The sequence below is a fragment of the Cricetulus griseus genome, chromosome 3, assembly GCF_003668045.3.
Source record: "Cricetulus griseus strain 17A/GY chromosome 3, alternate assembly CriGri-PICRH-1.0, whole genome shotgun sequence".
In the NCBI taxonomy this organism is placed as follows: Eukaryota; Metazoa; Chordata; class Mammalia; order Rodentia; family Cricetidae; genus Cricetulus; species Cricetulus griseus.
In genome coordinates this window covers 22,348,600-22,420,688 of record NC_048596.1, presented here as the reverse complement: position 1 = coordinate 22,420,688, position 72,089 = coordinate 22,348,600, and the positions used below count along the sequence as shown (strand labels likewise).

The 72,089-nt window shown below is 38.9% G+C and overlaps 1 pseudogene; it reads left to right on the top strand.

The window, feature by feature from the left end:
* The first annotated feature begins 23,671 nt into the window (after positions 1 to 23,671).
* On the top strand, positions 23,672 to 71,584 carry LOC100774517 (annotated as a pseudogene).
* The last annotated feature ends 505 nt before the right edge of the window (positions 71,585 to 72,089 follow it).

The following is a 72,089-nucleotide window of genomic DNA, read 5'->3' as shown; positions in this document are numbered from 1 at the left end:
CATTTTCTCAATCCATTCTTCAGTAGAGGGACATCTAGGTTGCTTCCAGGTTCTGGCTATTACAAACAATGCTGCTATGAACATGGTTGAACATATGTCCTTGTTGTAAGTACATGCCCTATTTGGGTATATACCCAAGAGAGGAATGGCTGGATCTTGAGGTAGACTGATTCCCATTTTTCTGAGCAACCGCCATACTGATTTCCAGAGTGGTCTTACAAGTTCGCACTCCCACCAGCAATGGAGGAGTGTTCCTTTTTCTCCACATCCTCTCCAGCATAGATTGTCATTGGTATTTTTTATTTTAGCCATTCTGACAGGCATGAGATGGTATCTCAGAGTTGTTTTGAGTTGCATTTCTCTGATGGCCAAGGATTTTGAGCACTTTGTTAAGTGTCTTTCAGCCATTTCAGATTCCTCTGTTGAGATTTCCCTATTTAGCTCTGCACCCCACTTTTTAATTTCATTGTTTGGTGTTTTGGTGGTTAGCTTCTTGAGCTCCTTATATATTTTGGAAATCAGTCCTCTGTCAGATGTGGGATCGGTGAAGATCTTTTCCCATTCTGTGGGTGGTCGTTTTGTCCTACTGACTGTTTCCTTTGCCTTGCAGAAGCTTCTCAGTTTCAGGAGGTCCCATTTATTAATTGCAGACCTCAGTGTCTGTGCTACTGGCGTAATGTTCAGGAAGTGGTCTCCTGTGCCAATTTGTTCAAGGGTAGTTCCCACTTTCTCTTCTAGAAGATTCAGTGTGGCTGGATTTATGCTGAGATCTTTGATCCATTTGCACTTAAGTTTTGTGCATGGTGACAGGTATGGATCTATCTGTAATTTTCTGCATGTCCGAATCCAATTGTACCAGCACCATTTGTTGAAGATGCTATCTTTTTTCCATTGTATAGATTTAGCACCTTTGTCAAAAATAAGGTATCCATAGGTGCGTGGGTCAATATCAGGGTTTTCAATTCGATTCCATTGGTCTATCAGTCTATTTTTGTGCCAATACAAAGCTGTTTTCAGAACTATGGCTCTATAGTAGAGCTTGAAGTCGGGGATGGTGATGCCTCCAGAAGATCCTTTATTGTAAAGAGTTGTTTTGGCTATCCTGGGCTTTTTATTTTTCCATATAAAGTTGAGTATTGTTCTTTCAATGTCTGTGAAAAACTGTGTTGGGATTTTGATGGGGATTGCATTGAATCTGTAGATTGCTTTTGGCAGGATTGCCATTTTTACTATGTTAATTCTACCTATCCAAGAGCATGGGAGATCTTTCCATTTTCTGGTATCTTCTTTAATTTCTTTCTTTAAAGTCTCAAAGTTCTTATTGTACAGATCTTTTACTTTTTGGTTAGTGTTACCCCAAGATATTTTATGTTGCTTGTGGATATTGTGAAAGGTGATGTTTCCCTGATTTCTTTCTCATTGGATTTATCATCTGTATATAGTAGGGCTACTGATTTTTTTGAGTTAATTTTGTATCCTGCTACCTTGCTGAAGGTGTTTATCAGCCGTAGGAGTTCCCTGGTAGAGTTTTTCGGGTCACTAATGTAGACTATCATGTCGTCTGCAAATAGTGAATGTTTTACTTCATCATGTCCAATTTGTATCCCTTTGATCCCTTTCTTGTCTTATTGCTGTAGCCAGAACTTCAAGTATAATATTGAAGAGATATGGAGAGAGTGGACATCCTTGTCTTGTTCCTGATTTTAGAGGAAACGCTTTGAGTTTCTCTCCATTTACTTTGATGTTGGCTATTGGTTTGGTGTATATTGCGTTGATTGTGGTTAGATATGTTCCTGTTATTCCTGTTCTCTCCAAGATCTTTATCATGAAGAGATGTTGGATTTTGTCAAAGGCTTTTTCAGCATCTAGTGAGATGTTCATGTGGTTTTTCTTTTTCAGTTTGTTTATATAGTGGTTTACATTGATGGATTTTCGTATGTTGAACCATCCTTGCATCCCTGGGATGAAGCCTACTTGATCATGGTGGATGATTTTTCTGATATGTTCTTGGATTCGGTTGGCCAATATTTTATTGAGTATTTTAGCATCGATGTTCATGAGGGATATCGGTCTGTAGTTCTCTTTCTTAGTCATATCTTTGTGTGGCTTGGGTATCAAAGTGATTGTAGCCTCGTAGAAAGAGTTTGGCAATATCCCATCTGCTTCTATTGTGTGGAACAGTTTGAGGAGTACTGGAATTAGCTCTTGTTTGAATTTCTGGTAGAATTCTGCAGTGAAGCCATCTGGCCCTGGGCTTTTTTTGGTTGGGAGGCTTTTGATTACTGCTTCTATCTCATTAGGGGTTATAGTTCGATTTAAACTGTTTATCTGATCTTGATTTAATTTTGGTAAGTGATATTTATCCAGAAAGTTGTCCATTTCCTTTAGATTTTCCAATTTTGTGGAATACAGGTTTTCAAAGTATGACCTAAAGATTCTCTGGATTTCCTCAGTGTCCGTTGTTATATCTCCCTTTTCATTTCTGATTTTGTTAATTATTGTGCTCTCTCTCTGCCTTTTGGTTAGTTTGGCTAGAGGTTTGTCTATCTTATTTATCTTCTCAAAGAACCAACTCTTTGTTTCATTGATTCTTTATACTGTTTTCCTAGTTTCTACTTTGTTGATTTCGTCTCTCAGGTTGATTATTTCCTGGCGTCTACTCCTCCTTGGTGTGTTTGCTTCTTCTTGCTCTAAAGCTTTTAGTTGTTCTGTCAATTCTCTAATGTGGCTTTCCTCCAGTTTCTTCATGTGAGCACTTAGTGCTATGAACTTCCCTCTTAGCACTGCTTTCAGGGTGTCCCATAAGTTCGGGTATGTTGTGTCTACATTCTCATTAAATTCTAGGAAGTCTTTAATTTCTTTTTTTATTTCTTCCTCAACCCAGGAATGGTGCAATTGGGAGTTATTCATTTTCCATGCAAATGTAGGTTTTCTGCAATTCGTATTGCTGTTGAATTCTAGCTTTAATGCATGGTGGTCTGATAAGATACAGGGGGTTATTTCAATACTTTTGTACCTGTGGAGGTTTGCTTTGCTGCCAACTATGTGGTCAATTTTTGAGAAGGTTCCATGTGGCACTGAGAAGAAGGTATATTCTTTGTGTTTGGATGGAATGTTCTATAGATATCTGTTAAACCCAGTTGTGTCATAACTTCTTTCAGATCCTTTGTTTCTTTGTTAAGTTTCTGTCTAGTAGTTCTGTCCAATGGTGTAAGGGGGGTGTTGAAGTCTCCTACTATAAATGTGTGTGGTTTTATGTGTGGTTTGAGCTTTAGTAATGTTTCTTTTACAAAAGTGGGTGCTTTCGTATTAGGGGCATAGATGTTCAGGATTGAGACTTCATCTTGATGGACTTTTCCTGTGATGAGTATGAAATGCCCTTCTTTATCTCTTTTGATTGCTTTCAGTTTAAAGTCTAATTTGTTAGATATTAGGATTGCTACCCCAGCTTGTTTCTTGAGCCCATTTGATTGGAAAATTTTTTCCTATCCTTTTACTCTGAGGTATCGCCTGTCTTTGAAGTTGAGGTGTGTTTCTTGTAAACAGCAGAAGGATGGATTCTGTTTTCGCATACATTCTGTTAGCCTATATCTTTTTATGGGTAAGTTAAGACCATTGACATTTAGGGATATTAATGTCCATTGTTCATTGGTTCTTCTTTGTTTTGGGTTTATTGTTGGTGATATCATTGCGTATGGATTTTGCCCTCCTGTTTTCTTTTGTGTTTGGTGAAATTAGATTAACTACTGCCAGTGTTTTTGTGAGTGTAGTTATGTTCGTTGGGTTGGAATTTTCCTTCCAGAGCCTTCTGTAATGCTGGATTTGTTGATATGTATTGTTTAAATCTGTTTTTGTCATGGAATATCTTGTTTTCTCCATCTATAGTGATTGAAAGTTTTGCTGGGTACAGTAGTCTGGGTTGACATCCATGCTCCCTTAGTGCTTGTAGGGTATCTATCCAAGACCTTCTGGCTTTCAGAGTTTCCATTGAGAAGTCGGGTGTGATTCTGATTGGTTTGCCTTTATATGTTACTTGGCCTTTTTCCTTTGCTGCTCTTAATATTTTCTCTTTACTCTGTAGATTTGGTGTTTTGATTATTATGTGTTGGGGCGACTTCTTTTTGTGGTCCAGTCTGTTTGGTGTCCTGTAAGCTTCTTGTACTTTCATAGGCATATCCTTCTGTAGGTTGGGGAAGTTTTCTTCTATGATTTTGTTGAATATGTTTTCTGTACCTTTGAGCAGTGTTTCTTCACCTTCTTCTACACCTATTATTCTTAGGTTTGGCCTTTTTACGGTGTCCCATATTTCCTGGATATTTTGTGTTAGGGTTTTGTTGGACTTGAGGTTCTCTTTGGTTGATGAATGTATATCCTCTAGCGAGTCTTCAATAGCTGAGATTCTCTCTTCCATCTCTTGAATCCTGTTGGATATACTTACATCTTTGGTTCCTGATCATTTATCCAACCTTTCCATTTCCAACATGGTCTCATTCTGTGTTTTCTTTATTGTGTATATTTCAGCTTTCATGCTTTGAACTATTTCAAGAGCTTCCTTCACTTGCTTGGATGTTTTTTCTTGGCTTTGTTTAGATTCTTTAAGAGATTTATTTATTTCTTGAATTTTTTGGTTTGTCTTTTCCTCCAATTCATTTAATTTTTGTTTGCTTTCTCTTCTATTTCTTTAAGGGATTTTCTTGTTTCCTCTTTAAAGGTCTCTATCAACTTGCTGAGATAATTTTTGAGATCCATCTCATCTTCATGCTCTGTGTTGAGCTTTTCAGCTCTTGCTGGAGTGGAGTCCCTAGATTCTGGTGGTGTCATATTGGTCTTTCTGTTGTTGAGTGAAATCTTATTCGGTCTTCTCCCCATATCTTCTTTTAGTGGGTGCAGGTGGGTTCTCTCTATCTCCTCTTGTGGCCCAGTGGTGTGTGGGTGCTAGGAATTCAATGTCCACAACTCTAGATGATCTCGACGCTCCTGGTAGTTTCCTCACTAGTTCCTAGTTCCTCGGTCGTTCGGCAGAATGGAAGAGTGGGGTGCTAGCAGATTTGGGGCACAGGGAGCTCCTCCCTGCCTTGGCGTGTCTGGCCCAAGCCCGCAGGCACAGGCGGGGGTGGTCAGGGTGTATGCTGTTCTGGCCTGGGGTCAGGAGCGGGCAGAAACTCACTCACCTAGTTCCAGGTCAATTGGCGGCGCGGCGGAATGGAAGAATGGGATGCTAGCAGATTCGTAGCTCAGGGAGCTCCTCCCTGCCTGGGCATGTCTGGCCCAAGCCGGCAGGCACAGGCGGGGGTGGGGGGATGGGGGTGGTCGTGGTGTTCTGGCCTGGGGTCGGGAGCGGGCAGGAACTCACTCACCTAGTTCCAGGTCAGTAGGCGGCGGTGGAATGGAAGAATGGGGTGCTAGCAGATTCGTGGCGCAGGGAGCTCCGGAAAGATTTATTGTAACAAAGATGTTTTCCCATTCTGTAGGCTGCCATTTTTCTTAATGACTGTGTACTTTGCCTTACAGAAACTTCTCATTTACAAGAGGTTCCATTTATTAACTAACTGTTTCAGTGTCTGTGCTACTGGTGTTATGTATAGGGAGTTGTCTTCTCATGTACCGACTCTTGCAAGGGTACTTCCCACATTCTTTTCTAAGAGGTTCAGTGTGAATTTATGTTGAAGTCTTTGATCCATTTAGACTAAACTCTGTTCATGATGATAGACAGGGATCTAACTGCCATCTTCTACATGTCTGCATCCAGATATGCCAGCACCATCTGTTGAAGTTGCTTTCTTTTTTCTGTTATATAATTTTAGCTTCTTTGTCAAAAAACATATGTGCATGGGTGTGTGGACTAATATCAGGGCCTTCAATTCAATTCCATATAGCTGTCTATTTTTTGTTCTCAAACCAAGCTGTTTTTAATACTAATGCTATGTAGTACAGGTTGAAGTCAGTGATGGTGATGCCTGGAGAAGTTCCTTTATTGTGTAGGGTTGTTTTAGCTCTCCTGGATATTTTTGTTCTTCCATATACATTTGAGTATTGTTCTTTCAAGGTCTGAGAAGAATTGTGCTGGGACTTTGATGGTGATTGCATTGAATCTGTAGATTGCTTTTGGTAAGATTGCCATTTTTACTATGTTGATCCTACCTATCCAAGAGCATGGAAGATCTTTCCATTTTCTGTCATCTTCTTTAATTTTTTACTTTAAAGATTTAGAGTTCTTATCACATAGGTCTTTCAGTTGTTTGGTTAGAATTACCTGAGGATATTTTACATTGTTTGTGGCTATTGTGAACGGTGATGTTTCTCTGATTTCTTTCTCAGCCCATTTATCATCTATATATAGGAGAGCTACTGACTTTTTGGAGTTAATCTTGTATCTTGCTACATTACTGAAGGTGTTTATCAGCTTTAGGAGTTCCCTGGTAGAATTGTTTGGGTCACTGATGTAAACTAACTTATCATTGGCAATAGAGTTTGACTTCTTTTTTTTCCAATTTGTATCCCTTTGATCTCCTTTTGTTGTCTTATTACTCTAGCTAGAACTTCAAGTACAATATTGAATACATATGAAAAGAGTGGACAACCTTTTCTTGTTTTCTGATTTTTGAAGAATTGCATTCACTTTTACTCTACTTAGTTTGATGTTGGCTGTTGGCTTGCTGTATATTGCCTTTATTATGTTTAGGTATGCCCCTGTTATCCCTGATCTCTCCAAGACATTTATCATGAAGGGGTGTTGGATTTTGTCAAAGCTTTTTTCAGAATGCAGTAAGATGATCATATGGTTTTTATTTGTCACTTTGTTTATATTGTGGCTTACGTTAACAGATTTTTGTATGTTGAACCATACCTGCATCTCTGAAGTAAAGCCTAGTTGATCATGGTGGGTGATTTTTCTGATGTGTTCTTGGATTCAATTTGCCAGTATTTTATTCAGTATTTTTGCATCAAAGTTCATGAGGGATATTGGTCTGTAGTTCTCTTTTTAGTTATGTCTTTGTGTGGCTTGGGTACCAAGATAATTGTAGCTTTGCAAAAAGAGTTTGGCAATGGCCCTTCTGCCTTTTTGTAGGTGTAACAATTTGAGGAATATTGGTATTTACTCAACTTTGAATTTCTGGCAGAATTCTGCACTGAAATCATCTTGCCTTGGGCTTTTTTGGTTGGGAGACTTTTGATAATATCTTTTGTTTCATTAGGGGCTATAGGTCTATTTAAATTGCTTATCTGTTCTTGATTTGCTATTGGTAAGTATACCTATCTACAATATTGTCCATTTCCTTTAAATTTTCCAATTTTGTGGAGTATAAATTTTCAGAGTATGACATGATGATTCTCATAATTTCATCACTGTGTTTTATTATGTTCCCCTTTTCATTTCTAATTTTATTAATTTAAATATTCTCTCTGTGCCTTTTTGTTAATTTGGATAAAGTATTACCTGTCTTGCTGATTGTCTCAAATAACCAACTCATTGTTTCCTTGATTCTTTGTATTTTTGTTTCTACTTTATTTCAGCCCTTAATTTATTTCCTGGCATCCAAGTCCTCCTGCTTGAGATGGCTTTTTTTTTATTCTAGAACTTTCAGGTATGCTATTGAGTCTCTAATGTGACCATCCTCTAGTTTCTTTATGTGGACACTTAGAGCTATAAACATTCTTCTTAGCACTGCTTTCACAGTGCCCCATATGTTTGGGTATGCTGCTCCTTTATTTTCATTGAATTCTAGGAAGTGTTGAATTCTTTATTTGTTCCTCAACACAGAATTGATGGTATTGTTCATTCTTTAATTTTCATGAGATTTTAGGCTTTTGCAAGTTTTGTTGTTGAATTCTAACTTTAAACCATGGCGATCTCATAAAATATAGGGGTTATTCCAAGTTTTTTAATCTGTTGAGGGTTGCTTTGTTGCCAAGCATATGGTTGATTTTAGAGAAGGTTCCATGTGGTGCTGCAAAGTAGGTATGTTCTTTTGTGTTTGGGTAGAACGTTCTACAGATGTCTGTTAAACCCAATTGATTCCTAACTCCTGTTAGTTCTTTTATTCCTTTGTTAAGTTTCTGTCTGGTAGTCCTGTATAGTGGTGAGAGTGGGTGTTAAAGTCTCTCACTATGTTTCTGTTAGGAATGTGGTTGCCTTTGTATTTGGGGCATAGATGTTCAGATTTGAGACTTCAACTTGATGGATTTTTCCTGTGAGGCATATGAAATGACCTTCTTCATCTCTTTTGATTAATTGTAGCTTGAAGTCTAATTTTTTAGGTATTAGGCTAGCTTCACCAGCTTTTTTCTTGGGTCCATTTGAGTGGAAAATCTTTTCCCAACCCTTAATTCTGAATAACACCTGTCTTTGAAGTTGAGGTGTGTTTCATGTATGCAGCAGAAGGATGGATTCTGTCTTCATATCTATTCTGTTAGCCTGAGTCTCTTTATAGGTGAATTAAGGCCATTGATATTGAGGGATATCAATGACCATTTATTGTTGATTCTTGTTAGTTTGGATGTGTTACTATTAGTGGTATTGTGTATGTTTGTGTGTGTTTCACTTTTTGGCTTCTGGTAATGTGGGATTACTCATTGCCTATGCTTTTTGTGAGTGTAGCTACCTTCCTTGGTTTGGAGTTTTCCTTCAAGTACTTTCTGTAGGCCTGGATTTACAGATATGTATTTTTTAAATCTTGTTTTGCCATGGAATATCTTGTTTTTCCCCATCTACAGTGAATAAAATCTTTGCCGGGCGTTGTAGTCTTGGCTGGCATCTATGGTCTCTTAGTGTTTGTAGAACATCTATCTAGGACATTCTGGCTATAGGCGGGAATGCTCACCATGCCAGCTTGGGGGCTGGCACAGGTGACATTGTCCACACCCACTTGGGCTCGGTCAGAGTGACATAGCAAGGCATTAAATCTGCCAATACCTAGAACTGATACTGCTTGGTGCCATGATAGGCTATATCCCTGCAGGTTCTCCAAAGCCTTTTCTGCTAACAACAGCCAATGCCTTCCGTCCATTCTAACTTGGTCCAGAAAGTGTTCAGATATTTTTCAGGTAGTCTTGAGACATACTTCACCTCCAGTTCCTGCAGCTGAACACTGCACAACCACTTCACAGCCACTGCACCATCAGCCAACTGCACCACCTTCTGGTCAAAGTTATTGCAGTTGGACAGTAATTGATACAGGCAAACTTGCCTGTACAAGCAGAATAGCTGACCATGCAGAAAATTCAGAATATTCTTGCTACTTAAATGAATTCATTGTTACAGGAGGCTTATGACTTGCCAGTCATATGGCTATATATTTTATTACCAGTCAGATTTATAGTCCATATGATATCTCTAACCAGAGGATTGAGACACAGGAAAATGGTTAGCTTAGCAAATAGGATGCAGGTTATAAATCCAGCCAGGAAAATTTGATTACTAAAATAGAAGACATGGAAAGGAAGTAGAGAATACTAAGACTAGTCATAATACATTAACTAACACAGGTAGAAAAAAATAAATGGCCAAATAAAACCAAAAATTTGTTCCATGTCTGATGATTTGAATGAAAAAAAATAGCTTAGAATCAAGGCAGGATTGGCGACCTAGTACAGGCCGATCATACCATGTCTGAGGAATCTACACCACAGACCAAAAGCTGGAGTCTAGGATTGGGTATTTGGAAGGCAATTTACATGCCATTCAAATGCTGTCTAAAGATGACTATATTAAAGATTTAGTAGCACATGGATATGTAGAAATAAACTTACTGATTCTATGAAACTCTTAGAATCTAACATGAATCATGAGATTCAATCTTTACATGAAACTATGGTTGCCAGGCTACAAGATTTCGATGACACAGAATCAGATTACTCCCAATCCTATGCACCTACTCTGTTCAAACATCAAGAAAAGTTTTCTAAGTTTGTTATGTATACACCAATAGTGTTCCCAGCAATTATGACAGAAAAACCACCATCCAAAAACATCCACATGGTCAGATGGCATAACAATGGGAACCCACACAATTAAAAGACCTTAAAGGAATTAAGGAGTCAGTTGTCTCATATGGTCTCCATTGCCCTTATGTGAAAGAATTATTAAATTCATTTAATTCATTTAATAGGCTGACACCTACAGAGTAGTAATGCCTAGTGTCAGCTGTGTTTGAAAATTCATCTCAGATACAGTGGAGAGCCCTGTGGAGGGAGACAGCAAAACCCTCAAGCTTCAAGGCATAAAGAAAGGTTATGAAGATCCCCTAGATAAGATTCTTGGTGAGGGTCTTAATGCTAATCCACAGGTTCAGGCTGGATATGATGAACACATATTGTCCTTATGCAGGACAGCAGTCTTAAATGCCTGGGACAAGATTCATTAACCAGATTCAGTGGAAGGTTTTGCCACAGGAGTGATAAACAATTCTACCTTGGGCCAGCACTATGTACAAAAAACTTTGGAGATAATTTGTAAGAAATTTTCACAATCCATTCTTTATCATTATGTGGATGATATTTTATTTTCAGGTTCTACTAAAGAGACATAAGAATGAATGTTTGAAACAGTGAAGGAAGTTCTCCCTCATTGGGGATACAGATTGCCACAGAAAAGATACAAAGAGGATATCCTATTAACTAGGTTACAAGATAGACTTACAAAGAATCAGGCTTCAAAAAGTACAAATTAGAAGAGATCATTATCAAACTCTTAATAGTCTTCAGAAGCTGCTAGAGGAAATTTCCCAACTACAGACAATTATTTTAGTGGAAGGACTTGACTTAAAGAATTTTAAAATGGCCTTTAAAGGGGACAAGCACTTAAACAGTCCATGAATATTATCAGATGAAGCAGAAAAATAATTGCAATGGGTGGAAAGCAGAGTACTGGGTGCCAATGTAGACTGGGTGGACCTTAATTTAGACTGTATTCTGGATATCTTACCATCCAGAGAATACCCTTCAGGGATTATGATGCAGATGGAAGATATCATATATTGGAATGGGTATTTATGCCACATAAACAAAATAAAAAGCCAAAGATGTGCATAGAAAAGATTTCTGATTTGATTCTAAATGGCAAATTAAGACTTTCTCAACTGACTGGAAAATATCCAGCAGAAATTATAATACCTTAAACCAATGAGAAATTTCCTCCCTATGGAAGGAGAATGAATACTGGCAGATAGCTCTTACTGACTTTTGGGAACAATTATCACCAATTTACCCAAAACTGACAGAATTAAATTCATAAAAAAGGCAATCTGGATCCTTCCACATATTTTAAGGCAAACTCCTATTTCTGGAGGTCTTACCTTCTACACTGATGCCAACACATCAGGTAAGAAAGGAACAGCTAGAGGTAATAAAAGTAGTCCAAATCTGTATACCTCTGTACAGAAGGCAGAATTATACACAATTCTTTGGTACTTATGGATTTTATAGAGCTTCTCAATGTAGTTACAGATTTTCAATATGCACAGAGAGTTGTTTTACACAAGGCTGGAGAATTCATTCCTGATCATACAGAATTAACATCACTATTTATACAATTACAGGAAACAATCAGGAACAGAATTAATCCTATATGTATAACACATATCAGATTCCATATGGATCTGCCAGGACCACTCGCACAAGGCAATGATGAGATTGATTGTTTATTAATAGGAAGTGTGCTAGAAGCCTCAGAATTTCATAAGAAAGACCATGTAAATAACAAAGGTTTGAAAAAGGACTTCTCCAACACTTGGCAACAAGTCAAGGAGACAGTGAGAAACTGTCCCACCTGTTCTTGTTATAATCAAGCTCCATATTATTCAGCAGGCTGTAACCTAAGGACATTCAGGGAAATGAGGCTTGGCAGATGGATGTCTTTCACTTTGCAGAATTTGGAAATTTGAATTATGTGCATCATACTGTAGACACATTTTCAGGGTTTCAATGGGCTACTGCTCTTAGCTCTGAAAAGACCAATTCTGTTATAACACACCTCCTAGAGGTGATGGCAGTTATGGGTATACCTGCACAAATAGAAACTGCCATGCTCAGGCATATGTGTCCACTAAATTGGAACAATTTTTCAAATATTATAACATAAAGCATTTAACTGGTATACCACACAATCCTATAGGATAAGCCGTTGTAGAACACTGAAAGAAATGCTCTATAGCATTTTGTAGGCTGGGGCTACAAAAACACTCAAAAATAGGCTATATAATGTGTTATTAACACTAAACTTTGTTAATGCTAATGAGAAATGACAAACGGCTACAGAAAGACACTGGACTATGGAAAAAAACTGCAGAACTGAATCAGCCAGTATACTTCAAAGATGCACTGACATGTCCAACATTGGGGAAGGCGTTTTGCCTTTGTTTCCACAGGAGAAGAAAAACTTTGGATACCATCAAAATTGATCAAGATTCGAGTCAAAAAAAAAAAACCCATGGAGGAGGAGAAATGACAGGTAATCTACAAGGGTAAATCTCATAAACTGGATAGAAACCTCACAAAGGAAAGGGAAGTGTTCTGTTTTTATCTTCACAGGAAAACTCATCTCCAGAAGTCAAAGGATACCAATGGGTAGAAGAGAAGGTAGCTATAATTATCAAACAATAGGATACTGTCATATGATGAACCCCATAGATGAATCTACATCTATTTTTCTTTATTTCCTAGTGCCCATTCAATTAAACCAATGCTGGCTTTAGAGCTGGATTTGACTTTCCTCCTCTAAATCCAACCATGTTGTTAAAATAACATGCAGAGTTCCTGTATTATACCAAGAAGCCAATTGATGTAATACAGAATCAGCAAAAATTAGGGACTGTCATTTGTCATTTCTTGGCTCTTTCTCTCAAGGTATAAATTCTCTTATACATGTTATATCCTATTTTGCCCTTTTCCCATATGCATACATAAACAAGTAAAAATTCATGTACTAACATTTATGTTTGAGTTCCACACAGCCAAAGAATAACTGCAGCAATCCCTGAATGCTCCAGTAAGAAAATGGGCCACACTTCCTTGAGTACACTGGATACAATTATGATTGGTTTCAACTGACACTGGCCAGAACATCAGATACTGACTCAAATCAACACAAGATCTTCAATCAAGATAAAGGCTTCAACCTAGACCTTCAATCAAGCATCTACCACCAAACATGGACTAGATATAATCCCCTCAAGACTTTTACTATACAAATATTTTTTTTCCTACAGGACCCCATGAGACTATTGCCATCCCATTTCAGCACAAAGTTACTTGGCAAATACTATGCCCTGTTTCCCCACTGTTGTCACTAAGGATAATGTACACCTGGTTAGGGCTAGTTTTCTATTGTTAGGGTTGGGATTGGAAGGAGGTGTTCAGGTTTGGAAATCTCTTTCAGATGACTTTAGGATTTAGTTGGAATAGACATAGTTAGGATGTGATACAAGCAGATTATACCTTCTTGTATTTCACGTTTATGATTGTTATTTATAAATATTTTACACTGTTAAGTTTTAATCCTCTTTAGACTAAGAGGAATTTTAGGGGAAATTCTAACGATGCCCACTTGGGGCAGGTTATAACTAACGCCCATCATCTATTGGCTGGAGACAGGTGTCTGACCATGCCAAATGGGAAAGGTTTAAGAGTGAGGGGGATGCATATGGGGCCCTTCTTTTTTTGCAACCTGCCACCTGGTTAGGTGCACTTGTGAGTGCTATCTTAATAAATATCTGCTTCTATCTATTCTAACTCCATGTTTAATTCCATCGAGACAGGAGAAAGAGTAGAAACCTATATAAGATAGAACAGGGACTGGCAGAACAGTTTCATAACTTTTTACAAAGGCTATCTGGGGCAGTAAAGTTACAGGTAGCAGATCCAGAACCTAGAAAAATGATCATATGCTCTCTAGCATATGAAAATACAAACCCAATATGCAAAACAATACTTTAGCTTTCAAAGATCAGGTCAGCACTGCTGGAAGAATGGGTTTTGCATACAGACAACATTGACTGTAATGTATAAGACACAGGAGCTTAGGTAGGAGAGGCAATCTCAAAAGGTTTAAAAAGACAACCAGAGGCTAAATGTTCTCAAGGTAATGATGCAGGAGCTTGGCAAGGAGAAATAACTTACAGAGGCCAAAATAGGTACCAAGAGGAACAGGAACTTGGGTAGGAAGCGCAATCCCCAGAGGGCCAAGAAGGCAGCAGGAAGCTAAATGTTTCAAATGTGGCAAAATAAGACATACTAAGAGGAATTGTAGGCCAGGAAATTCCAACAATGTCTTATATATAAGGCCTCCTCCCAATTGTGTAGGAGATCTGGTAAAGGCAGACACTGTACTGATGAATATAGATCGACCACAGACATGCAAGGAAACATGTCACATTCGGAAAAATACTTGAGGGGCCTTGAGGGGCCACCACATCAAGAAAGGTCCAGTCATTCCAAATTACGGTGGAGGACAATCTATCACTTGACAAATAGTACAGTGTCTATCGTAAAATATCATACTACTTTAGATGGTAGTTTGACTAGTGATGAGGAATCAAACACGACTGGAGGAGATGAGAAACACATATTTTGGCAAACTTCTATTAATGATAAGAGGCCTTAGTTGAAAGTAAGAATTAATAATACAGTTATTACTGGTCTGGTAGACACGGGGGCTGATGTAACTATTATTACCCAAAAGTCCTGGCCTCAGAGATGGCCTCTAAGAGAGGGGAATGTACATTTTTAAGGGATTGGAACTCTATCTAAAGTTCTCCAGAGTGTTAACTGGATTGTCTGCATTGGACCAAAAGGACAGAGATGACATTTAAAACCATATGCAGCAGACAAAGCTATAAATCTTTGGTGTCATGATCTTTTACAGCAATGGAATATCCAGATTAATATACCAACATTATCAGATGCAAATAATATGTAATCTTTAGATGGTAGACAAAATATAGTAAGGAACAATGGAAAACAGATACAGATCATTCAGGCTGTAAAGAAGCAAATCATGTATGATAAACCTTCAGAGGACCCAAAAGCCCTACCCTTAAGGTGTTCTACAGATGAACCTGTCTGGGTAGGAAAATGGTCTATAACCTCTGATAAGCTAGAGGCTTTACAAAAGCTATGCAGGAACAGCTAGAGGCCAGGTATATAGAAGGATCTACCAGCCCTTGGAATTCTGTATTTGTTATCAAAAAAATTCAGGTAACTGGAGAATGCTGACAGACTTGAGAGCCATCAATAAAGTAATTCAGTCAATAGGTTCTCTGAATCCTGGAATGCCTTTGCATTCCTTGATACCTAAGGGATTGCCTATCAGAGTCATTGATCTGAAAGATTTTTTTTCACAATACAATTACAAGAAAATGATAGAGAAAAATTTGTGTTTACTGTACCAACTCTTAATAATTCATAGCCAGTTAAGAGATTTCAGTGGAAGATTTTGCCACATGGAATGCTAAATAATCCTACCTTTTGCCAGCATTTTGTACAAAAAAGTTTGGAGATAATTTTTAAGAAATTTCCACAATCCTTTGTTTATGATTATATTGATGATATTTTATTATCAGATTCTAATAAAGAAACATTAGAACAAATGTTTGAAATAGTGAAGGAAGTTCTACCTCCTTGGGGATTACAGATTGCTCCAGAAAAAATACAAAGGGGAGATTCTATTAACTATTTAGGTTACAAGATAGACTTACAAAGAATCAAGCCTCAAAAAGTACAAATTAGAAGACATCCTTATCAACTCTTAATAGTCTTCAGAAGCTGCTAGGGGAAATTTCTCAACTACAGACAATTATTGGAGTGGAAGGACATGACTCAAAGAATTTAAAAATGGCCCTTAAAGGGTACAAGGACTTACACAGAAATGTTTTGTTTTTATCTTCACAGGAAAACTCATCTACAGAAGTCAAAGGACACTGCATCATGGGTAGATTCTTAAAGAAGGTAGCTATAACCATCAAACAAAAGGTATATATATATATATATATATATATATATATATATATATATATATATATATTTACATCTATTTCTCTTTATTCCCTAGTCCCTCTTCAATTAAACCAAACCAAAGCTGGTCATTCTAGTTGGATTTAGATTTGGCTTTTCAACCTCTAAATCCAAGCATATTGTTGAAATGAACTTCAGAGTTTCTGTATTATACCAAAAAAGCCAATAGATGTAATACAGTATAAGAGAAAAATTTGGGGACTCATTTGTCTTTCCTTGGCTCTTTCTCTCAAAATATACATACTCTCATAATTGTTTTTTCCATTGTTGCCTTTCCTGTCATACATACATATACAAGTAAAAATTTCTCTTCTAATATTTATGTTTGAGTCCCACACAGCCAATGAAGAACTGCCTGACAGCATTCCCTAGATGCTCTGGAAAGAAAATGGGTAATGCCTTCTAGAGTACACTGGATCCAACTTGATTCATTTGAACTGACTGTGGCCAGAACTTCGGGTACTGCCTCCAAACAACACAAGAACTTCAATCAAGATAAGGACTTCAACATAGACCTTCAATCCAGCATCTCCCAGCAAACATGAACTGGATATAATTCACTTAAGACTGTCACTACTCTAACATTTTCTTCCCACAGACCCCACCAGCCTGTCAGCATCAGAGTTCAGCATGAAGTAGGTTGGAGACTACTACTCCCCCTTTCCCCACTGTTGACACCTAGTTGGGCTAGTTTCCTATTGTTTAAGGTTGGGTTTGGAAGGAGGTGTTCAAGCTTGGACATCTCTTTCAGATGAGTTTAAGGTTCATTTGGAATAGACATTGTTAAGGTTTGATATTATTAGATTATTATATCTTCTTGTAATTCATCTTTATGATTGTTAATTATAGATAACTTACACTGTCATGTTTAAACCCTCCTTAGACTAAAAGGGGAAATGTAGGGGGAAATGCTGACCATACCACCTGGGAGCTGATACAGGCTCTTCTGACCACGCCCACTTGGGAGTTATCAGAGTGATGTAGCAAGCCTTTAAATATATCAGATTCTCATGCATGTGGCCCTCTTTTTCCCTCCCTGCCTGGCTGAATAAACAAGCATTCCATCAGTGTATTCCTGGTCACTGGCTCCGTTGTGTGAGTACTTTTCTAATAAACCATATGTTTCCAATTTATTTCTGACTCCATTGCATTCCACATTATCTGGCTTTCAGAGTTTCCATTGAGAAATCAGTTGTAATTTTGATAGGTCTGACTTTATATGGTACTTTGCCTTTTTCCTTAGCAGTTCTTAACATTCTTTCTTAATTCTTTTCAGTATATTTTTAATTAATTCATTTTTTTACATTCTAAGTCACCCCTCCCTCTTCTCCTCCAGCTTCCCCAATGTCCTCTTCTACCTCTTAACTGCTCCTTGGAGAGGGTAAGGTTAGGTGATCTACTAAGTCTGTCTCAAATTCTCATTTAGGCAGTACCAAGGCACCTCTTCACCCCCACACTTCTGTGTCTAGGTTGGGCAAGGTATCTCTATATAGAATGGACTCCACTAAGTCAGTTTGTACATTAGTGTTAGATCTTGGACCCACTTTCAGTGTCCTCATATATTTTCTCAGTCACATATGTCTCCTATATTAAGGGAGTCTTTTATATTAGATAAAATTAGAAACAAGCCTGCTTCATGTGTCAATCCCTGCTTCCTCTACCTCACCTCCTCCCTACCTCCCACCAGGCCCCCAACCCATTCCTCTGCTCCTCAGGAAAGGTAAGGCCATCCATGGGGAATCCCCAAAGTCTGTCATATCATCCTGTGCAGGGCCTAGGCCCTCCTATGTGTCCAGGCTGAGAGAGCATCCCTCAATGTGTGATGGGCTCCCAAAGTCCTTTATATGCCAGGGATAAATAGCTATCAAAGGCTCCATAGATTGTCAAGGCCTCCTCATTGCACACACAATCAGAGGTGTAGATCAGTCCCATGCTGGCCTCCCAGCTGTCAGTCTGGGTTACATCCATTCCCCCTTGTTCAGGTCAGCTGTTTCTGTGAGTTTCACCAGCCTGGTCTTGATATCTTTGCTCATCACTCCTTCCTCTCTGAAATTGGTTTCCTGAGTCCAGTTCAGTGTTTAGCTGTGGGTGTCCGCTTCTGCTTCCATTAGCCACTGAATGAAATCTCCCTAGTGCCAGATCTGTCCTCAGTATATGCCCAAGAGAGGAATTGATGGATCTTGAGGTAGACTGATTCCCATTCTTCTGAGAAATTGCCATACTGATTTCCAAAGTGGTCTTACAAGTTTTCACTCCTACCAGCAATGGAAGAGTATTCCTTATCATCCACATCTTCTCTAGCCTAGATGGTCATTGGTGTTTTTTTTATATTAGGCATTCTGGCAGGTGTAAGATGATATATCATAGTTGTTTTGGTATGTATTTCCCTGATGGCTAATGTTGAGCACTTTCTTAAGTGTCTTTCAGGCATTTTAGATTCCTCTGTTGAGAATTCTCTATTTAGTTCTGCACCCCACTTTTTAATTTCATTGTTTGGTGTTTTGGTGACTAGCTTTGTGAGTTCATTGTATATTTTGGATATCAACCCTCTATCAGATGTGGGATTGGTGAAGATCTTTTCCCAGTCATTTTGTCTTACTAACTGTGTTCTTTGCCTTACAGAAGCTTTAGAGTTTCAGGAGGACCCATTTATTAATTGCAGATTTCAATGTCTGTGCTACAGATGGTCAGGAGGCAGTCTCCTTTACCAACTCCATCAGGGTCTCTCACACTTTCTCTCTTAAGAAGTTCAGTGTGGCTGGATGTATGTCGAGGTCTTTGATCCATTTGGACTTAAGTTTTGTGCATGGTAGTAGATGTGGAGCTATCTGCAATCGTATACATGTCTGAATCCAGTTGTGCCAGCACCATTTGTTGAAGATGCTTTCTATTTCCCATGGTATGAATTTAGCTTCTTTATAAAAAATCAGGTGTCCATAGGTGTGGAGGTTAATATCAGGGTTTTCCTTTATATACCATTGGTCTATCTGTCTACTTTTGTGCCAATACCAAGCTGTTTTCAGGACTATGGCTCTATAATAGACCTTGAAGTCAGGGATTGTGGTGCCTCCAGAAGTTTCTTTATTGTACAGGGTTTTTTTGTTATCCTGAGTTTTTTGTTTTTCTATATAAAGTTGGGTAGTGTTCTTTCAAGGTCTGTGAAGAACTACGTTGTGACTTGGATGGGGATTGAGTAGAATCTGTAGATTGCTTTTGGCAAGATTGCCATTTTTACTATGTTGATCCTACCTATCAAAGAGTATGGGAGAGCTTTTCATTTTCTGGTATCTTCTTTAATTTCTTTCTTTAAAGACTCTAAGTTCTTATTGTACAGGTCTTTCACAGTTTTGGTTAGCATTACTCCAAGATATTATATGTTGTTTGTGGATATTGTGAAAGGTGATGTTTCTCTGATTTCTTGCTCATTGTGTTTGTCATCTGTATATAGTAGGGCTACTTATTTTGTGGATTAATTTTGTATCCTGCCACTTTGCTGAAGGTGTTTATCAGCTTTAGGTGTTCCCTGGGTCACTTATGTAGACTATCATATCATCTGCAAATAGTGAAAGTTTGAATTCTTGCTTTCCAATTTGTATCCCGTTGATCTCCTTTTCTTGTCTTATTGCTCTAGTTTGAACTTCAAGTACAATATTGAAAAGGTATGGAGAGAGTGGATAGCCTTATCTTGTTCCCAATTTTAGAGGAATCACTTTGAGTTTCTGCCCATTGAGATTGATCTTGGCTGTTGGTTTGCTGTATATTGCTTTTATTAAGTTTAGACATGTTCCAGTTATTCCTGTTCTCTCCAAGATCTTTATCATAAAGGGATGTTGTATCTTGTCAAAGGCTTTTTCAGAATCTAATGTGATGATCATGTGGTTTTTCTTTTTTGTTTGCTTTTATGGTGGATTAGGAAGTACTCATGTGACAAAGCCAGCCATGTACAGCCACCACTAATAGAGGATGACCCAAGCCAGATTTTCTAATTCCATAAGTAGTGTGTGGTTCAGCATGATGTGGGAGAGTCTATATAGAGAAAAGTCTGTCTTCTGGGGTTAGGGTAGTCCCATACAACTTTTCTGCAGCCACCAGCATGTGGTCTGGCACTATATGATTCTGCCTGGTTCTTGGCAGAATAACCATGAAGAGATAACTGCCAGGCATTTGTAATATAACCTGTTGCCACATGCTAATTCTTTTCCCACAAAGGATGTTTGTACTAAATTGTGCTTCCTGGCTTTGGGGCCTGAATGGTGTCAAAGTCTTGTGGAGAGTCTATTCCCAATCAAGACTCCATTCAGACATATTGTGGTTTTGTAGCCACAAAAAACCTCCCAGTGATGTAAGGTATGTCTGTCCCATTGCTGCAAAGGTTCCCACATGACTCAATGGCAGTTTTAGAGGCTCCATCTGTAAGCTTTGACTTAAGCATAGGGACATATGTCCCTACCTGTCATAGTTCACTGAATTTTAGCAAACACTGAGACCAATTCTAGTTTCTGTGCTGGCTCCACCCCACAGATGTAGTCTTAATCTCTCTTCACACAGATAGTGGTGGTCACAGTTCACGGCTGGGAGGTTAATGTCATTGCAGGAGGTCAATACTCAGATACACAAAGGGAATGAGGCAATGAAGCATTATCATGACTGGCACAATACTGGTTTAGAGTCCATGGAATTGACTTCCCTTTCTTCTAAATGTATCCACTGCTTCTGGCTAGCTACAGGGAAGCAGATGTGGCAGAGACAATTCTTGATTCTGACATTCTTGTCTGTAATGTTTCTATTATACTGTATTTGGACATTATAGATTCTTACTTGGCTACCATATCTCTTGAATTTGGTCTAAGAATACCTACTCAAATAGTGTGTCTGTGGGAACATGATCACTGGAGAACCTTATTCATTACACTTTGAAATGTGTCTGAATAAGTTATGATTACAACCAACCTTAGTAGCAGAGATTCATAAAATGATAAAAATATTAATTACAACACGAAAACACACCCTATTCAAAACATACCTGTGAAAGACTTCTTGTTCCTCACAGGTCAGGTTCAACCCTTCTAGTTGGTGATCTCCATTTTTCTTAAAGTTGGGGGACTCATTATATAACTTCCTGTGGAAACAGATACGATGTCAACTGTGCAGATATTCCCAGTCTCCTCCTTCTGAGCACTTGCTGATTCATCAGATGGAATGAAAAGGTCTTTTAAAAAATTTTCTAATCCTGCTGCACAATTTAAAAACCACTCTGATTGTTGTTTATAGCTATTTATATCTCAACATCTTTGCTCTAGGACAAATTTTCTGCAGTCTAATTTATAAAATAATAATACTGAGTCCATAAGTGTTTAATAAATGTTTGCATGTGTTTTGTTAAAAAAGGAACTTCTGTTGTTGTGAAGAACCTACAAGTTTAAAAATCCAGAATCCTATGACCTCAGACCATCTTAGTTTCCTTTGTAGTGATTTTCCTGAGTCTATATATGACCTATCTTCATTGTGATTATTAGGTAAATTTTTTGAATATATAAGTAGATCCATATCTTCTGCCAACCAAAATGCTAAATGTGTCAGAAAGTACTCGAGATTTTTCCACATTTTATAATAACCTTAACTGAGGCTTACATTCATAAATTTGATGTCTTTGTTTTCTTTTATTTTTGAAATTGTTCACATGGTGGAACAAGGTTTTGGGGGAAAACAATGTTCCAGTGTTCTCAGCTATTGTGCCTCCTATTTGGCTTCAGAATAAAATATTTCTTTTTATGCTTTGAGTGAGAGCTATTTTTTAGACACAGAAGAGGGGCTATTTCAGAAGAGAAAGATAACTGGGAGTCAGAATGAAGAGGAACCAATATGGGAAATGAAGGTGTGTATAATATTAAAGTCATGATGAATTGAATAAAAATGGCACTATGCAATCCATTCTATTATGTAATGAAAATTCACTAGTAATTTTTTTTAAAATATCAAAATGTGATGTTGATGAGAAAGGAGACAAACTAAAAAAAAATGTAATGAAGTGTCAATAAAATATTTCCCAAATGTCAATTCATCTTTGATTCAGTCACACTGCTTGGTTATGCTCCAATAGTTACCCTCAGCTCTTTCCTTAAAAAGCAAAGGAAAATGCCAACAAGTTGAGCTCGTAGGCCCATTTTTTGTTAATGGTTCTTTGACTCTCATATTTTATAAAGAAAAGTTGATCCAAAGCATCATGCTGACTTACAAATTTACCAAACCAAGCTTAACTCCAGTTATGACATGAAATGTACTGAGACTGTTATTTTTTTTCAAACCTATTCTTTGGTGCTTTAGAGCAATATCACATGGGCAACAAATTATTGCTTACTTTGAAGTAGATAATTAAGATAACCATGACTTTGGGTTATTGAAATTTTATCTTAGATCTCTGTATAGCTATGTTTGTAATCTCTGAGCAAGATTACAAAACTTGAGCAAACTTTTCTGTTTTCTATGTTAAAACATAATTATTAACTAGATTCACTGCAGTGTGACTGCTACTGATTATGAATAGTATAATGCCATAGTTCATAGTTAAGCAATTATGATGGATATATTTGAACTCTATGCCTTTCTATATAGGGAAGGGAGCAAAATGAATGAAATGTGGGTTAAGTTATACACACCTTTGGCTCATGCATTTTAGAACATGATATCCACTTGGTGGTGCTGTTTGAGAGGAGGTTAGGTTATATCAATTATTGTTACAGACTCTATAGACTATTGTGCTTATCCAGTTTTACATCTGCATTGGTTGGACTAAGAGAATTTCTAATACCTTTCTTTAAGAATATATGGCAAAGCCAGGGGAGTAAGTATGCCACTTAGATAGTCACTTTGATTTCTAAATTCTTTTGGCTATGAGATGTGAGACACAGATAGTCATTACTGTCCCATCACCTTAAGAAAACAGTAGGTATTTCATGGTTGAACTATACAACACTGAAAACAAAGAACTTTCTTTAGCTAAAAGCTAAATATTTATTTTCTGATTCAAGATGTGTTACTCATAGCTATGTTTTGTTACCTTGATTTTATAAATAGCCAAAGAGTGAAATAAAGAGATATAAGGCTTATATTGTTGAACAAAGTATGTCCAAATGTTTAATATAACAAACAAATAACTAAAGTACGCAGGACCATGGAACAATGTAGTAGAAGAATTGTCAGTTTGAGGTCACCCGAAGATATTTAGTAACACTTTGTTGATAAACAAATGTATTTCATAGAATATATAAACTCTCATAAGTCTCAATCTCCTCCCTGGTCACTAACTGATAATATAAATGTTGAGTAGTTTTCTTAAATCTCAAAATTAATCTTTTGCTTCTCAAGAGTATTTTCACATTATAAATATATTTGTTTACTTTTATTAGAAGTATTTGGACAATGATGAGTATTGTGAAATTTAAATTAATGAAATTCTTAATATGTACCCTAGAACAAAGGACAAGTGCAAATACCATCTTATTTTATCTCCATCAAAAGGACAAAGTCTACTTGAGTGAGAGAGATTAAAGGTTATCTGATTAACCAGTCAATGATGTTTCAAGAGGAACATGTTGATCCAGCAGATAGTGTTATAAAAGCTCCATGTTGACTGATCACAGCTGTGTCAGTGAGAAGGGTCTCCATGGATCCAGTTGTGTTGGTGTTTATGCTCACATGTCTGGTTCTCCTCTCATTCTAGAGACAGAGCTCTGAGAGAAGGAATCTCCCTCCAGGCCCCACTCCTCTCCCACTTATTGGCAATTTCCTCCAAATAGATGTGAAGAATATCAGCCAATCCTTGACCAATGTAAGTATTCTTTGTGCTCCTCTAATATGTTGATGAAGAAGATTCATTGAAAGCTGCTTTTATTGAAAACAGCTTTCAGAGTCTGTATCAGAGGCAGTATTGATATAAATAACCATAAAGACAAAATCTTTTCAAAGTATTGTGTACTTTATGACTTTTATAATTGGCCTTTTTCAGGAATTCAGTAATAAGTAAGGTTTCAGGTGAAAGGACATTTACAGCATTACATTTCATAAAAAGGAAAAAATCCCATAAAATTTCATGATTTGTTTCTATTTCCAATCTTAAAAAACAGCTTTTCCCATTATTTTTGGTTGAAGGTCAGTAGCAAGTAATAGATTATTCAATAAGTCAGGTAGAATTTTAGATATCCATTTTTACTGAGGTTATTTGTATTTGATGCTGTACCCTAAAAGAACTGATGCCTAATTTAACTAAATACCAATGGACATGGAATAATGCAAGAAAGTCAAGAGAGATGTCAAGCTTTCAGTATATTTGGTGATAAGTATATCCAGTTTTAATATTTTTTTATTTGAATTACAAACAAGATTGAATTACATGACAATCCCAGTTCCCTTCCTCCCCTACCACACCCCCCAACTAAAACCCTACCAGTTTTAATATTTTTAAAACCTAAGTCTGGGGCAAAGAATGCTGCAAGAGAAGGAACTGTCTTTTCAGGAAATATTACATGCCTATGTGCAGCATCTGTGGTGCCCACACTGTTTGTAGTAGCATACTGCCAAATATGGATTGCTCAGCAGAATGGTTTGTACTGACTTACAAATTTACATTACAAACCTAAGTGGGCCTGGCTTTTCTGCTTAGTTCTGAACCATTTCATCTGTTTTGTTGGTCTACTTGTTAATGTTTCATTAGTACCAGTCTGATCATATCACTATAAGTCTGTAATATATTTTGAGGTCAGGTATTATTATACCTTGAACTGTGTTTCAGTTCTTAGGAATCCCTTGACTATGCTTGGTTCTTTGTAGTCCCATATGAAGTCCTCTGTTGTTTTTCTAAATCTGTAAATATCGCATCAGAAGTCAGATGCATACCATTCAATGTATAAATACAGAAGCATGGGTTTAATAGTATGTGTGTTTTTTTCCTTGGTTTCTGCTTCTTCTCTGGTCTTCTGGCTGCAGGGTTTGAGTAGAGTGTTCCTACACCTGTGGGCCGGACTTCCACAAGTAAAGTGGAGTTGCCTCTGTTCAAATAGGGCATTTCTGTCCAATTTAGGGGATGGGGACATGGTGGGCAGGATGGCAGGAGTGATTGTGGGTAGGGTAGGCAGGCACTGAGAGAGTAGGCAGGTAGGTGGCCTATGTGGGGTTTTGGTGGCCAGTTTCTTGCTGAATGTTTTAATGTGAAAACACATTGTAATCCTTGTGTAACAAATACCTGAGCCCTTATCAGTTACAAGGTACACTGTAGGTGATCCATAACTGATCATCAGCATAATGACATATAAATAGGCTTCAGTACAATTTGAAGCTGATTTTTGCCTGAATAAAAACATTAAACTACAGTGATTGAAAATGTTAGTGTGAAGGAGGTAGACGCCATAGAGATTAAAGTGACTTTTTTTACTAGTATTTACAACTTTCTTTCCTATTTCCAGTTCTCAAAAGTCTATGGAGATGTTTGCTGAAAGAGGAAGCTTCCCAATGGCTGAAAGACTTAATAAAGGCCATGGTAAGTAAGTGTTCATGTTCATGTGAGTGATGCCTAGTGTTGACTGTGAAGGTGATTACTGAAAAGAGAGGCTGGACTTTTTCCTGAGGGTTAGCATTAGGTTGGTCTTCTCTATGGATTCACCTATCAGATCTCTCATCTCTTCCCAGAATCTATTTCTAGTGTTTTACCATTTCTTCAGGCATTATTTTTAGCAATGGAAGCAGATGGAAAGAGACAAGGCCCTTCACACTCATGACTCTGAGGAATCTGGGCATGGGCAAAAGGAGCATCGAGGACCGTGTTCAAGAGGAAGCACAGTGCCTTGTGGAGGAACTGAGGAAAACCAATGGTAAGTGTAGTTTTATATATTTACATCTCAATTAGGTATGTGTGTATGTCATGCTTTTGTTGTTTTGAAATCATAAACAATGATTATAGACTTTTTGTTAATTTTCTCTTGAGCTGCAGAACTAAGCATTTCTATTAGTGCAGGAGTAATTTATTTTTGTGGTTCATTTCACCATGGAATAAGTGGTTGTGTTAATTGTGACAGAGTCCAATGAGAGGATATTTGTTTACATTTTCTTGAATCACAGTGGTTTGAGCAAATTAACTGAGCAATGCAGGGATTCTTCTAGGCCCATGTTTTCATTCGTGGGTAACAATGATGTTATAAATGTTTTTTTTTCCTCAGATGAGTGTAATAAATTTTCATCAATCATTGTATCTTTTATAGCATGATGTCAACTTGTATTATTATTTGTTTAATAATTATTTACTACATTGTAAATGTTACATAATGTGTTTTGATCATGATCCCCACCAACTCTTCTGAGATATAACCTCACTTTCCTATCTATCCTACTTTGTGTAGTCTCATTATTTAATATCAACCAAACCTGATTTGTGCTTGACATAAAAGATTTTTAAAGAAAATTTTCTTTAGTGGTTTCAGAATTTTTACTTGTTTAAAAATATATTTTAATTGAATTAGAATTACACAATTCCTCCCTTTTCATATTCTATTCCTTTCCAGATGCCCTCCCTTGTGTCCTTTAAATTCTTTTCCCTTATTCAATCATTAGCCACTTGTCTTTGAATACTATTATATATATGCATATACATAGACACATATGTATACAACTTACACCCTGCCCAACTTATCATGCCGCATCACTGTCACCCAAAATCATAGGGTCTATTTCTGTCCCTTGCAGGTTCCCAAGCCATTGGTTCAAAGTGCATGAGCTCTCACTAGTTCAGGTCAGCTGTCTCTGTGGTTATCCACATAATGCCCTTGACCTAGTGTCCCCACCCATTGTTCATATGATTCCTCCTCCCTCTCTTCAGCTGAACTCCAGGAACTCAGCCCAGTGCTTGTCTATGTTTTATGGCATCTTCTTCACTCAGTTATTGGATATAGGTTCTATGATGACAGTTAGGATAGTCACTAATCTGATTAAAGGGGAAGGTGCATTCAGACTCCCTCTACACTATTGCTAGGAGTCTTTGCTGGGGTCATCCATGTGGATTCCTGAGAATTTCTCAAGCCTCATGTTTCTCCCTGATTTCGTTTAGTCTCCCTCTATCAGATTATCTCTTTCATTGCTCTACTCCTTCCCCTTCCCAACTCTGTCTTCTTGATCCCTCATGATCCCATTCCACATCCCTTCCTTTCTGCCAACCTTCACTGTATACCCAGGAGATCTTAACTATTTTCCCTTCCTGGGGACCTCCATGTGTGTCCCTCATAGGGTCTCCTTTTTATGTAGCTCCTTTGGGGTTGTGGACTGTAGCCAAGTTTTCCTTTGCTTTACATTTAATATTCACTTATGAGTGACTACCTACTCTTATTTACTTTCTGAGTCTGGATTGACTCATTCAGGATTTTTCTAATTCCATCCATTTGCCTGCAAATTTCAAGATGTCATTGTTTTTTTGTTTGTATGTTTTCCACAGAGTAATACTCCATTGTGTACATGTACCACATTTTATTTATCCATTGTCTGGTTGCGAGGCATCTAGGTTGTTTCCAGGTTCTAGCTGTTATAAATAATGCTACTATGAACAAAGCTAAACAAATGTCCTTGTGGTATGACTGTGTATCCTTTTGATATATGCACAAGAGTTATATTGGTAAGTCTTGGGGTAGGTTGATTCCCAATTTTCTGGGAAACTGCCATACTGATTTCCAAAGTGGCTGTACAAATTGGCACTCCCTCCAGCAGTGTAGTACTGTTTTCCTTACTTTTCAGTCATCACTGTTTATGATCTGAGCCATTCTGATACTTGAAAGATGGTATCTCAATCTTGTTTTGATTTGCATTTCTCTGATGGCTAAGAATGTCGATCAATTCCTTAAATATTTTTTGGCCATTCCAGTTTCTTGTGTTGATAATTCTCTGTTTAGATCTGTACATGATTTTTAAATTGGATTATTCGGTGTTTTGGTGTCTAGTTTCTTGTGCTCTTTGTGTAATTTTGAGGTCAGTCCTGTGTCAGATGTGGGGTTAGTGAAGATATTTTCCCATTCTTTAGGCTGCTGTTTAGTCTTGTTAACCATTTCCTTTGCTTTAGAGAAGCTTCTGTTTCTGGAGGTCCCATCTATTGTTGGCTGCTCTCACAGTCTGTGTTACTGTTGTTATATTTAGGAAGTGGTCTCATGTGCCTATGTGATCAAGTTTACTTCCCACTTTATCTTCTACTGGTTCAGTGTAACTGGACTTATGTTGAGGTCTTTGACTCGCTTGGACATGCGTTTTGTATATGGCAATAGATATGGATCTATTTGCATTCTTCTACATGTCAACAACCAGTTATCATAGCAACATTTGTTGAAGTAGTTTTCTTTCTTTCTATTGTACAATTTTGGTTTCTTTGTAAAAAATATGGTGTTCGTAGGTGTGTAGAATAATGTTAGGGTCTTCAATTTGATTCCATTGTTCTCCCTTTCTGTTGTTCTCCCGGTCTGTTTTTGTGCCATTATCAAGCTGTTTTTAGTACTATAGCTATATACTAGATCTTGACTTGAGGGATGGTGATACCTCCGGAACTTCCCTTATTGTACAGAGTTGTTTTGGCTAGCCTGTGATTTTTGTTTTTCCATAGAAAGTTGAATATTGTTCTTTCAAGAGCTGTGAAGCATTGTGTTGAAATGTTGAAGGGGATTTCACTGAATCTGTAGATTGCCTTGGGAAGATTTTTACCATGTTGACCCTTCCTATCCAAAAATGTTGGAGATCGTTCCATTTTCTGGTATCTTCTTTAATTTGTTTCTTTAAAGATTCAAAGTTCTTGTTATACAGTTCTTTCACTTGTTTTGTTAGAGTTACTCCAAGATATTTGATCTTGTTTTGGATATTGTAAAGGACAATGTTTCTCTGATTTCTTTCTCAGCCCCTTTATTATCTATATATAGTAGGGCTACTGATTTTTTTTGAGTTAATCCTGTATCCTGTCACATTACTGAAGGTGTTTATCAGCTGTGGGAGTTCCCTGGTAGAATTTTTGGGACATTCATGTAAACTATCATATCATCTGCAAATATTGAAAGTTTGAATTCTTGCTTTCCAATTTGTATCCCCTCCATCTCCTTTTTTGTCTTATTGCTCTAGCTAGAACTTCAAATACAATATGGAAGAGATATTAGTAGTGGGCAGTGTTGAATTGTTCCTGATTTTAGAGGAATAACATTGAGTTTCTCTCCATTTATTTTGATGTTGGCTGTTAGTTTGCTGTATATTGCTTTTATTATGTTTAGGTATGTTCCTGTTATCACTGATCTCCCCAAGACCTTTATCATGAAGGAGTTTTAACTTTTGTCACTGGATTTTTAGCATCTGGTTTGATGATCATGTGTTTTCCTTTTTCAGTTCATTTATATGGAGGATTACATTGATAGATTTCCATATGTTAAATCATCCCTGCATCTCTGGGATGAAGTCTACTTGATCATGGTGGATGATTTTTCTGATACGTTCTTGGATTCAATTTGCCAGTATTTTATTGAGTATTTTTGAATCAATGTTCATGAGGGATATTGGTCTTTAGTTCTTTCTTATTTGTGCTTTTTTTTGGTTTGGGTACCACTGTAATTGTAGCTTCATAAAAATGAGTTTGGCAATGAACCTTCTGCTTCTATTGTGTGAAACACTTTGAGGAGTATTGGTATTAACTCTTCTTTGCATTTCTGGTAGAATTCTGCAATGAAACGATCATGCCCTGTGCTGTTTTGGTTAGGAGTGTTCGATAACTGCTTTTATTTCATTAAGGGTTATAGGTTTATTTACATTGCTTATCTTATCTTGACTTAAATTTGGTAAATAATATCTATCTAGAAAATTGTCCATTTCCTTAGGAACTTCTAATTTTGTGGAGTACAGCTTTTCAAAGTATGACCTGATGATTTCTGGGTTTCCATAGTGTCTGTTGTTATGTCCCCCTATTCATTTCTGATTTGGTTAATTTGCATATTCTCCCCTGCCTTTTGGTTAGTTTGGATAATTGTTTATCTATCTCATTGATTGTCTCAAAGAACCATCTCTTTGTTTCATTGATTCTTTGTATTGTTTTCTTTGTTTCTACTTCATTGCTTTCAGCCCTTAATTTAATTATTTCCTGGCATCTAGTCCTCCTGGGTGAGTTTGCTACTTTTTGTTCTAGAGCTTTCAGGTGTTCTGTTAATTCTCTTGTGTAGCTATCCTCCATTTTCTTGATATGGGTTCTTAGTTCTATAAACTTTCCTCTTAGAACTGCTTTCAGTGTGTCCCATAGGTTTGGGTATTTTCTGCTTTAATTTTCACTGAATTCTAGGAAGTATTTGATTTCTTTCTTTATTTCTTCCTTTACCCAAGAGTGATGCAATTGAGCATTGTTCAAGTTCCTTGAGTTTGTGGTGTTTCTGCAGTGTTTGTTGTTGAATTCTAAAGTTTTGCCTTGGTGGTCCAAAAATATACAGGAGTTATTACATTATTTTGTGTCAGTTGAGGTTACTATATTGCCAAGTATGTGGTTGATTTTAGAGAAGGTGCCATGTGATACTGAGTAGTAAATGTATTCTTTTGTGTTTGGATGCAATGTTCTATAGATGTCTGTTAAACCTACTTGGGTCATAACTTCTGTTAGTTCCTTTGTTTATTTGTTATGTTTCTGTCTGACAGTCCTGTCCAGTGGTGGTAGTGGGTTGTTGAAGTCTAACACTATAAGTGTGTGGAGTTTAATGTATTTGAGTTCTAGTAATGTTTCTTTTACAAATGTGCATGCGTTTATCTTCAGATGTTCAGAATTGAGACTTCAACCTGATGTATTTTTCCTGTGTAGAATATTAAGTGAACTTCTTCATCTCTTTGGATTAAATTTAGTTTGAAATCTAATTTTTAGATATTAGGATCACTACCCCTTCTTGTTCCTTAGGTCCATTTGATCAGAAAATCTTTTCCCAACTCTTAATTCTGAGATAACTTCTGTCTATGACTATGAGGTGTGTTTGTGTATACAGCACAAGGATTGATTCTGTCTTTGTATCCATTCTCTTAGCCTGTGTCTTTTTATATGTGAGTTAAGACCATTGATATTGAGGGATATTAATGACTATTCATTCTTATTTGTTTTGGATTTGATTTTGGTGGTGGTATTTTGGTAAAGTGAAATTATCTTTGCCTATGTTTTTGTGAGTGTAGTTAACTTCCTTGGGAGGGAGTTTTCCTTCCAGAGCGTTCTGTATGGCTGGATTTGTGGATATGTATGATACAAATCTGGTTTTGTCATGTAATAACTTATTTTCTCAATCTATAGTGATTTAGAGTTTTGATGGGTATAGTAGCCTGGGTTGGAATATGTGGTCTCTTAGTGTTTGTAGAACATCTATAAAGGACCTTGTTTGTGGCTTTCAGAGATTCTGGGAAGAATTCAAGTGTAATTCTGATAGGTCTCCCTTTATATGTTACTTGTCCTTTTCCTTCACTGCTATTAATATTCTTTTTTATTCAGTATGTTTGGTGTTTTGATTGTTATGTGGTGAGTGGACATTTTTTTGTTCCGGTCTATTTGGTATTCAGTAAGCTTCTTGTACTTTCATACGCATGTCTTTCTTCAGGTTGAGAAAGTTTTCTTTTATGATTTTGTTGAATATGTTTTCTGAAGATTTAAGCCTGGCTTCTTCGCCTTTTTAAAATTTTTTTTATTGGAAACAAGCTTCTTTTAAATGTCAATCCCAGTTTCCTCTCCCTAACCTCCTCCTTACCCCCCCAACATCCCAACCACCTTCTTCTCATCAAGGGGGGAGAGGCCTACCATGGGTGATATTCAAAGTCTGTCATATCATTTGGAGCAGGGCCTATTTAGACCCTTCCCTGTGTGTCTAGGCTGAGAGAGTATCACTCTCTGTTGAGAAGGCTCCCAAAGTCCATTCTTATAATAGAGATAAATATTGATTCACTACCAGAGTCCCCATAGATTGCCCAGACCTCCAAACTGACATCCTCACTCAGGAGGTCTGGAACAGTCCTATGCTAGTTTCCCAGCTGTTAGTCTGGGGTCCATGAGGAACCTCTTGTACAGGCAACTTTCCCTGTGGGTTTCTCCAGTCTGGTTCTAACCCCTTTGCTCATCACTCCTCCCTCCCTGCAACTCGATTCCAGAGTTCAGCTCAGTGTTTAGCTGTGGGTGTCTGCCTCTGCTTCCTTCCACTACTGGATTGAAGGCTTTAGGATGGCATATAAGGTAGTCATCAATCTCATTATCAAAGAAGGACATTTAGCATAAGCTATCAACCACTGCTTAGATTGTTAGTTGGGTTCAAACTCATAGATCTCTGGACATTTCCCTAGTGCCAGATTTCCCTTTAAACCTATAATAGCTCCCTCTATTGTGGTATCTCTTTACTTGCTCTCCTAAATTCTTCCCCTGACTAAATCTTCTTGCTCGCTCATGTCCTCCTCTCCCCTCCTCTTCTCTGCTTCTCTTTCTTCTAGCTCCCTCTCCCCTCCTGCCATGCTCCCAATTAGCCCAGAATGTCTTGTCCCTTTCCCCTTCTCTAGGTGTCCATGCATTTCTCTCTTCAGACCCTCCTGGTTTCCTAGCTTCTCATGCTGTGTGGATTGTAGGCTGTTACTATATTGCTCTTTATATAAAATACATAAATGAGTGAGTACATGCCATTTTGTCTTTTTGGGACTGGGATAACTCACTCAGGATGGTTTCTTCTAGTTCCATCCATTTACCTGCTAATTTGAAGATTTCATTGTTTTTTTTCCACTGAGTAGTATTCCATTGTGTAAATGTACCACATTTTCTCTATATGTTCTTTAGTTGAGGGGCATCTACATTGCTTCCAAGTTCTCGGTATTACAAACTATGCTGGTATGAACATAGTTCAGCATATGTACTGTTGTATGAGGACTTCTAGCGGGGGTCTTCAGAGTCTGTCATATCCTTTGGGATAGGCCCTATGCCCTCCCCATGTGTCTTGGCTGAGGGAGTATCCCTCTATATGAAATGGGCTCCCAAATTCAATTCCTATGCTAGGGATAAGTACTGGTCTATTACAAGAGGCCCCATAGATTTCTGAGGCCTCCTCACTGGCACCCACATGCATGGGGTCTGGATTAGTTCCATGCTGGTTTCCCAGTGATCAGTCTGGGGGCCACAAGCTCCCCATTGTTCATGCCAGCTATTTCTGTGGGTTTCACCAGTGTGTTCTGGACTACTTTGTTCATCCTTCCTCCTTCTCTGCAACTGGATTCCAGTTAAGTTCAGTGTTTAGCTATAAGTATCTGCTTCTACTTCCATCAGCTGATGGTTGAAGGCTGGAGGCATATAAGTTAGTTATCAATCTCATTATCATGGGGCCATTTAAGATAGCCTCTACACTGTTGATTAGATGGTTAGTTGGTGTCATACTTGTAGATCTCTGGATATTTCCCTAGTGCCTAATTTCTTTTTAAACCTATACTGACTCCCTCTCTGATGGTATCTCTTATTTTGCTGTCCTATATTCTTCCCCCAATACAAACTTCCTGCTCCCTTATGTCCTACTATTCTCCCCTTATCATTCTCCTCACTCCTTCTCGCCTCTCCACATGCTCCCAATATGCTCAGGAGATCTTGTCCTTTTCCCCCTCTCTGGGGGACCATGTATGTCTCTCTTATACTCCTCCTTCTTGCCTAGATTCTTTGGCAGTGTGGATTGTAGCCTGATAATCCTTTGTTCTATGTGTAAAATCCGTATATGAGTGATTGTATACCATGTTTGTCTTTTTTGTGACTAGGTTACCTCGCTCAGAATGGTTTCTTCTAGTTCCATCCATTTGCCTGTGAATTTCAAAATTCCATTTTTTTTTCTGCTGAGTAGTACTCCATTGTGTAAAGTACCACATTTTCTGTATCCATTCTTCATTTTAGGGGCATCTATGTTGCTTCCATGTTCTGGCTATTACAAATAAGGGTGATATGAAGATAGTTGAACAGATGTTTTTGTTGTATGAATTTGCTTCTTTGGGTTATACACCTAAGAGTGGAATTGCTGCATCTTGTGGTCGGCTGATTCCCATTTTCCTGATTAATCACCATGCTGATTCCCAAAGTTTGCACTCCCACCAGCAGTGGAGACAATGAGAGGCCTGAGAAAGAAATCAGAGAAACATCACCCTTTACAATAGCCACAAATAATATATTGGGGTAACACTAACCAAACAATTGAAAGACCTGTATAGCAAGAACTTTTAATTATTAAAGAAAGAAATTAAAGGAGATACCAGAAAATGGAAAGATCTCCCATGTTCTTGGATATATAGGATCAACATAGTAAAAATGGGAATCTTGCCAAAATAATCTACAGATTTAATGCAATCTCCATCAAAATACCAACACAATTCTTCACAGACCTTGAAAGAGCAATACTCAACATTATAGGGGGAAAAAAAGACCCAAGAGAGCCAAAACAACCCTGTACAATAAAGGAACTTCTGGAGGCATCACCATCCTTGACTTCAAGCATTATGATAGAGCTAGAGTCCCGAAAACAGCTTGGTACTGGAACACAAGTACACAGGTAGACCAATGGAATTGAAATGAAAATCCTGATACTAACCCACCTACCTACGAATGCCTGATTTTTGACAAAGAAACTAAAGATATACAGTGGAAAAAAGAAAGCATCTTCAACAAATGGTGCTGGCATAACCGGATGCTCGCATGTAGAAGACTGAAGATTGATCCATGTCTAGCACCAGGCACAAAACATAAGCCCAAATAGATCAAAGACCTCAACATCAAAGTCCAGCCACACTGAACCTCTTAGAAGAGAAAGAAGTGGGAAGTACCCTTGAATGAATTGTTACAGAAAAAAGCTTCCTAATCATTACACATGTAGCACGGACACTGAGATCATCAATTAACAAATGGAACCTCCTGAAACTGAGAAGCTTATGTATGGCCAAGGACCCAGTCAGCAACACAAAGTGGCAGCCCACAGATTTGGAAGAGATATTCACCAACCCCATATGTGACAGAGGGCTGATCTCCAAAACTTACAAAGAACTCAAGAAGCTAGTTTCCAAAACAAAAAATCCAATTAAAAAGTGGGGTACAGAACTAAATAGAGAATTCTAAACAGAGGAATCTAAAATGGCTGAAAGACATACAAGAAAGTGCTCAACATCCTTAGCCATCAGGGAAATGCAAATCAAAATAATTCTGACATATCATCTTATTCCAGTCAGGATTGCTAAAATAAAAAAAACAGTAATGATAATGTATGTGGTCAATTTTAGAGAAAGTTTCATGAGGTGCTGAGAAGAATGTTTATTCTTTTGTGTTTGGATGGGATGTTCTATAGATGTCTGTTAAACCCACTTGGACCATATCTTCTATTAGTTCCTTTGTTTCTTTGTTAAGTTTCTGTCTGATAATCCTGTCTAGTGGTGAGAATGGAGTGTTGAATTCTCAGACTGTAAGTGTGTGATGTTTTATATGTGATTAGAGTTTTACTAACGTTTCTTTTATGAATGTGGATGCCTTTGTATGTGGGGCATAGATGTTCAGAACTGAGACTTCATCTTGATGGATTTCTCCTGTGATGAATATGAAATGAACTCCTCCATCTCTTTTGATTGATTTTAGTTTAAAGTCTAGTTTGTTACATATTAGGATTGCTACCCCCACTTGTTTCCTTGGTCCATTTGATTAGAAAATCTTTTCCTAACCCCTTAACTCTGAGGTAATGTCTGTCTTTAAGTTGAGGTGTGTTTCTTGTATGCAGCAGAAGGATGGATTCTGTCTTCATATCCATTCTGTTAGGCTGTGTCTTTTTATAGGAGAGTTAAGACCATTAATATTTAGGGATATTAATGTCCATTAATTGTTCACTCTTGTTTGTTTTGGATTTGGTGGTATTGGTGGGTTTGTGTGTGGATTTCCTTTCCTTTTTTCTTTTGGCTGTTGGTAAATTGGGATTTTCTATTGCCTATGCTTTTAGTGTTGGAGTTTTCCTTCCAGTACTTTCTGTAGGACTGGATTTGTGGATATGTATTGTTTAAATCTGGTTTTGTTGTGGAATATCTTATTTTCTCCATCTATAGTGATTGAAAGTTTTGCTGGATATAATAGTCTGGGCTGGCGTCTGTGGACTCTTAGTGTTGGAAGAATGTTGGAAGAATGTCTATCCAAGACCTCTGACTTTCAGGGTTTCCATGGAAAAGTCAGGTGTAATTCTGATAGATTTGACTTTATTTGGTGTTCTGTAAGCTTCTTATACTTTCATTGGCATGTCTTTCTTTAGTTTGAAAATGTTCTTCTATGATTTAAATATGCTTTCTGCACTTTTGTGGTGGATTTCTTCACCTTCTTCTACACCTATTATTCTTGGTTAGGCCTTTTCACAGTTTCCATATTTCCTGGATATTTTGTGTTATGGATTTGTTGGACTTAAGATTTTCTTTGGTTGATTAATCAATTTCTCCTAGTTTATCTTCAATGCCTGAGATTCTCTGTTACATCTTGTATTCTGTTGTTTATGCTTGCATCTGTAGTTCCTGATCATTTACTCAGCTTTTCTATTTCTAGTATTCCCTCAGTTTGTGTTTTTTTTCTTTTTTTAACTCTCCATATTGTATTATAGTTACACACTAAATATACAGAACAAAGAGAAACACCAAGTTGCATTGCTCAAAGAAGCCTGTTATACTTCTTCAATTTGGCTTGATTGTTGGTGGAGAAACCTATTATTGGGGGACAGAAAACCTATTTCCTTGGTGCTGCACCCATCCATTTTCTTTGGGGAATATATGGGTGCTGCCAGGAGCTGGTATGTCTTATTATATCAGTAGATGCTGCAAGGGAGAACAGGTGTATGCTGGGCACACAGTAGCTGGCCACTCTGGCTCTGACTCCCACATTACAACAAATGTATAGACAAGACATTTATAAAGTTTAGAGTAGGAAAGCAGACAGAAACAAATGAGCCCATTTTTTGCAGGTGGAGTGGGTGGATAGGATCCTACTATGGTAGGGTTGAACAGCAGACAGAAATAAGCAGGGAAATCACACCTGTGTGGGTGGAATGGACAAGTAGGATCCCAGCATGGCCAGACTAAATACCCGGGGAGCCTAGTCTTTGGCATCAATGAAAAAAAAAAGGTGAGGTAGGTACCTTTGGTGGGCCAAGGTATGCCACTAAGAGAACACACCACATGCAATAGAGTTAATACAAGGGGTGTATTGTGGAATAGGAAGAGTGAAAAGTGAAAGGCTGTCTCAGAGTGGGGACATGAGAGAAGCAGCAGACAGACAAAACGAAAGATGAGAGATGAGGAAGAAGACAGGTGTGTATAGGTGGAGGGTGGCTCCATCACTGTGGAGGGCTCAGGATTAGTCTCTGGGTGAAAAAGCATCTGGACCCACCACAACCCTGGCCAAGAGAACCTGGGAGGCTGAGCACTGGTTACAGAGGAAGGGGTGGAAGTGCAAATCTCAAAAAACCTGGACATAGGCTAGAGAGATGACTCAAAGTTTAAGAGCACTGACTGCTCTTCCAGAGGTCCTGAGTTCAATTCCCAGCAGCCACATAGTGGCTCACAATAATCTGTGACATCTGGTGCCCTCTTCTGGCCTGTAGACAAACATGCAAACCAAAGACAACAGAGTAAATAAATAAATCTAAATAAACCAAAACCAAACAGTAACAACAACTGTAGGGGAAGATGTAGCCACGCCTAGTTAGGGGCTGGCTACAGGTATGTCTGACCACACCTGCGAGGGCGTGGTCGGGGTCACATAGAGTGAGAGTTTCAGTGGCTAGTCACTTTCGATTTTTCTTTTTGGCTTGCTGTACAGACTGCTGCTAAGCTGGCTAGCTAGGTTGCTCTGTCAGTAAGGCTTTTCCCTATTAAATACCCTTATATTTCTACTTGGCTCTGTATTGGTAATTTCCCACTTTAAACAACAACCAAAAACCAAAACAAAATTAAAAAATCACAGATATAAGGGAGCTCAAACCATTTGTTTTGGGTGTATGGTGTGAGACAGCATCAATTTGGATAAAATTCATAGCAGAAACCTCAGGATTGGGTTTAGACCAGGCATTGCTCATTTCCAAGACTGTGCTGGAGTGAAGCCTAGGGCAAAGCATCCCACCAGATATCCTGGGGTTGAGCTGTGGGTGTGGGGTAGCCTTTGGGAATGGTATCTCCTTAGGCAAAGCACCCCCTGAAACAGAGACCATCTCTGCACATATTGGGCTTGCCCTAGCACAGCTCTGGCTTGGTAGGGGAACCTGAAGGTCTTGGAACTGGGAAGAGGTGCCCTGTACCTCTTTAGGTGGTGACTAGGAAATGGGTGGCTTACCGCAAGTCAAAAGTGGATCATGTCTGGTGGAGAGAAAGATAAAGGGAGAGGTGTTATGCTTTTGTTTAAATTAGATTTAAAGAAAAAGAGGAGGTGCAAGATGAGTCATATTAACCAGTTTATTATTAGGCCTGGCAGAGTAGGGAGACTAAGAGAGAAGAGAAACAGGGTTAATGGCTGACCACCATGGCTGGTCACCATAGAGAGAGAGAGAAGAGAAGCAGAAGCAGAGAGAGAGAGAGAAGAGAGAGAGAGAGAGAGAGAGAGAGAGAGAGAGAGAGAGAAGCAGGGAAGTTGGAACTTTTAAAGGGAAGACTGCACATGTGCACTGAGGTTCCACACATGCCCAGAGTTCTCATGCAGACTGTAAATGTGTGGTGGGTGATGTGGGCATGGCACATCCCTGTGCATGCCCTGATTGTTGTCACAGGGCGGGGTCTGTCTCTTAAAGAGGTAGAGATAATCAGCATTAAAGCCTGAACCTTTCATTCCCACATCTTATTATTTAAAAAGGTGGGGTGTTAGACATGGCAGGTTAAGGAATAAGGGCGTCGAATTCTCAAGATTGCTTCCTGCTGACATGGGGGCATTGACCATCTTTGGGGGACCTGAGAAGGTTGGGGTGCTGCCACATCCTGGGGTAGCTGGTTGTTTCATTGCAGTCCAGGCTGTACGGAACTCCCTGGTGACTTTTAGACCTGGCAAGATGTTGGCAGCAGAGGACAAGGTTAAGTTCAGAAAAAAAAATTTGTCTTAGGTCCTGTCACTTGAGGGGATGATTATAAAATGAGGGAGGAGTTACCAAGGAGTCCCAACATGAGGGAAGCGAGTCCTGGAACCAGGGAAAGATTGAATAACTGGAGTGAATCTGAGCTCTTTGTTTGGATCCAATTCAGCTCCCTAGAACGTACAAGAATCCTTAGAGTTTGGGAAACATAAGTGTAGGGAGTCACCCTAGCCCCGCCCAATAGTCCTGGGGCAGGTACCAGGTGGATCCGGGGACTCGCCCAGAAGGGCGTGGTGAAGGAAAGCCGGGGTGACATAAGGGAGCTTCTTAAGGGGCTGCACGTGGGGACCCGGGGGCTCTTTTGTTCTGGCCGCGCTGGCTGGGTTCTATAACCTAGCTCTGGCCTGTGTTTCACCTTGCTGTCTTCTGAAATAAAGAGACCTTAATCCAATACCTGGCGCCCAACGGAATCTCACGAACCTGAAGAGCCAACGAGCACCCAGATAATCCAGTGAGTTTCACCCGCGTGTGCGGGGCGTATCCCCCCCCTGCCCTCTCCTCCCCGGCCCTGGTGCAGCGCTGACTCCTGCCGAGGGGTCCTCGGATTCCTCCTCTTCCCGCGGGCGCCGTTGCAGGCCTCGGCTCAGCGACGAACAGCAGCGCCCGCGCATAACCGCTGCCGCCGGGACTTCTGACTTCCGAGGCGGTATTTCCACACCACTGCGTAAGTCCAGCACGCCCATCCACCTGCCGGATTCCTCCGCTTCCCGCAGAGCGCCGGTGCACGCAGCGGCTCAGCAGCGAACAATAGGGCTCTTGCCTAATCGTGCCACTGGGACTTCTGACCCGCCCGCAGGAGACCCGGCCTGGCTTTGTCTGGCCCTCAGGCTACCTGGGAGAATTCTCCCGGGCACTCACTTTAGATAGCTACCTGTGGGCACTTAGGGCCTGAACGCGCAGTCCCTGCATGCACAGGGAGGGTTTTCAGCTTTCATTCACAGGGAAAGCACCCCTCTGTTCCCGTTTGCCTGTCTGCACCTGCTGCCTCCGTCTGCGGCCAGACCCTGGCAGGGTAAGTCTTTTAACTCTAGCCGTGGGCACAGCCACCTGCCTGACGCAAATACCCGACAGGTAAGTTCTAAAAAGTTCCTTAGTGGCAAAAGCAGAATTCTGTGAGTCAGATCCTACTCTAGATAGACGCGTTGCGCCACCTGCTGGCCGGCAGGTGGTTACTACAACCAGAAATGAAATTACCAATAAATATGGCTACATTTCCTTTGCAGTTAGACATGTATAACATCTCTTATGCTTACATGCATTCACTGCTGGAAGAGCAGGCTGACTTACAAAATATGGGCTTACATGTTTTGTTAGCTGTGACTTTCTTGATTCACGTGTCGTTGTTCCTCAAGAACAGAAGGAAGGTTGATCTCTCTACCCACTTGCAGGACATACAAGCCTTACATAGCCAAGCTCTAAATGAATCAAAACTTACCTATTCATCGATTCTTGAGCTGTTAGAACAAAAACTGGACGATGGGCTCCGTTCAATGTTCTATAAGATACAGACAGATCTATCTACTACTCAAGCTGAAATGCAGCATATTTATAACAACATAAAAATAGACAGATGCTCCATCGAGTCTTTACAAGCCGATCGGGCAAAGGACCGTGATGAGATTCAGGAACTTATTCAGCACATTTATAACAACATAAAAATAGACAGATGCTCCATCTTAGAGTCTTTACAAGCCGATCGGGCAAAGGATCGTGATGAGACTCAGGAACTTATTCAGACCTTACAAATTAAACAGGTTAAAGACCATGAGGGACTGACATCTAGTTTGGGAATGCTGCAAGCTAAACAGACTAAAGACCATGAGGAACTGACATCTAGTTTGGGAATAATTCAAACTAAACAGGTTACAGACCATGAGGAACTGAAATCTAGTTTAATGATGCTACAAACTAAACAGGTTACAGACCATGAGGAACTGAAATCTAGTTTAGGTATGCTACAAACAAAACAGGCTACAGACCATGATGCCTTAATGGCTAGGCAGGCAGCAAACTGTGAATCGTTGGAGATGGTATGCAACCACTTAGAAACTCAGCTAGGCTCTCTCTCTTATTCCTTTGTTACTAAGGTACAAGAAACCCAGAATAGGCTTCAACAATCAGATAATGCCATAAAGTCAATAGCTGGGAAATGTGAGAGGGACTATAATGAACTTAGAACTGAGCTTCAAAGATTACAGGAGGAGTTACAGACCAAGGTTGTCAAACTGGAAATGTCTACCGAGTTCATGGCAGAGATTAATCGCAACCTTGATTCTAAATTTCAATCTCTGGATGGCTATTTCCAGGCCACCCAAATGCTAGCTAGGGATGAACGTATTACTCGTCTAGAAAATCTTACAGGAGACTTGTCGAAGCAAATCGAGGATTCTGCATCACGCCTTGAATCCTTCATGGTGGATGAGATTAAAGCCTCTCGTGAGGAAATTCTGACCCGGCTGACATATCTTGAACAAGAAGACACTGACTCACTCCGATCCGAGATGCACAATTCGAGAAGGTATTTCAATCACCCCAAAGCGGTTACACACACACCTTTAGTATACCCTGCCATGGTGGTGGACAAGCAACCATCTAAAAAACACTCCCAGGGGCAGACAGCATATACGTGGCAACCAACCCAATTAAAGGATCTTAGGCATATTAAGGAATCGGTGGTCTCGTATGGTCTTCATAGCCCATATGTAAAACAGCTGTTGCATTCTTGGGCCACTTTTAACAGGGTGACGCCCGCAGATTGGGTGGGTTTGGCATCAGCTGTCCTAGATAATTCCTGCTTAATTGAATGGAGAGCATTGTTCAGGGAAGAAGGAGGGCTCCTAGAACGGCAAGCCGCCAGGGACGGAGTTGATGCACCCCTCCAAAAAATCCTAGGAGAAGGTATTTATTCTGACCCACAGATTCAGGCTGAATATGACGACCATATGCTGTCCCTATGCAGGACAGCAGCACTAAATGCATGAGACAAGGTTCGTGAATCAGGAGAACAACTAGAAGCTTATGCAAAAATAAAACAGGGACAAACAGAACCATTTAAAGACTTCTTAGACAGATTGACCAGAGCAGTAGACAAACAGGTAACAGATCCAACAATAATACATCCAATTGTGTATAGTTTAGCTTATCACAGTGCAAACCCAATGTGCAAAAGAATACTTTTGCCTCTAAAGATCAGATCAGCTCCACTAGAAGAATGGGTTTTGCATACTGCCCATGTTGACTGTAACATACAAGATGCTGGAATCTGGGCAGAAGAAGCTGTCCCAAGAGGTTTCAACAAACAAAAGGAGATTAGAAGAGATAGTAACAGAAGGACTTGGGAAGGAAGAGCACCTTACAGGGGCTCACACAGGTACTGTGAGGCCAGTGCTCATCGCCAACTTGACTCAGAGCCCCGCATGGGAAGAGCACGCTCCAGAAGTCCATGGAGGCATCAGGAGAATAGATGTTTCAGCTGTGGTAAAATAGGACATACAAGGAAAAATTGTAGACAGAGAAATTCACGAGACAGGTCATTGCCCTCTGGATTATGTAGGAGATGTGGTAAGGGCAAACACTGGACTAATGAATGCAGATCAACTAGGGATTTCCAGGGGAAATTATTGGCTCCGGAAACTCGGAAAGGGGCCTCGAGCAGGCCCCTGCCCCGAGAACAGTTCGATCATTCCCAGTAACAGTGGAAGACAATCTCTCACAGGACGAATAGATAATTCCTTGCCTATGGTGGAAAATGATACTGCTCTAGAGGGTAGTTTAAATAGTGATGAAGAATCACATGTGACTGGTGAAAATGACAAACACGTATTTTGGCAAGCTTCTATTAATGATAAAAGGCCTCAGTTAAAAATTGAAATTCACAATAAATTATGTCTGGTTTGGTGGACACTGGAGCTGATGTGACTATTATCACTCAGAAATGTTGGCCTAAGAATTGGCCACTTAAAGAGGCCAATGTACAATTTTTAGGAATTGGAACTCTATCTAGAGTTCGACGGAGTGTTAACTCGATGGTTTGTATTGGACCGGAAGGACAAAAAGGAATATTGAAACCTTACGTAGCAGATATTGCTATAAATTTATGGGGTCGTGATTTATTACAGCAGTGGAATACTCAAATTAACATCCCTCCAGTGTCAGATACGAATTCTAGACAATCGTGGGATAGTAGAAAAGATCGGGTAAGATGCCATGGAAAATGGTTACCAACTATCCGGGCTGTACAGACACTAAATACAAATGACAGGCCTTCAGAGGAACCAAAGGCCCTGCCATTAAAATGGCTTACAGACGAACCAGTCTGGATAGGGCAATGGCCTTTGACCTCTGAAAAGCTTGAGGCTCTAGAAAAGTTAGTACAGGAACAGCTAGAGGCTGGTCACATAGAGCAATCTACCAGCCCTTGGAATTCTCCTGTATTTGTCATCAAGAAGAAGTCAGGTAACTGGAGAATGCTGACAGACCTGAGAGCCATAAATAAGGTAATTCAGCCTATGGGCACTCTGCAGCCTGGAATGCCATTGCTTTCCTTAATACCTAAAGGATGGCCGATCATAGTAATTGACCTTAAAGACTGTTTTTTCACTATACCATTACAAGAAAGTGATAGAGAAAAGTTTGCATTTACGGTGCCAACTCTTAATAACTCACAACCAGTTTGGAGATACCAATGGAAGGTTTTACCTCAGGGGATGCTAAATAGCCCTACCTTGTGTCAACAATTTGTACAACAACCTTTGGAAATAATTCGTAAACAATTTCCACAATCTCTTGTTTATCATTATATGGATGATATTCTTTTAGCAGATTCTAGTGAGGAAACTTTAGAACGTATGTTTACTATGGTGAAGGAGGTTCTGCCTAGATGGGGTTTACAAATTGCCCCAGAAAAGATACAAAGATGAGATTCTATTAACTATTTAGGATATAAGATAGAATTACAAAGAATCAGACCTCAAAAGTTACAAATTAGAAGGGACCATTATCAAACTCTTAACAGTCTTCAGAAGCTACTGGGAGAAATATCTCAATTACAGACGATTATTGGTGTGGAAGGACATGACTTAAAGCATTTAAAAATGGCACTAAAAGGTGATAAGGACTTAAACAGTCCACGAATATTATCTGCTGAGGCAGAAAAAGAGCTACAATGGGTAGAAAACAGAATATTGGATGCGCATGTAGATCGGATAAACCTTGATCTAGACTGCATTCTGGTCATCTTGCCATCCAGAGAATACCCTTCTGGGATTCTGATGCAGAGGGAAGACACTATATTGGAATGGATATTCTTGCCATATAAGCAGAACAAAAAGTTAAAGACGTATATAGAAAAGATTTCTGATTTGATTTTAAAGGGCAAATTAAGACTTCGTCAGTTGACTGACAAAGACCCAGAAGAGATTATAGTACCTTTAACTAATGATGAAATTTCCTCCTTATGGAAGGATAATGAATATTGGCAAATAGCTCTCACCGACTTTTTGGGAACAATTAGTAACAACTTTCCTAAAACCGACAGAATTAAATTCATAAAAAAGACAGTTTGGATTCTTCCACGCATTGTAAGACAAACTCCCATTTCTGGAGCTCTTACCTTCTACACTGATGCTAACAAAACAGGCAAGGCTGGTTATAAAGCAGGTGAGGTAAGTAAAGTAGTTCAAAGTCCATATACATCTGTACAGAAAGCAGAATTATATGCAATTCTTATGGTGCTTATGGATTTTACAGAACCTCTTAATATAGTTACTGATTCCCAATATGCAGAAAGAGTCGTCTTGCACATAGAGACTGCAGAATTTGTCCCTGATAATACTGAACTAACCTCGTTGTTCTTGCAGTTACAGGAAACAATCAGAAACAGAAGTAACCCACTGTACATTACGCATATCAGATCCCATACGGGTCTGCCAGGCCCACTGGCACAAGGCAATGATGAGATCGATCGTTTATTGATTGGCACTGTGCTAGAAGCCTCAGAATTTCATAAAAAGCATCATGTAAATAGCAAGGGTTTAAAGAAGGGCTTCTCCATCACTTGGCAACAAGCCAAGGAGATAGTGAGAAACTGTCTTTCTTGTTCCTTTTATAACCAAACTCCACTGCCAGCAGGATGTAATCCTAAAGGCCTTCGGGGGAATGAGATCTGGCAAATGGATGTTTTTCACTTTACAGAATTTGGAAATTTGAAATATGTGCATCATACCATTGACACATTCTCAGGTTTCCAATGGGCTACTGCTCTCAACTCTGAAAAAGCTGATTCCGTTATTACACACCTACTGGAGGTGATGGCAGTTATGGGCATACCAGCGCAGATAAAAACTGACAATGCTCCAGCATATGTCTCCACAAAAATGGAACAGTTTTTCAAATATTATAACATTAAGCATGTCACAGGTATACCACACAACCCTACAGGACAAGCAGTCGTCGAAAGGTCTAACAGGACACTTAAGGAGATGCTCCATAGGCAAGCTGGTAAGTCGAAACCCCCCAAACATAGATTGCATAATGCCTTATTAACGCTAAACTTTCTTAATGCCAATGACAGTGGGCAGACAGCTGCAGAAAGACACTGGACTATGGAAAAAACAGCTGAACTGAACCAAGCAGTGTATTACAAAGATGTGCTGACCTCGGTATGGAAACCTGGACATGTATTACGTCGGGGTAGGGGTTTTGCATTTGTCTCCACAGGAGAAGAAAATCTTTGGATACCATCAAAATTGATCAAGATTCGAGTTGAGGGAGACAACCCCCTCAACAAGGATGACTGACAGGTATTTTCTGAGGAACCCCCCTCTATAAGTCAAAGGACACTACATGTATGGATACTCAAGGAAAGAACGTAGCTATAACCATCGAACAAAAGGAACGTGCTATACGGTAAAATTTACAGCTGTCTCTCGAATAACTCTGTGTCTATTCATTTCCTAGTCCCTATTCAACTAAATCGAGACTGGATTTAGAGTTGGATTTGGCTTTCCTACTCTAAAATCCAAGCATGTTATTTAACAACATTTAAAAGTTTCTGTGTTATATCAAGAAGCCAATTGTTATAATACAGAATAAATGAAGAATAAGAGGACTATATTTGTTTTTTCTTGGCTTTTCTTTTACACCCTCTCATAATCGTTGTTAGTCAAGGTTCGTCAAGGTACCTTTCCTGGTACACATACATAAACAAGCGAACATTTCTCTGATGACACTTATGTTTGAGTCCCATACAGCCAACAAGACCCAGCCTGACAGCAATCCCTGCAGGCTCTGGAAAAGGAATTGGACTACACCTCCCCGACTACACTGGATTCAACTCCCTCCGTTTCGACTGACACTCCAACCAGAACCTCGAGTAACGACTTCAATCAAGTTGAGGATTTCAACGTAGATCTTCAATCAAACAAATCTCATCTATCATGGACTAGACATAACTCATTAGAGACTTTCCCTGTACTGGCATTTTTTTTTCCAAAGGGCCCCCACATGACCATCATCGTCCCATTTCAGCAGGAAGTAACCTAGAAGATGCTGTGCCCCCATTCCCCATTATTGTGTATTAGGGTAGTGTAAGCCTAGTTAAGAATGACCTTCTTATTGTTTAGAGTTGGGATTGGAAGAAGGTGTTCAAGTTAGACACTTTTTCCACATGACTTTAAGACTTAGCTAGAATAGACATAGGATGTACCATAGCAGATTATTGTATCTTCTTGTATTTCACCCTTATGATTGTTAGTTTTGGGTATTTTACACTATTAAGTTTTAATCCTCTCTTAGACTAAAAGGGGAATTGTAGGGAGTCACCCTAGCCCCGACCAATAGTCCTGGGGCAGGTACCAGGTGGATCCGGGGACTCGCCCAGAAGGGCGTGGTGAAGGAAAGCCGGGGTGATGTAAGGGAGCTTCTTAAGGGGCTGCACGTGGGGACCCGGGGGCTCTTTTGTTCTGGCCGCGCTGGCTGGGTTCTATAACCTAGCTCTGGCCTGTGTTTCACCTTGCTGTCTTCTGAAATATAGAGACCTTAATCCAATACATAAGTATTAGATATATTAGCAGAATATTCTTGTTAGAAGCAACTTGGCTGAAAGCATTAACATTTTAAAATTGACAGATATTTTTAGGACAATGAAAAGCATCTTATTCTTGACCTTGTAGTTGTGATCCTATAGTAGTATTATAGGACTTTACTATGAACAGTAGCATGAAAAACAGAGAAATCAGGAACATATTTCATTCTTTCTAATGTCTCAACTCACTTTATCATCATTTAAACTTTTTATCCTCAGACCTTCATAACTTTAATTCATACACCTTACATTACCTTCTTAGACCTTCCATTTTCAGACCTTTATACCTTCCATTCTCAAAGCTTCATAACTTGCATTTATCCACCGTGTTAGACTTTTCCATCCTTATACCTTTGTAACTACATTCCAAGACCTTCATATGCCTTACATTTTCCTATCTTCATATAGAAAAACCCTAAAATACCTGTTTCCGAAATCTGTTTTGCTTTAAGCTGGCAAGACTACCAGTCATCAAAGGCATCAGAGTTCTTGAGAAGGATAAGATTTTACCTGAGTTAATGATTAAAGAATAACAGAGACTTGCCAGCAGACTGCATGGACAGCCATCCCCAAGGTTCTCCATCCATAGTAGTGGGCTGCAGGACACCTGCCTTCTTGCTGAAATCATGGGACCTGTGGATTACGGACTACAGGCAGGCTCGGCTACCATTGGCCCAAGCAATGCAGGGAAAATCTATTCCACTGTCCTATTGTCACGGTCTGGAGTACTTTGCAGCAGTTGAGGTGAAGGGCAGGGTTGCTCAGTGACTAGCATTGTCACTGACTCAAAATGAAGTTTCTTTAGTGCCCATCAGTCTTCTTGGAGGAAATGGGATGGAGCCAGCATCTGGCCTATCTCTCTGTTATAAAAAGCTTTTTAACAAAACATTTTAAATGCCATGTTCTCTAGATCTCTGAGCATTTGAGGACTGTCTGTCTGTTTAGTATCTCAGCAGTCAAAAGTTTGCCTTTAGTTAGAGAAAAATCCCTTTTTATAATAAAAGCTGTACCTTTGTAAATGGCATACAGGATGGACTGAGTGGTATAAATATTTTGTTAGTTTGAAATATACCTTTGTGATTTTAAACTTTCATCATCATTTAAAGATACATGAGTTAAATTTAAGTTGCATAGACTTAGGTTATATTTTAAATATAGTTAAATTAGAATTTATGACTTTAAATGTTTACCATCATTTAAAGATACATAGCAATTTACAAATATGAGACAGCACAGTTTAATTTATCTATAGTTAGATAGGTATAAGGTTAAATTACAGAGACAAGCAAGACTGGGTAATGTTAGACCCCCAAAACTCAAGTATCCGGGGTCCCAGGCCACGTTCTCGGTCACCAGGCAGATTTGAGAGCTTGCTGCAAACTGCACGAGGCTTTATTGTAATTTAACGAGCTAACCCCATGTTAGCTCGGGTCTTTCACCCACCTGCCATGGCGGATGGCCAGAAAAGACAGTTTGAAGCCGTGGGCACAGATCTTTATAGGGCAGCATAAGGGGAGTGTCTAGGGTTATGCACAGGCTCAGGATTAGTGTGCCTCCAGGCTTAGAGGGCTTGCCCTGTGTTGATTGGTCAACTGGTTGTTATGGCCCATAGGCCCTCCCAGGGTGGTTGCTATGCTCTGTATGTCATTGCTGTGCGCTTGTCCGTAAAGCACACCCAGAGCCATAAAGCATAGTGCCACCAGCTAACTTCCGATTGGTTCCTTGTCACAAGACAGGAATCTGACTTTCTAGTGTCTAGGGCAAGGTCATAGAAGCATGTGACGGCCGTTATGGCTGCCAAAAGGGAAGCTGGTTCCTTCAGCAACAGTAAAAGGGGGAACCAGTATGCAATCTCTGATCCATACATTGTAATAAACAGACAGGAGATTTAAAAGGACAGAGTAGACTGTTGGGTCCTGGAAAGACACAGTATTCTGTAAACAAGCCATAAGCAACAAGGCCAGTGAAAGAAGAAATTACAGACAAAAAAAATAAGAAGCAAAAAAGAATCTGGCAGAAAGCAAAAGTCCAGCGGCCAGGTTTGCTGGCACAGGCCTCTGGAGTGGGCATGCCTATAGGTAGGTCACATGGCCAAGATGGTGGCCCCCAGGTTAGCCCACCTGGCCAAGATGGTGGCCCCCAGGTCAGACCGCATGGCCAAGATGGCGTCGACCATAAGCCGCTTTTTTGTCTGTTTACCTGCCTGTTGGCTGCAACTAGAATGGTTCCTCTATGCATTTCCCATGGGAGAGGCAAGTGGAAAAACTGGCAAAAGATCCTCTCTGGATGCCCGTTGGACCATGGGAGTTGCCAGGGGCCTGGCCCCGAAGGGAACACAGCTGTCCCTGAAACCGAAAAAGGACCCAGTGGTCCAAACTGAAAAAGCAAAAAAGCACCACTCCTAGAGCAGGATCTGAAGCCTGACCCTCGGGAAATTGAAGCTGTTGTAGCAAACAGGCAGATGAGTGGGTTCCAGAGAGCCTTAGTTTGAAAAGTGGCAAGTTGACGTGTACAGAGTCCTGCGCATCTCAGGCTGCTGCAGGCAGGAGGAAGTGCCAGGGAAAGCTGAGATGGAAAGCAGGTTATGAGTTCAGAGTTTAGGATCCCCAAAATTTCCCACGCCCCTGGCAGGAGAGGTTACAGAGAAAGCCTATCCTGCCAGCAAGCTTCGAGAGAGCTTATGGAGAGAGCCTAAATGAAGTTGGGCATCAAAGCTTATGTTTTTGTTTAAATTAGACATAAAGAAAAAGAGGAGGTGCAAGATGAGACATATTAACCAGTTTATTATTAGGACAGGCAGAGTAGGGAGACTAAGAGAGAAGAGGAACAGGGTTAATAGCTGACAGCCATGGCCAGTCACCTGAGAGAGAGAGAGAGAAAGAGAGAGAGAGAGAGAGAAGAGAGAGAGAGAGAGAGAAAGAGAGAGAGGGAGAGAGAGAGAGAGAGACAGAGAGAGAGAGAAGCAGAAGCAAACAGAGAGCAAAGAAGAAGCAGAGAGAGAGCTTGTGTTTTCTTTATTGCCTCTATTTCAGTTTTCATATCTTGAACTGTTTGTACTGTTTCTTCCATCCATTGTTTGTTTTTTCTTGGCTTTCCTTGCTTTCTTTAAGAGATTTGTTGATTTCTTGTATTTTTTGGTTTGTTTTTTCTTCCATTTCTTTAAGGGATTTTCTCATACCCACTTTGAGGGCCTCTATCATTTTCATGAAGTTTTAGTTAAGGTCATTCTTTTCTGCTTCATCTGCCTTTGGGATGCTGAGGTCTTACTGGTATAGAGACCCTAGTCTCCATTGATGTCATATTGGTTTTTCTGTTGTTGAATGTGTTGTTATATTGTCTTCTTCCCATCCCTTCTTCCAGTGGGTGCAAAAGGAGTTTCTTCCTCTCCTGGTGGGTATGGGACCAAGGTTCCATTGCAGTGGGTGCAATCAGTTCCAATACTTTAGATATCTCCCCTTTTCCTCATTCTGTGTGCAGAGCAAGGGTCTATGGCACTGGCTGGCAGTCTCTGGCTGGGCTGGATACCTCTGAGATGGGTTCTGCAGTGTCCAGGCCTCAGGTGGCTCTGAGCAGGGTACCAGAGAGTGGGCCAAAAACAGGCCGAAACTTAACCTTGTCTAGTGGGCAGAGCAAGGGTCTATGGCACTGGCTGGCAGACTTTAGCTGGGTTGGACACCCCCCCATGGGATCCACAGTCCCCAGGTCTCAGGTGACTCCCATCAGTGTCTATACTTATTAGTGTTAAGTTTGGTCTTTTCACAGTGTCCCATATTTCCTGGATGTTTTGTGTTAAGGATTTGTTGGATTTAAGATTTTCTTTGGTTGATGAATCTGTTTCCTCTAGTTTATCTTCAGCCCCTGAGATTTTCTTCCATCTCTTGCATTCTGTTTGCTTTGCTTGCATCTGTAGTTCCTAATCATTTATTCAACTTTTTGATTTCTAGGGACTTTAAGTTGTCTCTTCCAAATAAAGTGAAAGGAAAGAGTAAAAAGCAAATTTATCCTGTGAATGACATGTATACATGTAAATCCAAATATGGTACTCTTCATTGTTTGGGGCTTAAATAAAACATTTCACAATAGCACAGAAGTTAATCATGTTTTTAAACACTGGCATAGTCACAACAATATTAATGAGTTTGCTGTTACTCATATACTCATATCTTTTTTGTTTGTTTTTTCTATTATTATTATTATTATTATTATTATTATTATTATTATTATTAATTCAAGTTAGGCAACAGGCTTGTTTCACATGTAAGTCCCCTCTCCCTCTCCCTCCCCTCACCCCATTCCTTCTCCCCCACCTCCAACCTACCCCCCACCCCATCCACCCACCACTCCCCAGGCAGGGTAGGGCCCCCAATAGGGGCTCCACCAAGTCCACCAAATCTTCCTGTGCTGGGCCTAGGACCCTCCCCATGTGTCCAGAGACAGAGCGCATCCCTTCAAGTGGGATGGGCTCTCAATGTTCCCCCACACACACCAGGGCAAAATGCCAGTCCACCTCAGGAGGCTCCCAGGAGTGCAGGGGCCTCCCCATTGGCAACCGTGATCGGGGGGCTAGATCAGTCCCGTACTGGCCTCCCAAAGAGCGTCTGGGTTCGATATGCTTTCCAAGTTGGCTTTTTCAGGCCAACTGTTTCTGTGGGTTTCTCCAACCTGGTACAGACCCCCTCGTTCTTCATTCCTCCCTCTCTTCAACTAGGTTCCAGATTTCAGCTCAGTATATTTCTGTGGAAGTCTGTCTCTGCTTCCATCAGCCACTGGATGAGGACTCTAGGATAGCATAGAGAGTAGTCATCAATCTCATTCTAGGGGAAGGGCTTCTAGGCCATCCTCTCCTCCACTGCCTGGACTGTCAGATCGTGTCATCCTTGTAGGTCTCTGGAGATCTCCCTAGTTCCAGATCTCTTCTCGGACCTATAGTGGCTCCCTCTGATATGGTATCTCTCATCCTGCTCTCTCTCCTCTATTCTTCCCCCAACTCAATATCTCTGCTCCTCCATTTCTTCTCCTCTACTCTTCTTCTTGTGTTCTTATTGTGGCAGCACCCACTCCCCTACCCTCATGCTCTCAATTAGCTCGGGAGTTCATGCCACTTCCCATTCCTGGGGTCTATTTATCCCTTAGAGTCATTCATGATTTCTAGTTTCTTTGGGGAAGAGGATTATAGGCTGGTAAACCTTTGCTCTATGTCTAAAAATCATATATGAGTGAGTACATACCATGTTTGTCTTTTTGTGATTGGGTTACCTCACTCAGGATGGTTTCTTCTAGTTCCATCCATTTGCCTGCAAATTTCAAGATTCCATTGCATTTTTCTGCTGAGTAGTATTCCATTGTATAAATGTACCACATTTTCTCTTTCCGTTCTTCAGTTGAGGGGCATCTAGGTTGCTTCCAGGTTCTGGCTATTACAAACAATGCTGCTATGAACATGGTTGAACATATGTCCTTATTGTATGAATATGCAGTATTTGGGTATATACCCAAGAGAGGAATGGCTGGATCTTGAGGTAGATTGATTCCCATTTTTCTTAGCAACCACCATACTGATTTCCAAAGTGGTCTTACAAGTTCACACTCCCACCAGCAATGGATGAGTGTTCCTTCTTCTTCGCATCCTCTCCAGCATAGGTCGTCATTAGTATTTTTGATTTTAGCCATTCTGACAGGTGTGAGGTGGTATCTCAGAGTTGTTTTGAGTTGCATTTCTCTGATGGCCAAGGATTTTGAGCACTTTCTTAAGTGTCTTTCAGCCATTTCAGATTCCTCTGTTGAAAAATCTCTGTTTAGTTCTGCACCCCACTTTTTAATTTCATTGTTTGGTGTTTTGGTGGCTAGCTTCTTGAGCTCCTTGTATATTTTGGAAATCAGTCCTCTGTCAGATGAGGGGCTGGTGAAGATCTTTTCCCATTCTGTGGTTGGTCATTTTGTCTTACTGACTGTGTCCTTTGCCTACAGAAGCTTCTCAGTTTCAGGAGGTCCCATTTATTGATTGCAGACCTCAGTGTCTGTGCTTCTGGCGTGATGTTCAGGAATCGTTCTCCTGTGCCAATTTGTTCAAGGGTTATTCCCACTTTCTCTTCTAGAAGATTCAGTGTGGCTGGATTTATGGAGAGATCTTTGATCCATTTGCACTTATGTTTCGTGCATGGTGACAAGTATGGATCAATCTACAATTTTCTACATGTCCGAATCCAATTGTGCCAGAACCATTTGTTGAAGATGCTATCTTTTTTCCATTGTATAGATTTAGCACCTTGGTCAAAAATAAGTTGTTCGTAGGTGCGTGGGTTAATATCAGGGTCTTCAATTCGATTCCATTGGTCTATCTGTCTATTCTTGTGCCAATACCAAGCTGTTTTCAGAACTATGGCTCTATAGTAGAGCTTGAAGTCAGGGATGGTGATGCCTCCAGAAGATCTTTTATTGTAAAGAGTTGTTTTGGCTATCCTAGGTTTTTTATTTTTCCATATAAAGTTGAGTATTGTTCTTTCAATGTCTGTGAAAAACTGTGTTGGGATTTTGATGGGGATTGTGTTGAATCTGTAGATTGCTTTTGGTAGGATTGCCATTTTTACTATTTTAATTCTGCCTATCCAAGAGCATGGGAGATGTTACTCATATCTTTAATAATTTATTTACAACACTGTTAATTGATGTGATCCTTATGGGAGGTCTACAGATTTAAATTTTGGATCAGCTCTAATGTAAAGTGTACTTATCATTTGCTCAAAGGAAATTCACTATAGAAAGGATGCCAGAAGAAACTGTCCTAAAAGCTGGAGAGATGGCTTATCACTTGAGAGAGAACACTCCTTCAGAGTAACAGCAATGTCTTCCCAGTATCCATGCCAGGCAGCTTCATGAGATCAGATGTGCTGTCCTAGCCTCTCCAGATATACCACACACAAACACACACACGCACATGCACACGCACACATGCACATATGTGCACAAAAAAACACACACTCATACATGTGAGCACATGCACACAAATAAAAATAAGTCTAAAAAGAAATTTCCTTATGATATTTGAGCTATAATACCACACACATATGTTCCACACAAATTTCAAGCATGATAACGAAATAGTAATTTAATAAAGGTGATTTGGGGAAATGTTTACAAATCCACTTTCCCCCAAATATTCTGTGTAGACTTTTATTGAACCTCTCATCATTTACTTCTTTTAAAAATAAACATTATTGTCTGTAATATTGTATGCAGCGTGTGATTTGTGAAGACTTTTCATAGTAGTGTAAAATGTGCTTTGAAAATGACTCCCTGCTGTCTTCTATCTGGAACACCTACTCCCCAGTTACCCTATTGCATTCTCTCCCAGGCTTCTTTATTATAATTAAGAATATTGTTTATCTTTCTTTTATGTGTATAAATATTTGCCTACACATCCAAGTGTGTGCCACTTGGGTAGCTGGTGCCACTAAAGTCAGAAAATTGTGTCATAGTCCCTTGAAGGTGGGGTTACAGAAAGTTATGGGCCACCAGAAGACTGCTCAGAACTGAATTGTCATTCTGTCAAACAGCAGGAAGTACTTTGAATGAAGACCTATCTTTCTAACACTGACCTTGTTATACTTTGTGTCTACATTTCAAATATTGTGTTTACTTCCTATGAAACAAATGTATTGTTTTAAATGATTAAATGAGAAAAGGAATGTCTCTATCACTTCCCTAATGTTGTTTCTCCCTCTTGCAATTAACTGTAAAATAAAAGTTTTACTTTTATTTAGTAAGGCAAACAAATCCACATGCAAGTGGATGTTCTTGAGTTGACACATTATTCTCATGAATCTAGGAGGCATTCTTCCCATGTTTTTCATTCTAATATGAGAAGTCACCTGCAGGGTTTCCATTTCCTCCTTCCTTGGATCAATACTTGCTTTGGTTACTCACTGTGGCTGCAGATCTTAGAGTTGTACACTCTTCTAATTATGGTAACTAGGCATTTCAGTAATAAATAAATCTGTTCCAAATACTAGAAATTTGGGTTTTTTCATATACCAGATAATGAAAAGTGTAAAACTTGGTGTAACAGATATGATCTGTTCTTATTTACCTGGTGAGAGTGAGGCCATTTCAAGTTTAAGGTTAAAGGGATACGTTGATTCTACATTAATGGATGCTTAGCTGTTAGGAAAATTGTAGATAAGATATGGTTTAAAACTGCTAAATCTTTCCCTGCAAACAAAAGCAAAATGTCTTGTTTGTATAATTTAATGTTATTTTTCCAATTGTTTCTAATTCTTCATGCTCACCCTGTGATCCCACGTTCATCCTGGGCTGTGCTCCCTGCAATGTGATCTGTTCCATTATTTTCCAGAATCGTTTTGATTATAAAGACAAGTATTTTCTTGACTTCCTTAAAAAACTAAATGAAAATTTCAGGATTCTGAGCTCACCCTGGCTACAGGTGAAGTAAAGATCTTTTCCTTCTGGGAACAGCCCTAAGTCTTTCATTCTCACAGGTCAAATTCAATATGGACAAAGAAGTGAGGTGACCAGACACCATGGTTCTGAACAACATATTATGGAAAGAATTTTTGGAAGGCAGGTGTAAGCTCTTTGCTACACAAATAGCAAAGCTGAAGGGCAAATTCCAGGTTGGCTCAAGCCTGCTAGTTCCCTATGCATTTCCAATTGATGTTCAGAGAACTGTTTGCATGAAAGATTGCATTCAAATCTACCAGTTTTTCACAGGACATTCCTCTATGAATAAATCTTATGCTCTTTTCTATTATTAAACACACACACACACACACACACACACACACACACACACACACACACACATATATATATATATATATCCTCATCATATTACTAGGCAGGAATATTTTTGTTTAGAAAGTATATTCGCTTAAAGGATAAAGAATATTAATGACAATGAAATCTGCCAGGAAACACAGTAGTTTCAGTGGTTTGATGTGTCAGCTAGAATCCTAGTGGACAAACAGACAGGTAGACAAGAGAAGATGAGTTATTTAATGCTGTGTGGCCCACATCCATCTTCTCAGAGTTGTCGTAGGCAGAAGTGGCACCTCCTGAACTCTCCATAAAGAATGGCTATGTTCTGGGTATTCAGGGTAACAAGGCACCAGTAAGACACTACTGTGTTAAGCAAATATATGATATGGTATGGGAAAAATAGAGTCAGAATGGTTCATGTCCTGCGGAGAGAGACAAAGCTGCAGAGCTTAATGGATGCGAAGAGGGCTGAGGTGGTTTATTTGATTGCCACTCAGACCTTGGTGAAATCTGGGACTCTGATGCTGCCAGGATTCATGACCTTATTGTACCATGGTCTGTGTTGATATCCATATCTCCTGATACCACTGAAGGCCAAGAGGAAAGAGCTGCACAGTTTTGGTTCTGGCACTTACTGGCTGCAACACTAGGGAGAGTAGGTTCTGTTTTTTCTCTAGTTAGCACAGAGGAGATGATCCTGCTGGCAGTGGTGTGGAAAGAATGCATGCTTCGGGGATCTGACTCTACTCCTCATCAGCCATATGGTGGCTTGGGTGGGGGAAAACTGACATCCCCCTCCACTGCTTGTGGCAGGTGGGACAGCTATCCCTGAGCTGGTAATAGCAGGAGAACTGCCCTTGATGCCACCACTGCAGAATGCAGGAGAGCAAACCCTGCACCTTGCTTGGGCAGCCCAGAAGAGCTGAAACTGTCCCCAGGGTGCAGGTGACTCAACCCAGAAATTTTGAGGTGGGAGAGAGAGCTGGTCCCACCACCTGCCTGTCCAGTGAAGGTGTGGTTGGGGGATGTACCCTTTGCCCTCTTCTCCTCACTGCCTGAGACAGATGAGGGAGCTGACCCTTCCCCTTACCAACTGCAGCACTCAAGAAAGCAAGCCCTGCTCCTAGTCCAGGCAGCAAAGTAGAGCTGACCCTGTTGGCAGAAGCGCAAGAGAGCTGGATCAGAGGGTGTGAGAACAGGAATGATGACCACACCTCTTCATCTGCCATGTGGTGGTAAGAGTGAGGGAAAGAAGTCCTCTTCACCTGGCTGCTGCCAGGTGGTTGAGGTAGATGTCCTTTCTCCTTACCTGCTTCAGCACATGGGAAAGTGGACCCTGCACCTTCCCTGGGCCACTTGCAGCACAGCTGTCCCTATTGAACCCATTGATTTGGGTCGGGGGCTGAGTGTGAACCAGCCTAGAGAATGTGAACATGGGAGATCTGGTTCCTCCCTTCATCTATCTTCTGGTGATATGTGAGGGGGATAGATTCCTTCCCCTCTCTTGCAGCCTCTGTTAGGTAGGAGGGATGGCCCTGATGTCTTCAGAGTGGGAGAGTTGTCCCTGAACTTTACCAGCTGCAGTATTTGGAAGAGTGGCCCTGCATCTTGCCTGGGTAGCACAGTAGATCTTCCACTAATATTGCACATGTGCAAGAGGCAACTCTGGGGGCATGAAAGAAGCTCATTACTATAAGGGGTGAACTAGCCAGGGCAATTCCAGAGAGCTCAACCCAGTCATGAGTTAAGTGGAGAGTTGGCCAGCACAGCAACTACGGAGACCCAGAACTAGGGTTATAAGTAGATGCATCTCAACATCCACCCCATCTGTGATCTGCTGGGGTGCATGGAGGGGCTGGTCCTGCAGTCCCAGGGCTACAAGATCTTCACAGTGCAGGGCAACAATAGGATATCCAAGTAAACTCCTAGTAAAGGCCTGGAATTGATAGTGTAATAGAAATCAGAGGCCTTGTGCCAGACCATTGAGTCCTTGGAGTGAACAATTGCAAGTAAAGATATATGCATAAAGGGGTTTGCTGTGTGACTCTCTGTGTCACACTGCAGCTTCCATGATGAGATCTTTTCTCTTAAATTTATTTTATTTTATTTGGGGGTTGTAAGAACTGAGGGTGGATGCTAGGAGATGTGGAGGTAGATGGCATGGAGGTGCACAGTGTGAGAGACACAAAAATAAATTCAAAGCAAGTTAAAAAAAGAATGGCTATGATTATAGAGAAATCCCTAAGCTATGAGCTGTACTTTGGTATCAAAGTCTCTTGGAGCCTCACCCACTTAATTCCATATCATAGACTAGTTTACAAGGGTTCAAAATACATGTGCTCCTGTTTTGCTATAAATAAAGGTGTCTGTCTTCACTGCTGCTATCTCCTAAAAACTGTAAATGACAATTATTTACATCATATCTTATTTTATAATTGATGGAATAAAAGAAATAAGATTATCAGTCAATTTTCTTAAACATTCTTTAAACTGGAAAGTATTTGTGAATGTGGAAACTTGATTAAGATCTTTGATCATTTGGTCAGGAAACCCCATACCCATATCTCTTTATTATCACAGAGAATTGCTACACACATTAAATAAAACACCTAAATCCTATGTGGGAAACTATGTTATATTCATGTCAGAATCTATAAACCAAAGTTGGTTATACAATATATTATGGATATGTATATTTATTTCCCCATGTCTGTTCTTTTAAAAAGTTTTATGGCAAGGGCTGTAGATATGGATCAGTGGTTAAGAATGTGTGCCAATCTTCCTAATCTTCCAAAGGACCTGAGTCCAATTTTAGGCATTTAAGTTAGGTGACTCAAAACCACTATTTTCTGGGGATCAGATTTTTTGGCGTCTAAGGCACCCACATATACACGGCACACACATGTATGCATGCATACCCATTCCACACACACCACTAAAATAAAACAATGCATCTTATCAAAAATTTCTTTGATTTTGTAGGTCTGCAATAATTTCCCTTCACTAATTGACTACTGTCCAGGAAGTCATCACACAATAACAAAAAATGTCAGATATATCAGAAGTTACCTTTCAGAGAATATCAAAGAACATCAGGTATCATTGGATGTTGCAAACCCTCGGGACTTTATTGATTATTACCTGATTAAATTAAAGCAGGTAAAATGTTAATATAAATTTGTCTTATTGTTTGAATATTTTGTGGCTTGTTGGATACCAAAATGTTTATCAGGGATGGTTTAAGTCAGTTGTGAAATGAAAGGTAAAGACCCAGAGACTGTTACTGAGTTTCAAACTTCAAGCTAATATCAGAAAGTCAAAGTAGCTGGCCACTAGCTTCTTACCACTCCCTCAGGGTAAATGGGCTGATCCTGTCTCCATTAACTGAAACAGCTTTATTCACCAACCAATAAGAGAAACATATATTCACAGCACACTGAAGGACATCCTACATCACCTCCTCTTTTCTGTCTAAATAAAAGGATGGTTTTAATTTTAACATAGGAAAACTTATGTAACAAAACAGTTATCAAGCAAGAATTACAGTTCCAAAATTTAGTCCACTAATATTTGGCAAAATTTAATGAAAATGTTGTATCATCTATCTTTGTGAGTCTAAACTTTTATATGTAACATCATTTATTGTAACTTAGGAAAACCATAACTATCTGTCTTCAACTCCAGCAAAGACTCCAGAAGGATAATATATAAAGTCTAAAATGAAGCAGTTTGGAGAAAATATGTCAACATTCCCACATATTGTTTATAAATGTTAGTCTTCATTTAAATGGGGTTGGTTATAAATGGTTAATGATCACAGTCAATCTCTTTTTAAATAAAAAAAGGAATATGTTGTAGAAACTAATCCTTTGCATTGGTATGGACTTTGCTTTATTGATAAAATTTCAAGGTCATTTTTGTTATATGTATATTTATAATCTTGTTTACGTAAATGCAGTGTATGCTTAAGTACAGATTACAAATAGTCACTGAAATAGTTATGTTAGTTAGGTTTTCTAGATGTAGAGTGATTTCAAATAGGTAGGTATTCTTCAAAACCTTTCAAAGACCTACAAGACATGGCATTTAAAATGGTTTATTAGGTTTTTCACAACAATGAGACACAAGTGCTCCTGGTAACACCACTGTGATGCAAAGCAAGGAAAAAGTACTGCCTTCTTGTAATTGCATAAAATCTTGAATGTTCATCTAAATTCACCTTGTTTCAGCACTTCCAACTTTCTTTGTAGAAAAATCCATTTTCATAATTTAATAGCACAATGCACTTATTCCTCATACTTGGTTTTTTGTGTTATTTCTACCTGTGGCTCTTCATATATACATGGACATATTTCTTTATAGCTTATTTTCACTTTATCTGTCTATTTCCCCAGGACTGGTGTATCTGAGTCAATTGATAATACCTTTCTTTCTTGACCAACTGCTAAAATATTACAATAGTCACATTAATATATTCTTTTGTATCTTTGAGATCCAAATATGTGCAAAGAGTTCTAATTTTGAAACTTTATTATGAACATCAACTCAGCGATTATGAAGTGGTACTTCAGCACAGATTTGATGGGTAGTTTTAAAAAAAACAGTGAAAATGGACATTCTTTTCAGTGCTGTCTTGTCTTCCTGTGTCTACAGAGAATTTTTATTCCAATATTTTTTCCATTGTTTGCTTGGAACTACAGGATTGTGTGTGTATCTAGGTACTAACATTTCCATATAAATGACATGGAAACATATTTACATCCTGTTCATTGTCCTTTTCACATTCTTAATTATGTCATGAATGTATTATTTTTGTCATGGATGAAATATGGTTTGTCTAGGTTTTTGGTAATTTGTTCTGAAATCTATAAGTCAAAATCAAAAGGAATGAGGCTTACTCCTATTGTATTTTTGTTTTTTATTTTTCTTTTGAGACAAGGTTTCTCTGTATTGCTTTGGAATGTGTCCTGGAGCTTGCTCTGTAGACCAGACTGGCCTGGAATTCACAGAGATCTGAAAGTCTCTGCCTCCCCTGTGCTGGGATTAAAGTTGTGCACCACCAACCACCAGAAGAAACTTATCCCAATTTTACTCTTCCAGAATGCTTCTATTCATGTAATTCTATTGCTGGTTCTGTCATCACTTGCTGAAGACCCTTCCTTTAGAAGGAGCAATCTTGGAAATCAGTTGTAAAAATCTCGGTCATAGATGTTTATGTTAATTCCTGGCTATCAAAGCTCTCTTGGGTTTCATATGGATTTTTTGTCAACACTTCACTACTTTCATCACTGAAGCTCTTCAATAAGATTTTTTAAACAAGTGTTTTATGTTTAATACATCTGTTTTAATTTAATTTACAATATTTTGTTTATTCTTTGAGAATCTCTATGATGCAATTTGAGCATAACTTCAACTTTTTTTATCCTCCACTCCATCCTCTAATCTCTTCCTATCAAACATTGTCATTTCTGTTTTTTCCTACTTTCCACCACTGTGTCCAGTTTCTGTTGCTCAACTAACCTCATTCCTGTCATGTGATTAACCTACCAGGAGTCACATCATTGAAGGAAATTGACTCTCCCATTCCCAGAAGCAAATCTTCTAGAGGCTGGATTTCCTATTTCCTCTCTACACCTTGTTTTGGGGTTTTATTGGATGAAGCCTACACAGTTTTTGGGCATGTCACAGTCACTGCAAGATCTCATGTTCATCTGTCCTTTTGGGTCCAGAAAACATTGCTTCCTTGATGTTATTGATCACTTATGGCTCTTTACATTAATGTCCCCTCTTCTCCAAGATACTTCAGTCTTCTGGGGAGGAGTGTGTCATGATTTAGGAGTGATCAGGTTAGAATACTTTGTTCTCTGCACATTGAACAGTTGGGTGTCTCTGTATTAATTGTCATCTTCTGTAAGGAGAATTTTCTGTGATGAAAAAGTGAGAGAGTTCTCATCTATGGATATATTAGTATGTCATTAAGGATCATTTCAACACTGTGCCCATTAGTCCATTAGACTAATGGATTTGATGACCAATTCTAACCCTCTTTAACCATGGCAGTATGGGTCTTACCTAAAGAAGTGGGTCTTAGATTAAATGAGAAAGTGGATGTTTGCTCCCATGAAATTGGTGTAACTATTGCACTACTGGGCATTGTTATCAGGGCAGACATTGTTGTAACTTACAGGTTCACAGCTGGGTGAGACTGAGAATAACTTTTCTCCCCCAGTAGCACACATGGCACATTCCTGCACCACAAATACTAGCCAATAGTATCAGACTGATTTCTTTGTGTTCTGTGACTGAAATATATAGTGTCAACAAAACAGGGTTTTACTGTCAATTTCTGGAGACTAGCCAAGGATATTGGCAATGACCTGTGATACTTAAAGATACACATGGCTCTATTGGCCAAGGGATCAAAAGGATATAGCCTTTTACTTGTCCTGGGTCATGTAACCCAAGATTAGACCTACCACATATTCTTCTTCATGTGATTTTGATAGGAGGAAATAGAAAATGAATAAATGTTTCCTTCATGTTTTTAAGGCATAAAAGTACAAAAGTGTATACACTTATGTGAAGATAATCACATCAATGCAAGAGTTAGGATACTCAGAAATAATGGTGAAACTGAAAGTTATAAAAATCTGTGCATAGTCTTTGAAATCATATGATAATTTCTCCACTAATCTATTTTTCCGGGATCTTTGTTGGCACCAATGTAAAACAAAAATTTTGTAGATGTCTTATTATGAATAAACTTGTACTTAAATAAAACACCATGTCAAGTTAACTAGAACAAACTGTATACAACTCAGTAAGCTTCTATACAGCTACAATAACCATTTGGAATGGGAGCTATGGAGTTTTATTTTAAATTTTATACTTTCAGTAACAAATACATAAGCTTGTATAAAACTGTACAGATGTTAGGATCAGATGTGCTAATAAATAATTTATCAAATTTTGGCATCAAATTATTCTTAGTCAAACCACAATCAACAATCTGAACTTTCACTTGAAAATCTGACAATCACTGTGAGTGATCTGTTTGCTGCTGGGACAGAGACAACAAGCACAATGCTGAGATATGCTCTCCTGCTCCTGCTGAAGCACCCACATGTCACAGGTAAGGACACAGGTAGTGACCCACAGTGCTCCTGTCTGGTGATGGAAAGACACTTCTAGTGTCATGTGGGTTGTTATTCTTAGAGAAGTCTCAGAGCTTCACCTTCTGTGCTACTCACTGGCTGTAATGAAGAGTGTGACTAAGAGAAATGGATTCTGGCAATCAAATTCTGCTTCGTGTCTGAGTTCTCTGGAAGGTAAACAGCTACAGGCATGGCCAGGGTACATTGCCTTGTGGATACATGTTCTTCTCTTCTTAAAAGCCATGTGTTTAGATCAGCTAAAATCTTTTAGTTTCCTTTCCTCATTCAGATGAATCTAACTTTGGGATGGAGAAAGGAAAACTCACCTCTCTGAAGCGTAAGCAGAAAGTATAGAAATTTCTGAGAATGTGTGAGATAATGTTCACTTTGAGAAGTATCCTAAATATTTAGATCCTCTAAAACATTTTCCATTGATGCAGAAAATGTAGATTAAGAAATTTTATCACTTCAGAAGTCCAATGATTTACTTCAACTCTACCAATAGTGTGTCCGCTTACATTGTAATTTAAAAGAGCTCCAGTGTTCCAGCATATATGAAACACACCCTCTCTCCTGTGCCCAACATATACTGCATGATAAAAGCAGAAATATGTAATATTTTTAGGATAAGAAGAGAAAGCAACAAGCAACCAAGAAGGCTTCACCAAATTACTGAAACAACAGTATGAGGAATAAGAAAAATATAGAGCAGGAAATATGACGTTGAAACACAAATGTTAGATAAACATGCATGTTGTAAGAAAAACTACCTTTGAATCTGTATCTACAGGACCCTGAAGACTTTTGTTCCAATGCAATGGAAGTTTAGTAGAGAACAATGCTATCTACAGGATGCTGGCCTTGCTGATGTTCCCTTCCTATTCCCATTCAGCAGGTGAACCCCCTCTTGGAAACTAAATTATTAAAAGAAACTAAGTCAAAGAAGTCCTTTACCTCACACATTTATGATTCACAGGGATGAGTAATGTGTGGGGATCAAAGAGGAAGCTGGCAACATTTGAATCCCAGAATTGTGCATGTCAGTGCCCTTTCTGTTTTATTCAAAGAATGTGAGCAGCAGGGTCTATCCTCCAGATAAAAGGAATAAATCAGCATTTCTTATTTTACCACCTTAATAGAAAATAGTTTCTATGTATTAATCCGAATATTTTGAAAACATTCACCCAAGACAGACTCATAGAGTTTTAAGACTGAATAGATGCATGAAGCCCTTCAGAGAGATCCCTCAGTTGCATGTAAACTATTCTTGTCAAGACTACACTGGAATTCACCAGATCAGCTGGCTTATTGAAGATGAGAACTCTAGGTTTGCCATAATTTTTATTCAACTTACTATTTCTTCATGATACTTGTGAGAATTTTTCATACTAATATCTGAAGTAAAGTCACAGGAAGTCATGGACTCCAGGTATCTGAATGGCTTTTATGGGTAGGTGAGGTTATCAGAGAGGTTGCTGAATACCAGGTCTAGGAAGCTCCCAATTCAGTATTTACCATGTGAGTCCTGTAGGAGTTTCACAAATACAGTGAGGGATGAAAGAGAAACAATTTGTAGTATAATGCTCATTTTATTAAGTGTATGTTTCCAGAATTTAAAAATATCTATTTAAATTTCCAGTATAATTCTAACTCAGGAAATGGAAAATTACAAAAAATAAGAATGTATCCATTTATCAAAACAATGCTAATAATGGAAAACAATAATAATTTTCATGATAATTAATAATATATATGTAACTACAATTAATCTAACAATGGATATTGTTACAACAAAGTATTATAGTCCAAACTGCTGTTCTCCCGTTTTCATTTAAAATGACTTTCCCTTGCATAGTATGTTATGATTATACTTTCCCCTCTCTTTATTCCTTTCTGTTACTCCCCGTCTCTCTCACATTTAGATGCACTTCTTTCCTGACTCACATCAACAAATCCCATGAAAGCACCAAACTGGAAACCATACTATATATGTAAAAGACTGTGCAGACCCACTCAGGCCCTGTGCATGTTGTGGAGAGCAACCCGTTGTCTTGACAATAGCCTTGGTTGATTGGGGATTTCACAGAATGCTTTTGATACCCTAGTACTAGTAGTGTTTCATTTGATGACAAGGGATGTTCAGTTGGGGCTCTGTCTCCTAAATATTTTGCTATTTCATTTAGGTCATCTTCATATATGTTCCAAATATATATTTAGGAAATTTCTACTGTATTAAGATTCCATTCTATCCCTCAAATGGTCTTGAATTTTAACTGTCTCTCCCTTATTCCCTCCTTCATGCCTGTCTCCCTTCCCAATTAATTCCCCCCATATGTCCGTATTTAACTATTCTAACTCCCTTTCCTAACAAGATCTATCTGTCATCCATAGCCACTTACTTACATCTAACCTCTGTGGTTCTAGAGAATGCAGCTTTGTTATCTTGATTTAACACGTAATATCCATGCTTGTGGATATATACCTTATTTGTCTTTCTGGGTCTGGATTTATATAACTCAGAGTGTTTTTTTCTTGATTCATCCACTTACCTGAGAATTTTATGATTTTATTCTTTTTTAGTTGCTGAGTAAGACTTAATTGAATAAATGTATCACATTAAAATTCCATCTATCCTTCTGTTTAGTGACATCTACATTGTTTCTAATTGCTGGATATTATGAATAATGCAACAATGAACATGACTGAGCATGTATTTCTGCGATAGGATGAAGCAATTGTTAGATGAACGCCCAGGAGTGGTATAGCTGCATCATGATGTAGCTTGGTTTCCACCTTCCTTAATGCCTGTCACACTGATATCCATAGTGGCTGTACAGGTTTGCATTCCCACCAACAATGGACAAATATTCCTTTAGATCCACATCCTCACCAGCATAAGCTGTCACTTTTTAAAAACTGATATTCCCATTCTGTTGGGTGTAAGATGAAATCTCAAAGTAGTTTTGATTAGCATTTCTCTGATGACTAAGGTTTTTGATCATATTTCTAAGCTTATTCAGTTTTTCTCAGCCATTTGAGTTTCAACTTTTGAGAATTGTCTGCTAATAACTTTATCCCATTTATTAATTGGGTTATTGGATTTGTTGGTGTCTTGTTGCTTGAATTGTTTATATGTTTTGGATATTAGCTCTCTATTAGATGTGTAGCTGCCAAAAATATTTTCCCATTCTGTAGCCTGCCATTTTTGTCTTAATGATGGTGTCTTTTGCCACACAGAAGCTTTTCAGTTTCAAGAGGTCCCAATATGCTATTGGTAATGAAGTGAGGGTTGAAGGGAAGGTTATGTGTTTTGCATATGCTTGTTCATATAGATGATGTAGATAAAACTGAAAAATTCATCTCCCATTTCTGAAAGACATAAATGTTGTGCATATGTGGGCATATAAAATATATGAATAGATTTCAGAAATAGTTGAAGAGTTTCAATTTGTTCAATATGGTGTGAGAAAAAAAGACTTTTATATTGTATACATGCAACAAATACAGATGCTCATAAATATACACAGAATAGAATGTGACTGTAAGAGAACTTTGTATTTAGATAGAGATTTGCTATCTGACTTCTCATGTCCTTTACCACAGTCTAAAACATGGTGACTGCATTGTTTCACATGATAATTTTAATTACTTATGCTTTATTTGCCATTAAGGCTACTAAATAAAAATTATATGCTGATACATTAAAATATGTGTACAGAAAGATAGTAATATAAACCTACTACACAGCATTTCTGTATAAATATATGTATAAATAATTTTACCCTTAAATGAAATAATGAACATTTATAATTCTCTTAGAACACCTACATTATGCTGTGTATGGCCTGACACTGTGCCAAAAATGTCACTTTTCTATCCCCCCATTTCTCACTGTGACCAACCAGCTAAAGTACAGGAAGAGATTGATCAAGTGGTTGGCAGAGACTGAAGCCCCTGCACGCAGGACAGGAGCCGCATGCCCTACACAGATGCCACGGTTCATGATGTCTAGAGAGTCATAAAACTGGTCCCTACCAATATGCCCCATGCAGTGACCTATGACATTAAATTCAGGGACTACTTCATCCCCAAGGTAAGCTTGTCTCTTTTCTGCTGCTCCTGAGTCCTCTTGATGCTCCCAGTTTCACAGTGTGGTTCCAGTCCTCTGAGCCACCCAGGGCTGCTTGTGGTTTGTACTGCTCCATGATCTGGAGGCAGCACTGCTGCAGATACACAGATATCTGGTAATGATACTTCCACATTTGCTCTCTCTTCCAAACACTTTTGGGCAAAGCTTAGGTATTTCTGTCTGAATGTTCAAATATTTTGTCAAAATCCTAAAAGTCTTTTCTAGATTTTCATCATTATGAGAAAAATATCTTCAAAATGGAAAGAATCCATATCCTGAAATCTTCAACTCCATAATAAAGCTACTTCATTCAGCCATTTATTTGCCCTAATTTTTCCCATCATTCTCCTAATTTGGCTGTCCCACCTACAACTTCTGCCTGCCTACTGGCCAATCAGCATTTTCTTCAGTCTATCTGGGTGGCAAATCTTCACAGTGTGCAAAAGGATTATTCCACAGCACATAACTTGTCACATTTCTCATGAGAATGACAATTGTTTAATATCTCCCTATCAAGTTTGATGTTTTAGGAATACAAAGATAGTTGTGTAGATCAGATGAAAATTTTTTTTCTAATTTTCATAAGGATACAAGAGGCACTTTATCTGGATCCAATTATATATGAGCATGGCCCAGGAAAACAGAGTTTTACTTTGAGATCATTTTTATTCTCAAAAGTCTGTCCATTTTTTTTCAAAACAGCTCTCTGAACCCATTTATGGTTCTATGTATTGTTTCTTTTTTTGATCACTGGCTGTACATGTTGCAAACATATATGTATATTGGATTTTCCCTACCACATAATACTTATGACTTCTATGTTAACAAAATTCTGTCCATATTTTTTCTTCCTCATGCTTGTTAGAATTTTTGTAATAAAACCAAGTTGTTGGCACAAAACTAAGTTAAAAACATTCCCTAATTTGGTTCTGTTTGTATGTATTTCATTTATGTGGCCACTTAGTTCTACATTGAAGACACTATAAAATTTCTTATTGTGTGCCAGATACTACTGATGAAAAATTCAGAATTTTTATAAGAATATTTTCATTCATAAAGGATGAAGTTGCTCTCTCCTGGAGAGTCTTGTATTTCTTCAGAGTGGGGTCGGTCAAAAAGACATTGGTAAAGTTCCAGTTACTAACATCATGTAGTGATGAAGGAACTAATTTTTCATGCAGAAATGGATTTTACTTTGTGAAAACAGGTTTAGTATATGGGTTCGGTGGCCAGTGTGCTCTGTTTGGCTAAAAATAACACTCCTGAGTTAAGACTGTTGAGGTCTATGGCTAATATACAAAACTTGGTTAGGCTTATGTCATTATCCCAACTAAATGATAAGTTGAACAAAGAACAAGTTTAGAACAGTATATCCTCTCATAGGTTCCTTGGGTTTAATGCCCATTTTAAGGGGAGTGTTGCCTCAGCTAAACTTATATCCCATTGTCCTCTGCTGGTGGATGATGTTATGACTGGTCTCTTTGGGGTCTATTCCAGTAGAATTTAGCATTCTTTTCATTTATGAAACATCTCACTATTTCACAGCTGATTCTCCCTTCTGAAAATTGGATAAGTGTTTTTTTTTTTATCAGAATGGAGTCACTGATCTCAACAGAACTAATAGGATATGAAGAAACCAATGATCTTGTCCATAATTGTTCTGGTAGATTTCAGGCTTTCTAGTCATAAGAAATGTGATGGCCCTTTAGAGATGCTGTCATTATAGCAGAGAAGCAGTCACAGGCAGCATGTAAACAGATGCTTTTGGGTATAATTCATTCAAGTCCTATTGACACTAGAATTAATTTCATGTAAATTAGACATGTCAATAATAGTCTTTTTGGTTTAATAACATAAACATATTTAGTTTAGCCACATTCTAATTTGTGTGGCCACCCTGTAAAAGCTTTTAGACCATGATCACAGAAACTTTGACATAATATAAGGTTGGTTTTTGTGATAGTGGACGAGACCTTGTCAGCACCAGCTCCCAGAAATTTCTGTGTATATTCCGAATTTGTATTGATTTAGCTGTCATCAGATCATGACATCATAACTTACCCTTCATCTTATTTGGATTTTATTTTATTTTATCCCTATGCCCCCATTCCATTACTTCCTTTCCTTCTCCCAAATAGTCTTCATCCTGTTGTGTGACACATAGACATATGTGCATTTCTTTGCTTGTTTCTGTGCATTCATATAGATAGATTGCATACATGTCTGCACACATCTACTCTGGTACTTAGCCTTACACTTACCTTCTTATCATATAGACAGATAGATAGATAGATAGATAGATAGATAGATAGATAGATATCTAGATAGACAGATCGATGGTTTGATTCTCTAAATGAGAAGAAAGGAGTCATATTTTTCTTCCCAAATTTTCCACATTATTCTTAATGAATGGTCTCCTATTCTGTTCAAAACACTCAATGAACTATTCCATCTGGAACCTTATTTACATGTGGGGTATATAGACAGATGTGATGAGTTATATCAGATAGTGGTCAGAGAAGCATGCGTCTAATCTGAAGGAAAGGAAGAAGAGACTCAGGAGTTTTAGCTCAAGTACTCATGTGAAATGTCACTGAAGTCTCTTTAGCTTCACCACTATGCCTGGCCTCAAACTCCTCCATGCTCCAAATCTGCTCTCTGTGTTAAAACTTTCCTACTGTTCTTTGAATCTTATCCCAACTATGGAGCTGAAGGTGAACTAGGTTATTTCCCTAATGTATTTTAGCCCTATGATTTTTTTGTAACTTGATTTCTCTCTGTGTGTTGCTATAGGGAACAACGGTAATAACATCACTGACATCAGTGCTGCTTGACAGCAAGGAATTCCCCAACCCAGAGGTATTTGACCCTGGCCACTTTCTAGATAAGGATGGAAACTTTAAGAAAAGTGACTACTTCATGCCTTTTTCAATAGGTGAGAGAAATTCATTTCCATGAATCCATTGACATGAGAATCTGTGGAGGCTTACACAGTGGCCCCCTAATGGCCAGAAGACTGGCAGTGATCAGGGGTATGATTTTCAGTGTTCATGCATTGTCATGAAAAAGAGATTCCTTCCATGTCAGGATATTGAAATGAAGCCTTGATTGTTTAATCATTATTCAAAATTGAGAAAGATAGAATGTAGACTATTTGTTTTCTTCCTTTAGCTACATCACAGTAATATCAAAGAAAACAAACTCCATTTACACTTTTTTCATTCACAATGAAAATGGAGACATTATAACGTACATTCATGTCTGTTTTGCTGTGTCAATCACCTCCTTGGTCAACTATGTAATTAAATGTCACCAAATACACAGACACTTCTTCAAAGTCTCAAGTGGCCTTGGTAAACACCTGAATGAACAATACTTATCAAATATCAATTGGACCAGGGCAATGAGAAAGTCTTCCAGATCTCTGGATTATTATGAATAAATCAGCACATTTATCACACAAACTTTATATGTTAATGCCAAAAATGGAGCAGCATTATAATACATGAATTCTTTGCTTCCTCAAAGCATGGGTAATGAAGAATTATAAAAAGAAGTCACATATCATTAAAAGAAGTTCATGAGATATTAGATTAGAGCATTTTTTACACAGTTCAGAATGACAGAAGCTTCTAGATCATCGTGAGATGATGGAGACATTGTCGATGTGGCAGGACACTCTGTCTGCACAAATGATCGAGAACCCTGTTCCTTCTCATTCAGGGTGAGAGTAAGGGATATTGAGTCAGCATCTTCAGTGTGCTTGCTGCCATTGTATGTGTAGCTTGTGTCCGTAGCTTTATTATTTTTGATAATGAACATAGAATCCATCTTCCTCAGTCTCCAAGGCAATCTGATTACAGATGTGAACAACCACACCTAAATAAAAAGTATTTTTAAACAATGTAATTTTCAATAGTGTAGGTTAATTGGGCAACCACTTTGTTCCACATTTTTCTATCTGCCTAGGTATCTATTCTTTCATGTAGCCATCTTTCTACCAACCCAGCCAATAACTTACCCTTCATTCATAGCCTCTTGTGTCAGTTACAAGTACAGTGATTCTCACATTTTCAAACAATAATAATAATCTTTTTTGACATTTTCCCCTAGGAAAACGGATGTGTGCAGGAGAGGGTCTGGCACGTATGGAGCTGTTTCTATTCCTGACCACCATTTTACAGAACTTTAAGCTGAAATCTTTGGTTCACCCAAAGGACATAGATACAACCCCAGCGCTAAATGGATTTGGCTCTCTGCCATCCCCTACAAGCTCTGCTTCATTCCAGTATAAAGAAGATTAGGCTTCCTGGCCCAGACTCTGTTGTTTTCTGCCATCCCCTCTAGACCTTCATTCCATCAGGGACAAAGTGTCCTTCCTCCCCTCTTATCTATTCCCATTCTGTCATATCCCAAGAAACACCTGTCAATTATTTTGAAATTTCTGGAGTCACTGCACACATATATTGCTATTTTCTATTCTTTGAACAGTGTTATTGTCCCTTGGGCTAATGTTTCTGGTCTTGAGCTAAAATAGAACTTTACTGTTATATAATTAATGTAATAATATAATTCATTGTCATTTTTCTTCTTCATGATTTAAATAATAAATGTATTCTAGTAGTGTAATTGTTCTGAGAGTAGCATACAGTTTAATTAAGAAATGAAAGAAAATACAGTTCCCAGCACATTATGCTGGACTACATACTGTGAAGGGTAGAGAATACAAGGGTGAGTGCTAGAGAGATGTTTCCTTCACTTGAGTGATTGCCACATAAACCTGAAACCTAAATCTAATC